Source organism: Ostrea edulis, chromosome 6, assembly GCF_947568905.1.
Source record: "Ostrea edulis chromosome 6, xbOstEdul1.1, whole genome shotgun sequence".
NCBI lineage: Eukaryota > Metazoa > Mollusca > Bivalvia > Ostreida > Ostreidae > Ostrea > Ostrea edulis.
Genome location: NC_079169.1, coordinates 64,849,458 through 64,921,546, shown reverse-complemented (window position 1 = coordinate 64,921,546; position 72,089 = coordinate 64,849,458). Strand labels below are relative to the sequence as shown.

Sequence of the window (72,089 nt, the reverse complement as noted above, 5' to 3'; positions counted from 1 at the left end):
GTAATAGTAAAAACATTTTTATTAATTGTATTCCACTCTTCTTGAGAGATATCAAATTGTATATCCCACTTCTTTTGACCTGTAGGTTTTTCTTCACTATGATTAAAAATTTGGTACAGTTTTTTCTTGTTTCTTTTAAAATATATGAAAGGGGCTATATGTATGGGAATAGTAGGTTCTTGAACTTTTATAAACTGGTTTATTCCATTAACTCTCATTGCTTTCTTCAATGCTTGTCTTAAACCAAAAAATTCCAAAAAATGAGATTTTACTTTATACATTTCCATGAATTGATTATAATTCATGATATCTCCATTCTCATCTAACATTGAGTTAACTGTTGACTGTGTGTCTTAGTTTTCGAGTACCATTGTGTGATGTTTTATTTAAAAAAAAAAAGAATTCTATGTTTTAATGTATTATACCCGAGACATTATATGCTGTGTGTGCGTGTGTGTATTTCATTATTATTATTATCTTAATACGCCCTGAAACTGATGTTTATTCTTATCTAGCATATTTATGGTATCTTGTGTTTTCATGTTTTATATGTACAATCAGGATAGGTACAACTACGGACTGTTTACATATCATAGGTACATTCTTCGACATTCTGGCAAACTTCACAGTGAACCTTGCAAAGAGTTACTTTTGTCATGCTACTGTAGAATATTTAGGTCATAAATTTGGTCAGGGTTATGTTACACCTATTATGGCTAAAGTGGAGTCCCAATTCCTACAAACAAGAAAGTATTAATGAGATTTTTAGGCATGACAGGCTCTAACAGAAAATTTTGTCCAAGGTTTTCTTCAGCAATTGGTCCACTTACCAACTTATTGCAAAAGAGGACTTTTGTATGGACAAATTATATGTTCTCATGAGTAGCCCAGTTCTTTCGGCTCCAGATTTTTCTGAGCAATTTAAGCTAACTGTAGATGCTAGTGATGTAGTTATGGATGTTGCTTTGTATCAAAAACATAGTGATAATGTAGATAGAGTTGTGAACATAGTTTTCAAAGAAATTTACAAAATGTCAACAGAATTATTCAACCATTGAAAAAGGGTGTCTTGCTTTGTTGTAAGCTTTGCAATATCTTGATGTTTATCTGAATGTTACTGTACATCAAATTTCTGTTTTTACGGGTCACAACCCTCTCACTTTTTGCATAAAATGTCAAACAAGAATCAAAGACTCACAAGATGGAGTTTATTATTGCAAGCGTATGATATCATTATTAAGCATATCAAAGGCAAAGAAAATTTATAGCAGATGCCTTATCCAGAGTGTCGTGAATATGTTTTGCTATTTTGTTGTTGCCCTGATTGATGTACAATGTACATCGTATATTTGAATTTTCATTCTCATTCAAACTTTTTTAAGGGGGAGGAGTTGTGTACTACTTACACTCACATTGACACCTGTGACCTAGATTGTTCTAGAGTCTCATGTTATTTTTAGTAGATAGGTGTCGTAATGGTTGCATCATAGTCTTTCAAGATTGTACTAAAACATTCATTCCTATTACATGTATATATACACTAAAAAAAAAAAACCACTGATTAAAAAAGCTCTGGTTAGACATTTTCAATGTATTTGGATTTTTATCATACTGGGAACTAGGATTTTGAAATTACTATTTTTGTGTGTGTAGATTTTGCTCAGATTTATTGTTCAGCTACCGTAAGTTAGTATTTTGCTATTGTTACAGTTATCTTTCAATTATTAATTGTAAATAAATCTTACTAATTGTTTAATTGTCTTTTGTTAGTCAATTCTGCTGCGCTATATTAAGGGTTTGTTCTGACCCATAACACCACACAATACCATTACAAGTCAGGCCCATAGCGCTTCGAGACAGTACTTTCAGAACTTTGATTGTCACTACATTTGTACTTTCATTTTAACAGCTTCTGGATAACCGCCTCGGCTGACTTGTTTATCAGACAATATTAGACTGGTTCTGCCTATCCTGCAATCCCTTTATTAAAGCTGACATGAATTAATAAATACATACACATTTCTCATCTTATCCGCCATATTTCTTTCAGGTAGCTTAAAGCTGACATGAATTAATAAATGTAGTATAATTCTATATGTCCGCCATATTTCTTTGCTAATCCGCCATATTAGTTGGATATTCTATTGTTATATGTATCAGGGTTAGCATGGTATATAAGGGGACGAGTTTTGCTACGCTCATTTCACATCAGTGTCTTCGATTTACCTGTGCGGGTAGCTTCGACAGGTAACATGTACATTTCCGATACTAATTTATAGGACATCAAGAAGAAATGAAATCACGTTTTGAAACACCATGCAGTGCTCAAAATTACAATAAACATATTGTACAGTAGTAAATCATTCTAAAAGCTTTGGATAAATAAATATAGAATGCCTTTTCTTTACGTGAATGTGCGTACATTTGCAATAAATATGTCAAAACTATACAAAAACGCGGAGAAATATTTCATCTATTATTTAGATCTATTGATGAAATGGAATAAGCAAAGGGTATAAAATATATAACATTCACACTTACTTCAAGCAAAATGCAAATACATAAATGCTACTGTACGTATAAAGAAGACATGGTCATGTATGCTCGCCATGAAAAAGCATCGAATGTGGATGACTATTTACCTGGGTCTACTCGTAATATCTGTAAAGGACCGAAGATGTACGTGTACACTTGTCGAAAATACTCAAAGTAGTAGTAAAACTCCCTTTATTAGCATAATCCATGAAACAAAACGATACACTCCATTTGTATTCCAACAGTAAACAACATTGTCCATTGTACAGACTGCGACACACTTAACCCGTGCCGATCAGCTATCTTCAATCAGAGGAAGTATCAGAGTAGAATATTTACCCTGTATTGTGCATGAATCCTTATACCGTATGATTTACTTGTCATAGTATTGCAGATTTATAGATCAGGAAATCATTTAGGTACATAGATAATTTGCATATACAACACTTCACGAATGTATGGGATGTGAGAGAGAGAGAGAGAGAGAGAGAGAGAGAGAGAGAGAGAGAGAGAGATTCAAACGATGATCTTGTAATAATCGCGCTCTTATTAAGACAAATGATATCGTTAATTTTCAATTACTTCATTTTATGCTAATTCGGTGCTCAATAGATCTTATATATCTATCCCATTTTGCTTTATTACATTTTGCGTTGAACTCGACGCAAATTGTAGTAATGCAAAATGTAAAAATTGAGTTTATCATATGCGTAGTTATCAAGCACATGGAATTTTTTTATTTAAACATATTTTATTGAGAAACTCAACAGGATTGGGCAACAGGCATAGCCTATGTAGGCCCTCTCCCAAATACAAAGGTCAAGTACAAAGGTACATATAATCAAGGGGAGGGGACAAGAGTGTCTGTCCCTGACCTTTGATAACAATATCCATTTTTTTGTTATTTTGTTTGTTTGGTGTTTTTTTTAATGTTTTCCGCCACACTCAACAATTTTTCAGTTATCTGGTGGTGCCCAGTTTTTGTTGGTGGAAGAGAGAAACCAGATACAATGTACCTGGGAAGAGACCACCGACCTTCCAAAAGTAAACTGGGAAACTTTCTCACTTACCGGCACGAGTGGGTTTCGAACCCGCGCCGACAGAAGTGAGAGGCCGTTATTTTGTAATGTAAGTAAAAAATATATTGGGTGACAACCCCCCCCCCCCCAAACTTGACCCCAGCTTGAAAGTTCTGATACAATAGTAAAAGACACACACCACCACCAATTAAGAAAATGAAGATATTATGAGGCACTCATAGTAGAGGACTCTAAGCACCCCATCCCACCCTCAACGATGTAAGCAAGTGAAGTGTAGGGGGGGGGGGATTATTGAGGCAGTCAAAGTAAAAGACTCTTTTAACCCTTCACCCTCACATTGAACATCGGATAAAACATATTGGTTTGTTTGGGTTTTTTGTTTTATTTTATTGCTGTTTTCATTCATCTTTTTCAATTATTATTTTGAAGGGCAAGAAATTTTGAATTAGAATTGGATAAGCAAAGAGCATAAAATATATATTTTGCAAAATACAAGTATATGTGCACAATAGGTAATGCACATAGCATATTCGCCCAAAAAACCCGCGGACATCTATTCAACAGGTACCAGAGATGTACAATTACCGAAAATGTTAGATTCCCTTTATTCTGATAAATCTACGAAACAAAATAATAAATTCCATTCGTATCTCGACAGAACTTAATTTACAACACTTTATCATTCCATTATACAGACGGCGACACACTTCGCCCGTGCCAATGAGAATTCACAATGTAGTCTTCGATCAGGGAGATGTCGGAGTCGAATATTTTCCCTGTATTGTATGCTTGACTCATGATCAGGAGTTTTGTAGTTTATAGAAATTAGGAATCTGATCATGCACGTACATATATACACTGAGTATCTGATTGGATACCTTGCGTGCACAATTCAAAATTTGATGATGATCACATACAAACGTAGATACATGTAAATAAATAAAGGAATTATGATCGGAAATGTACATCTAGGTGAAAATACGGGTATTACATGAGCAATCCAAAATAAACAGTTGATTACACAAATATATAATTATGTATATGTGAAAATATAAACGAAAATATAGTACAACGTTCAAGATTTATTGTCTCTTTGGGAATCACACAGGTATTTATGGTCACTTTGCACGAGGCACGAGAGAGAGAGAGAGAGAGAGAGAGAGAGAGAGAGAGGGGGGGGGGGAGAGAGAGAGAGGGGGGGGGGAGAGAGAGAGGGAGAGAGAGAGAGAGGGGGGGAGAGAGAGAGAGAGAGAGGGGAGAGAGAGAGAGAGAGAGAGGGGGGAGAGAGAGAGAGAGGGGGGGGGGAGAGAGAGAGGGGAGAGAGAGAGAGAGAGAGACTGTCCTAGTGATATCATATTTCACACTTCACAGGAAAGAAAATTGATCACTGATATAAGTGTAAGCTTACAAGCACTGACCAAGCCAACATCCTGGGTTGTCAACATGGGTAGGTCAGGATTGATACAATGAATTATATAGAACATGACTTGGGGGAGGGGGGTCCACTAAGGCTTTCCATAAGATGGGAATATAGGTTTAATGTTGGCAAGGACCAATATCGCATCTTGGGCAATGGGCATGTCATGATTGTAATCCTGGGATATACAAGATGCATCTTGACTTGACCAAGGTTGTAAGATAGGGATACTAGGTTTAATATGTTGCGCAGGCCATGATCGTAATCATGGGATGACAACGATGCATCTTGACTTGGTCATGATTTTAAGTTCGAAATACCAAGTTCATGTTGGGATATGACCAAGTTGACACCCTGGGTTGTCAACATGGGTAGGTCAGGATTGATACAATGGATTATATAGAACATGACTTGGGGGGGGGGGTGTCCCTGTGGCTTTGCATACTACAGATTCATGTTTGCTAAAATCATGGTCCCCGGAGGTAGGTTGGGGCCACAATAGGGGATCAAAGGTTTACACGTGAATATATATGGAAAATCTTTTTTAAAAATACTTCTCAATAACCACGGGTCCTGATAAGTTGAAATTTACGTGGCAGCTTCCTGACAATGAGTGCAGATTTAAATTTGATAAAATTATGGCCTCCGGGGGTAGGATCGGTCACAATAGGGGATAAAAAAAATTTACATGCGAATATATAGGAAAAATTCTTGAAAAATCTTCTTCTGAAGAACCATTGCTCCTGAAAAGTTGAAATTTACATGGCAGTGACCTAGTGAAAATTTGAGTTTATTTAAATCATGGCCCCCGGGGATAGGGTGGGGCCACAATAGGGGATCAAAGTTTTACATACAAATATATAGGGAAAATCTTTAAAAATCTTCTCAGTAACCACTGAACCAAGAAAATAATCAAATTTACATAACCGCTTCCCGACAGAGTGAAGATTTAAGTTTGTTAAAATCATGACCCCCAGGGGTATGTTGGGGCCACAATAGGGGATCAAAGGTTTACATGCGAATATAAATGGAAAATCTTAATATATGGCCCAAGATTACTTAGGTAAGCGATGTGGCCTATGGGCCTCTTGTTTTGCGTGTGTTTTGTTTGTTTTGTTTTTGAGTGTAAATTTGTATATTGAGTAGAATAATGGTCAAAACCATTACTTATCTAGGTATATTGGTAAGTGTATAATGCCGCCTGTAATGTGCATACGTGTTCGGTTAATACCCCCCCCCCCTATTTAGAAACAACTTCCTGGTTGTTAAACATGGCGAAGGTGGACTAGAGGTCCGGTAAATTTCGTAAACAATAACACACCAAAACAAATATTAGACTCTCTATATTGAGCTTCTGTTATTTTTCTGTTATAATCATGTATAACCTTAATTTTTTGTGAAACCTTTTAAACACAGAAGACAGTAGGTTTTGATCACTAAATGTCAAAAGCTAAATTGGGGGGGGGGGGGGGTGAATCAGTCCTTTTAAGGACGGAAATGTTTAGCTTAAATCAGTTTCAATGATGAACATTTTGCTGAGATAGCCATCTTTTACTGCAAGTTTAATGCACATGTACAATGTCGCACAAAAATCGTGAAGATTAGTTTTGCAGTTTACACGAATTAGAGCCCATATTCTTATTCATGCGAAAACTTCAGTGTCCTACTTTTACTAAAGTATAAATTCGATCCTTATCTGACGATTTTTCAAATAGTCGTGAAATAATTCGACTTTAAAATTATATTGCCATCTGATTACAGGTAAGGACATGTCACAGGACAGAATACGCGGAAAACTCGGACACACAGCAGTGGCGGATTTAGAGGGGGCGCAGCCCCCCCCCCCCCCCCCCCCCCTCTAGATTTCTCAAATTTAAGGTAAATTGCGGTATCTTGTTTCGGAAAATGTACTAAACGATAAAAGAAGCAATAATTCCTTCCACTTCCGGAGAAATAGATGACAAAATCTTTTGATTTCTTGAATTACTTTATTGAGAGAACTTAATTTTTTCCAAAAAACCCTCAAAATTTCGGTCATTCTATTAATTTCACCTTATCAAAATGATAGAAAATAGTCCAAAATGACTAAAAAGGAGAAATATTTCAAGCTCCATAAAATCTGTAAAATCCAGGAGTTTCCGGGGGCTTCGCTCCCTGGACCCCCACCAGGACTTCGCCCTGGACCCACTGCCCTATAAAGTGGCGCCCCCCGTAACCGCAATTCCTGGATCCGCCCCTGCACAGGTACATATATACGTATGAAGATGCACAGCTAACATGTTGGATAAAATGTTGTTTGTTTTCCCCCGTGTACATTTGCATTTTGAAGAGTAGAATAATGGTCAAAACCACAATTTGTTTTTTTAATTTAGAATGTAAATCGTGTCCTATTGACAAAATTAAGTCAATAACATCTGGATATTGTTGGTGTTGATTCAATTTCCTTTTCATGCGAAACCCCTTATCCGTATTGGTAAGTGTATGATAATGTGCCGTCTTCAAGTTAAGGATTTTCCCCATTATCTACAAACAACTTCCTGGTATAATTATTTTAAATTTATGTCAAAAATGGCGACAGGTGGACCAGAGGTCGGGTAAGAAATAATTTTACGCAAGTAAACCTTTTCTAAACTTTATTCGTAAGGACGGAGATGTTTAGCTTACATCAGTTTAACTTTCAATGAGAGATATCTTGTTGAGATAGCCATTTTTTACTGCACGTTCTATGCCAAAACTTCGGTGTCCTACTTTAATTAAGTATAACATCGGTCCTTATTTGAAGATCATTCAAATAGTCGTGAAATTATTCTACTTTAAAATCATAGCGAGCAAAGTGTACAACTACAAACGGTATACATGAATGATGATGAACAGATGACGTGTCGAATAAATATAGGAATGAGTAGTATGAAAGGCGAAGATAACAAACAGTGATCAACCTCATAAATCCCATAAGCAATACAAAATAGATAGTTGGGCCATCACGGACCCCTGGACACACCAGAGGTGGGATGAGGTGCCTAGGAGGAGTAAGTATCCCCTGTATGAATTATAGGTGGAGTTAAATAAACGTTGATCATCTGTATAGTATGCATAAGAAATGATGAAATATTTTCTTCCTTTACTTGCATTCTTTGTTCTGAAGTTGGTACCGATGTAAAAATCAATCCTCGCTTCTTTTTGTGCCGAGGTCTGAGGACGCTAACAAGTACGTTTCCTTTTGTTTAAATTCTAAGGCTTGGGTGGAATTGTTAGGGTTATAAGGAAATACTGTTGGAATATGCTGGTTTGAATTACTAAATTGTGCACTATAGGGAACAAAATAAAAACAGGGAAACGTGAACAATACCCGTAGCCTGCCAGAATGAACTAGAGTGAAGGACTAAATATTGCATAAAAATAGGTTTCGATATGAAAACATGAAAGTTTCCTAATGATTTGCTTTACATAGTTAGGCTTGGATTTCTTGAACTTAAGTTTGAGTTTCCTCTTTCATTTCAGCAGTCAAAATTTGAGCAAAGTCTATTACTTAAGTCCAAGTTTCGACTTATAAGTGTCTTTCGAGAAATCCGGGTCAGGCAATGCTTATCCTAGGCACCTGACCCCACCTCTGGTATGTCCATGGGTCTGTGTTCAGCCTACTCTTAATTTTGTCTTCTTTTATTGTGTTTATGAGATTGATTACTCTCCGTTATCTTAAATATATATGCGGCAGAATTTGACGCTTGCGTCTAAAAGTTTTCTTGACAAGTTTGTAATGGACAGCACATATAGAACATTTAGTACCCCCCTCCCTCCCAAGTTAGTACTACACCTTGTTGGTGTTGAACTTTTTCCACGGAGTCATTGCATTGTGATATCTGCATCTGCAGGGTCGTCTATAATCCGAGGATCAGGAGGAATTGGTGATGGGGACACAGGTGCTTTATAACTGGTTAAATGTGTTTGCAGTTAATCATTGATATTTCGTCAATTACTAGAAGATCAGTAATTTCAATGTTGTCTTCACTTTAAGAAAACGTTATTCTGTTAACACGAGATGAATTATATCCATCTTCTATTCCTGCCCATTGTGTACTGTTACTGCCCCCAGATCGCCGTAAGGAGTTGCAGCTATCCCTGTGGAACAGTCGATTGCCATTTTTTCTTAATTCATACACTATATTTCTTTAATCAGATAAGTTTTACCTGTGCCCGCCTGTTCACTTATTATTAAATTATGCCCATGGGAAAGACAGAAAGCTAACTGTTGGTCTTCGTATAACATTTTTCATGGAATTCTTGTTTATAACAATTCGTAAACCTCTTATAATTTTCAATCGCCAAACGCTCGGCATCAGGTGTGGATGTCATAGGTATTCGGAGATGACCTTAAAAACGGATGTCCCGTGTCACAGTAGGTGCGGCATGCTAAAGAACCCTCACTGCTCATTGGCCGTAAGCGCCGAGGAAAGGCCTAAATTTGAAGCCCTTCACCGGTCTTGGTGACGCCTCCGTATGAGTGATAAATTCTCGAGAGACGTCAAGCAAGATGCAATCAACCAATCAATCTTACATTATCATTGTTATTGGTTGTCGTCCGTCGTCGTCCGCTGTGCGCTCACAATTGAACATTTTTAACGTCTCCTTAATAACTACTTTTCAAATTCTTTTCAAATTTGGTATGAAGCATCCTTGGGACAAGGGGGACATCAATTGTAAATTTCATGACTCCTGCACCCCTGGGGATCTAGGGTCGGGGCAAAAACTGCCCAGAATTGACCAATTTTCAAAAATCTTTTTCTCGACAACCGCATATGTTTAAGAAAAACTGAATGCATAGTGATGTGGAGCAGGCCTCTACCAAAACTGTAAATTTCATCATCCCCAGGGTAGGGTTTCTGACCCCAGGACGGGGCCAAATTTAGTATAATTATAGTGTTTATGTCTAAAACACCTAAATAACATCTTTAGTGCCATTGATACTAAATGGCTATTTAGAAAGAGCAGGTATTCCTTTACCAACAGTGTAAATTTGATGATCCCAGGGGTAGGGGTTTTGGTATTAGGGTGGGGCCAAAATCGTCAATTATTAGATGTCTGAACATATTTTTCAACAACTTCTTGATAACTACCATTCCAATTCTTTTCAAAGTTGGTACGAAGCACTAAGGATTGTAAATTTCAGGATTCCTGCACCCCAGGGGCCTTAGGGGCGGGGCAAAACTGCCCAAAATTGACCATTTTGCAAAAATCCTTTCTCTAGAACCGCACGTGTGTAAGAAAAACTAAATGCATTGTGATGGAGAGCAGGAAGACATCTACTTAAATTGTAAATTTCATAATCCCCGGGGTAGTAGTTCTTAACCAAGGGCGGGACTAAACTTACTATATAGTGTTATATGTGTAAAACATTTGAATAATATCTTTAGTGCTATTGATACTAAATTGAAACTAAATGGAGATTTAGAAGGAGTAGGTAGTCTTTACTAAAATTGTAAATTCGATGATCCAAGAAGTTAGGGTTTAGTTTCAGGATGTTGTCAAAATTATAATAATGATTTGAAGGACTTATTTAAGTTTTCCGACATTGTATAAAATCTAAATGCATACTTAGGAATAGCAGAAAAGTATGTACAAAAATGGTGAATTTCACAACCCAGGCTTTTGACTCTAGGATGGGTCCAAATTAGTCATATCTTTTAATGTTAATACACCTATTATATTATGTAAAGCCTTTCATCAGTGTATTCACTTTTGAGTGCATTGAAGTTTTAAGGACACATCTTGTTTTATACTGTTGCTGAACGTGAGAATTTACCTGAGATATTCAGAACAGGAAATGTTTCCTAGATTTCATAGCCCTTGTGAGTAGTGATACTTTTCACTAGTCCTCAGGTGACCGATAAGGTCTGTGGGCCTCTTGTTCTTTACATTCGGAACTTTTCTGCATAACAGGAGAGTCATCCTTCTTGTAATAGGTGGTGCTATTTTTCTACTTTCGTTGATTCGAGTTGGACTAATCCAAAAAGTGATAATACATTAAAGGATTTATACTTAAGTGACATGCATATGTTCAGTGACGGAAATATTCAGGCTACGACTGGAGATCGTTCGTTTTACTGGTAGGTTTTTAAATACATTTCAACGAGATATTCTGGATATTGCCTCTCGCCTTGCAGACGAAATTGTCAATCTTTCTCTGTTTATGATAATCGGGTATGGTATTTTTTTAACGTTTGTTTTCGGAGTTATAGCACAGGATGGACCAAGAATGTCATAAATGAATGATTGGTTTAAAAAAGTCACAAGAGGCCCGGGGGTCAACATTCTCGGGGGGATATTCAAAAATACTAGTAAACATATTTCATAATTACAAGTGGCAGTACATTAATAGTTTAAGGGAAAACTCTTATTATTAGGAATAGTGAACATTTATCTGAAGGTAAATACGTATGTACTACTTTTTATATGCCCGTCGTCCGTCCGTCTGATTGTCCGGACCTTGTGGGCAAGATACAGACCGAACCGTAAGCTCCAGGACTTTACAACTTGGTACATTTGATCATCATGATAAGACAAAGATGTCTATTGTTTTTAAAGGTCAGAGGTCAAAGGTCAAGGTCGTAGTATCACTTAGTAGGGAATCCTTGTGGGCAAGATACAAACCCAACCGTAAGCGCAAGGATATTACATCTTGGTATATTTCATTACCATTATGAGAGGAAGATGCCTATTGTTTTTCAAGGTCAGAAGTCAAGGTCATAGTATTACTTAATAGGAAACCTTGTAGATAGGATACAAACTAAACCGTAAGCTCCAGGATATTGCAACTTGGTACATTTGGTCACCATGATGAGAGAAAGATGCCTAGTTTTTAAGGTTATAGGTCAAAGGTCAAGGTCTCAGTATCATTTGATTGGAATACCTTGTAGGCAGGATACAAACCGAACCGTAAGCTCCAGGATATTAAAACTTGGTACATTTGATCACTATGATGAGAGGAAGATGTCTGTTATTTTTCAAGGTCAAGGTCACATTTTCACTTCGTAGGAAAACCTTGTAGACAGTATACAAACCGAACTTTTGGGGCTAGGACCGTCAAACTTTGTACACATACACTTTATGCCAAGTGGATGATGCCTATTGTTTCTTCAGGTCAAAGTCGTAGTAGCAAGATGCAGACCAATTCGTTGGGGGCAAGGACCATTAAACTTGGTACGCATACATCTTATGCCAAGTGAAAATATTACACAGAGAGTACATGATTTGTCTTGTTTTTTCGATGCAAAGAAAGTATGTCACACCCTGATGGTTGCTGATGCTACTTGAAGGCAAGTTCAACAAATCATGATGTAAGAAAAACACCCTATATCAGCTTTTCACGGGCGTATTATGTACCGTTGGCGGTACTCTTTTTATACAAGATACGGGAGGTGATCCTAGTAAGCATGAAATATGGAAAAAACACGAACTATTCGAAGGGATTTATCCGCGAAATTTAAACCATCCTGAAATACCGAATGACAGCAATCGCGAATTGTTCGCCTCGCGAAATCAAAGCCCTTTACAGTGTTTGGATAAAGTAAACGGAGTAATCCGTAGTCAAAATCAGTATTTAAAGAATGACCTGACTGTGTTCGAGTTAGATACACCACTCTGATTCCAGGCACAAGTACTATGAAGTTGAAATATTAAAAATATGCTGGAGTTCCTCATTGACAATATTTTCGTAGTCTTTGGTGACCTGGTCTTCCAACAGTCTGTTGGAATCCGTACGGGGACGAATTGTGCTCCTTTGTTAGCTGACCTGTTTTTATATTCTTATGAAGCAGATGCGATCCTCTAAAGAATGCTATCTTAAAGAAATATGGCAGACGGAGTTAGTGTTATGGACATGAGCGAAAACAAATTGTTGTGTAATCCTAACCTCATGTCAGCTTTGAGTACGTGATTGATAAGCAAAAAGTAGATAAAAGCATAATTGTTTGTATAAGTATAGAAACCCATAAGCCTTTTCTTGATATACCACTGGGGGAAATGTCAGATTTTACAGACTGAGTTAAACCTTGCTATAGCAGTTTCCACAATAAAATCATTTTCAAACACAAATCTTTATAAGTTTTTAATGGCTAACACCCCATTTATTTGGTGCAGGTTATATTTAAAAGGACATCTTAGCTCACTAGAAATACGTTTATAATGCGATATCTTATGATGGAAATGGAAAATTTAGAATTTTTATAAATCGATTTCAAAACTTTTTTGAACAGCTATGGACAAGATGTGAAAGAGTACACAAACTGTTCATGTTGTTTTAAAACCTATGAAGACCCTTGGTATCTACAGTGCGGACACACACTGAACAGGAAATGTATTCGCAGACAGAAACCTATCGTAAAATGTCCGATGTGCGAGGATTCTTTTCTGATTGCTTCCAGTAGGCTGTTTAAAAATCGATTTGCAAATGATCTTGCAATGCAGGTAACACGTATGGATATCATACATCTTCTGCTGAACAACCGGAAATGTTCTTTGCATGAGGAAAAAAATGCAGAAAGTTACTGTGAGAAATGTCATATGAAAATGTGTTTCGGTTGTAGCCAATTTCATGATAGGAATCCTAAAACTAAAAGGCATGCAGTTTATGAAGTCAACCAAATGATAGAAGAAAAGCAAGATGACATAGATATTAATCCAGTGTCGATGTGTGAGCACCATGATAATGAAATAATAAACAACTGGTGTTTGGATTGTAAAGTCCCAGCTTGTGAAGAAAATTGTTCCCAACATCATTTAGAACCACTTTCGAGATATGCAACAGATTCGAACACTAAAATTCTTAAGTTAGAAACAAGTATCAAAAACCAGTTATCAACGGTAGAGCAGCAATTTCAGGATGTGAAAAAAATACAGAAAACCATACAGACAAAAGGAGAATACCAGGGATCAGTAGCTGCAAAACTGGATTGGGCAAAGCAAAAGTGCAAACAGGTTATCAGACGATCCACGTGTTTACTTCTCGAGGTAACTTTGTTATTGAAAAGGGGAAACGAGTTCCATAAGTGTTACTCTCTGCCGTTCTTATCACTCCAAATCCAAAGAATTCAAGAGTCGACTAAAAGTATCGAGAGCAGCAGTCAGACTGACAGCGCTAGGTCATCTGCATCGACCAACAGCGATTACAGTTTGTCCGGCTCATCATACGTCCAGTTCAATCCAAGATTGTCACGGTCGTTAAACGTCCTATCTGACAGAGCAACATATATCAATGTGAACAGGAATAGTAGTATGGAAGCATTGTATGTGAATGAGGTAAGGAGAGAAAGAGGGGGGGGGGGTGTCACATGGATTACTGGTATTGTCACAAAATTGAGCTACTAAATCCTTTTCAAAGCAATTGACAGAAAGTGTTTCCTTCGATGTATTTAACATGGTTTTTTCTCTCCATCAAATGATTGCTCGAAGTCCGTCTGTCTGTCTGTAATTTATTTGTCATATCCTCACGTTCCTGTTAATTTCCTACTTGAGTGGTATACGATTACCGCTAGTATGATTATAATGTGCATTCCACGTGTAGTAACGTTGATCTTAAAATGTTTCTTCTTTCCATTCACTTACACAGGATATGTTGATCAGGTGTAAATAGTAGAAAACTGTAATCTTTTATCACCCGTAGCAAAGATACGCAGATATCAGTCAAATAGAATCAATCATCAGAGTGTCTTCCCAGTCTCTGAGTAGAAGTACAAAGCTTAGTGATGAAATTCAAGAACGGATCAACTTCTTTGACACAGGAGCAAGAATTACAGGTAAATATACCTTACATTTACTGTACATAAATTACATATGTACATTACCATGCAAAAAATATAAAATATAGGTTTTCGTCATGTTCTAAAAGGAATTTATGCTTAATTTTCAGTATATATATATATATATATATATATATATATAAATATAAATATATATATATATATATATATATATATATAAATATAAATATATATATATATATATATATGTATGTATGTATGTATGTATATATATATATATATATATATATATATATATATATATGAAGTTGATTCGGCACAGTTGTAAATAAATATTGAAAATCAGAATGACACATTCCACAAAAAACAATCATTTACTGCTAGCGCTTTCTCCATGTCTACATGGTTCATCAGGCAGTTCAAATAGCAGTAAATGATTGTTTTTTATGGAATGTGTCATTCTGATTTTCAATATTTATATATATATATATATATATATACACTGCTAGCGCTTCATTTCATTTTATAACTGTCTATTAAAGTGGCATTAAAGCCGAAAGCGCTAGTAGTGAAATGTTATTCGAGTTTTGTGTTGCTTGACTTTTATTATTGGATATATTTACTGTATCAAATACTGGATTCTTTCACAACATTTAGACACGACATCCAAACGAAACTACAAAATCTTAAAAATCCACTAAATTTGCAGTAGGTGTTAAGCAATTTTGTAGGCCTAGATAGATTAATGTAACAGTACCTCTCTGTCAAATAGATAGAGACTGATGAAATATTTAAGAAATGAATTCCATCAGGGCTAACGTATGCGCTTCATGAAAAGTATATCGGCGTGAAGCGTTGCAGTTTATACCCTCATGCTTTTGAAGACAAAAGATAATCTATTTTTAACATTTACATTCTACTTTCATTTCTGTTAGAATTCTCAGTCGTTAACAAAGGCGTACAATGTTTATCAAGAGTGATCAATCGCGCAATCCGGTCTTTCCGTCAAGCGGAAAATCCCCCTCGACTGTAATCTCCATTTTTATATCAAATCAATACACGACGATAAAACATTATTTATTGGTTTTTCTTTAATGAATATTTGCTAGAAACGATATGATATCCCCATAGTAAGTCTGAAAACATGTTAATAATAACAAATTAGTGATCTACACAATGATTGGAAGCGTCCATTCTGAACACATTTTCGTACTTCCGGTAAACGTAATACACAGCAGAGTTTATTCAAAAACTTCTACATCAGAAGAAAAAATATCTTGCTGTGGCCTGCAACTTAATATGACGTTTTATCTAATAACTATAATAATTTTCATTCATATTTGAATTCGATATATCCCTGTAAACTCGAGATAAAAGACACCACAGAGTCCTCGATCCACATCTGCTTCGTACTTAGATATTTTATTGAAAATGAATATTAACGGCAGACTAACAACAAACAGGAGGATTTTAACTTCTCCATCAACTTCCCATATTTATATAGCAATATTCCTATATCACCTATCCCGTGACGATCCGGGTTAGAATAGGTCCTCAGTACCCATCGCTTGTCGAAAGAAGCGACTAAATGGGATGGTCCTTCGGATGAGACCGCAAAAACTGAGATCCCGATGGCGATAAAGATCCCTCCCTGCTCAAAGGCCGTAGGCGCCGAGCATAGGCCTAAATATTGCAGCCCTTCACCGGCAATGGTAACATCTCCATATGGGTGAAAGATTCTCGAGAGGGACGTTAAACAATATTCAATCAATCAATCCATTATCACCTGTATATGGTGTTTATATCTCTCAACTGATTCAATATACGCAAGAGCTTGTTCTACGTATGATCAGTTTTAAAACCGAGACAGGCTGCTTACAAACAAGTTGATGTTATAGGGATTTCAACAGTCTTGTTTAAAGTCAACATTTTGCAAATCCTATGGTCTTTATAATTATATAGTTTACCAATACAACCTATCAATGAGTCAAATGCTGTCTGACGCGTTTCATACCAATTGTTAAGCCGTTCTTGGCACACTGATTTTGACTATGGATAACTCCGTTTACCTGATTAGGATATAGGGCGCACGGTGGGTGTGACCGGTCGACAGGGGATACTTACACCTCCGAGGCACCTGATCCCACCTCACACATACATAGAATTGGGGATGAATTTATAATTATTTTTCACCCCATGATAGGTAGCCAGTGTACATAATTACCCTCCCCCTTTTAAGGTTATTTGATAATTGTAGTGATGATATACATTGTACATGTATAGAAGACTTCAATCTCCCAAGCAGTGAAAGTGTGTCCATCTTTTTTTACGAATTCAAACTTCAGCTGTTGAGTTCATTTAAGAAGGATATGATTACCTTTATCACTTAGAATTTGCTATCTACTTCAGCTAGGGTCTTACAGTCAACAGCGAAAATGTATGACATAACTCATACTCGAATTATGGATAGTTTGAACACTAAAATAATTCAACATGTAAAATGGTTTGTTTTACTATACACTTTCTACTAGTATTCCTGAAAATACGGAGCATTGGTTCGTAAACGTAATTTGTTAAAATCTTGTCTTTTAGGTATGGTATATGTTAATGACACTATCGTTGTTGCCAGTCACTCGGCCGGATTTTGAACGGGCTATGACATACATGGAAAAATCCAGTGGGATATCACGGAGCGATTAAACGGACCCTTCGATGTAGCAGCACATAAAACGGATGATGGCAAGCAATTCCTTTATATCACCGACCCGGGAAGACGAACTGGTAATAATAATACAAGTTAACAACCGATGAATGTATCCACGGATGGATGAATAAATGGAATACAATGAACCCCTCTGTTTAGAAAATATCAAGCAGTTTTAATAGAAGTTGATTTTTTTTCCTCACTCAAAACGCATTGGGATATCCATGTTATCTAATGTTTGCGACAGTTGTACTGAGAACAGTACACTAGTCAGATATGAAAACAAAGTTTTAAAAGCCTAAGATGTATAACTATAACTGAGACAGACGAAGTCATTTTATTGGCCGGGTTGCACAACGTGCATCCGGTTAATGGAGGGCGGACGTCCCAGTAATAGGGTACCTACTTTGTGTAATCAACTTCTCTCACATCTCTAACTTGACATTCCTCAAACTGAAAATGTGTCTTTTTAAAAGTGAGCAGACAATGTCACATTTTTCAAAAACAATTACGTGTAGTTGAACTTTTGTCATTTTTTAAGCATGTCTTGAATAGACGGTACCTATGTTTGTAATCAACTCCTCTTACAGCATTTATTTGACATCCTTCACACCTTGTACAGCTGATATTGAAGCATTGAATATGTGCATGTGTCTTTCTGGAAGTGATCGAACATTCTCCGAAAAATTTACGTGTAATTCAACTTCGTCATTTTTTAAGCATGGTACCTACTTTGCGTAACCTCTCACAGCTTGACGTTTTTCAGACCTTGTACATTATAGTTGTTATAAAACATTGAAGATATACATGTGACATTTCAAAAGTGCTTCTGGTTTTTTTTTTAATTCTACATTACATGGGTTATTTTTCCTATATGAGTTTTATAAAAGTTACCTACATAATCTGGCTTTACTATAAATGCATACGAAAATCCGAGACATCTCTAGGGTAGACTTCTAAAAGCATTACATAATGGATTCTCTACCACAAATACTTCAGTTTACATTTATTTCATCTGGATCCATGTACTGCTGTCTCCGTGACACGTTTTAAAGCAACTCGGCCATTTCTGTTCTTGAATTGATTTTTTTTTTTCAGTCAAGTTAGAATTATGGTCAGTTATAAAAGATCGAATTAGAATGGACGGAAACATTAACAAGAGTACCGCAAACGGTACAACATACGCCCGTTAGACTTTCAGTGCAATATATGTATCCATGATGAGAAAAAGTCCGGAAAAGGATTTGACTTATTTTAACCCTAAAGTACATGTAGGTTACGCTGCACCAATCAAGTTGAAGTGTGAACTGATTATGTATTTCTCTGAGAGGGGGGTTGTGACAAAATTTCAGACCAATATCTGCATTCACAACGAAAAAAAAATATCTGGAAAATTGTTTGACCTATTTTTACCCATAAAGTAGGTCGTGGTCCATATCCACCTGAATTGCAAACTTATATTCCTCCGAGAGGAAGCTTGTGAGTAAGTTTCAGGGCATCCGTGACGAAAATTAGGTTTTTATACTAAGTGATACTATGACCTTGACTTTTGACCTTGAGAAACAATAGGCACCTTCCTTTTATCATGGTGATCAAATATACCAAGTTGTAAGAACCTGGATTTCACGGTTTGGTCTGTATCTGGCCTATAAAGTTTTCCTATTAAGTGATACTACGACCTTGACCTTCAAAAGTAATTGGCATCTTTCTCTCATCATGGTGATTAAATGTACTAAGTTGTAAGAATCTGGAGCTTACGATTCGGTTTGTACTAAGTGATAATACAACTTTGACCATGAGAAACAATGGGCATCTTTCTCTCATCATGGTGATCAAATGTACGAAGTTGTAAGATCCTGGAGCTTATAGTTCATTATGTATTTTGCTTATAAGGTCCGGACAGACATACAGATAGAGAACGCCATACCATAATATGTCCCGTCTTTGATTGGCGTATAAAAAGTATATTGTTAAACCGTTGCGGATAAGGACTTGATTTGAAAATGTACAGATTGGTTAATATGGTTTGGTTTTACTTTAAAATTCTAATCCTTCTTCTTAATGCTATAGTATTCAAGTCATTTAATGCGTACTTTTGTTTTTCCCAAGAAACTTTATATAACGAAAACAATGTATCGCTTTTGATTTAAGAGATTATGATTTCAGTTGAGGGTATACTACAGATAAATGTTGATGACTTTTATATTGCATGTGTTGATTTGAATTAATGAAGAATGAATATAATATGTAAATTTTGCACATTATAAGGGATGTGTAACATTATTGATTTTATCACATTTAGCAACGTCAGAGGGAACAATTCACGTCTTCAAGCTGAGAAAAAATCATCGATACAGTTTTGAGAAAAAATTTACGAAAGACTGTTTTCAACCACGTGGTATTTGCGTCGCTTCCTCACGAGTGTACGTCTGTGAACCGGAAAAAAACGAAATAATTGAGTACAACATCAACAAAAGTGGCACAGGAAGGGTTCTTCATCGATACGGCAAAGGCGATTTTTTACTGAGACAACCAATATATGTATCAGTGGAGACAGATGATAGAATAAGACTTTTGATATCTGACGCTGAGTTAGGGTTAAAGAGAGTATTACTAAGGGAGCGTGAAAACAATACAAGTGGGTGGAAAAGTCCCAAGGATAAGAGTTTTACACCGTCGAAGTGTTGTGTGAATAAACGCAGCGTTGTTGTTGGAGATTCCACTGGTCAAAAACTACATTTCGTAAACTTTCAGACTCGAAATCTGAGTCACCAAGAATATGAAATCGAAGATATCTTTCATAGTCCTGTTGCTATTGCGGTTTGCAGAGATCAGAGGCGTCTCATCATGGCCTGCAAAGATGGTTTAGTTGTCGTTTACCGGACTGTAGATCTCGTTGAAATGGAGGAAATGAAATCGGTTGTAGACAATGAGGATCCAGTTTATGCCAATTCAAAAACCCTTTTCAAATAAAATCTTTAAGATTTAAAAACACTGTAATTTCTCTGTCAGATTTTCTGAATTAATATACGGAGTTTATTCATGGTTAATAAAACTAGAGACTAGTGCTTACTTATAACCTTGTGATAAAAAGGTGAAGATAACGAATGCGGTAGTAATCAATCTCATAAATTCTATAAGCAATACAAATAGAGAGTAGGACAAACGCGGACCCCAGGACACACCAGATGGATCAGGTACCTAGGAGGAGTAGATTCTATGTATGTTTTTATTATATATTTGAAAATGGTGAATTTTAAGGGCTCATTAACGGAAAAAAGTTAAAAACAACGATTACTGTTTTTGAATGATTTAAGATATTCAATGAATACATGTACCGGTATATGACATAAGATAGCAATTTAGATAAATTGTTTCAATTCTTCATAGTTTGTTATTACTATTTGCTAAAAATTATTGTTACATCTTGACCAACTCGATCAATTCCTCAAGTTCTCCAATTCTCCTCGCTAACAATTCCAGCCTTCTCTCTCCCATTTCTATCTTTCTCCATTTGTTTACAAAATTATATCGTCTGCTTCCAAGCGAAAAAGGTCCGAGGTACTCCGAATGAAAACTACAGAGGTGTTCCGGAAACGTACGATAAAGGGTCAAATAAAGGGTGTTGATACAGGGTATGTGATAAAGGACGCGTGTCTGTGTTCATATCAGGGATACAGAAATATGTATTATATAACAAATATATAATGAATTGATTTTACGTCATAGTATAGGTTTTTCTTTACATACATGTATTATATTTAAAGAGACACTACAGCTCATTTTCCACATTTTAATAAAGTGTTTTTTAAAACATGTATTGATAAAATGATAAAATTCATATCGATACTGAAAATTTTGAACAATTGGGATGCATCAATTTACTCTCAACTGCGCTTTGAAGATCGTTCGGAATTCAAAGGTTTCTTCGTTCTGACTCGGACTTTTGAATGCTTATTTACATCACGTGGTTTTGAATGACAGCAAAGGTGTTGTGTAGGAAATTATTTTAATTCCCCTTCAATGGGGTGCACACTCACCTTTTAAGTATAAGAGTATTCCCTGCTCCTTAAAATAAGCAATTATATAAATCATTATTTCAACAGAAACCCTTCCATGTTCCCATTGACCGATATTTTTACAACTAACACGTGTCGTGCTCAGATAAAAATAGCACTTACTTTTAAAAGTAGTGTCTTCGCAGCTAGTCTCAATGGCAGATTTAGGGGGGGGGGGGGGCAGGATCCCCCCTCCCTTTTTACGCCACAGATTGTGAATGAAAATCCAAATTTTGCACCAGAATGGCCGATTACTGTGGCTAATCTTTGACTTTCACACCCCCTTCGGAAATCCTAGATCCGCCACTGAGTTACATGGGTTTCTCCGAGCTCTTTGTTTTCCAACGGTCAAACTGATACCAAGGTAAATTATTTTTCACGTATGAGTTTTATCTCATTCTATTTTTACCTCTTTTCTCACAGAATCTGTCAAAATTCTAGATCTGTCAACTACACTTCCTCTCACTGGACGACATGCTGCACTGTTTACTGTCTATGCGCATGCGTCTGAAGACTGAAAGGAGGAGACTCGATATTTTTTGTATAGGCCATCAAAAAGTATTAATTTTTACGTTAAAACGATAATTTTTAACTTTAGATAAGTGTTATTTTCGCAAAGTTCATACTTTCAACAATGCAACAAAAATTGAGAAAGCACTAGGAAAATTGTCATTTCATGATTTTTGCGCAAAATGAGCTGTAGTGTCTCTTTAAGTAGACTTAGAGATATAAAGAAAAGATTTAATGATATAACAAACAGACCTAACGATATAAAGAATGGACTATCATATTTTATTGACAATATGATGCATATTTTGTTCCATACGCACGCACATGTGATATTTTTTCAGGTCAGCCTCAATCTTCACCGCACGCGGAAAAAAACCCCACCGAAGCTAAATATGACTTCACAATACATTGTTTACATCAACTGTCTTATATCTCCCGCGTTAAATGAATAGGCGGATCAAAAGTCTTAGAATGTCGCGTTGCAAAATGCTAAGGGTCTTCTTCGCTTGTCTCAACGGTCAAACCGTAAAACCTATTAAGCAGAGACATGTGTAACATATGTCTCTGATTAAAGGTATTATTTCTTCACTACAGAATCAATATCCGTTCTTAGTTTTCATTTCTATGTATAAAAAAGAGGAAAAAACCCAACAACAACAAAACCAACTGAGTGAAGACAGTCTACGAAACCTAAATCATAGTATGTATAATGGAACTTTAAAGTTCACAAAGGAGATATTCTATTTACTATAAAGCAACTAAACCTATGCTGTCCAGTATTCAAATGCTATTGAAAGCGAAATTCATATTTGTTTCAAACCTAATTGTACCAAGAGCAGAGAATATTTGTCTGGACCTATCTAGGCCACGCCATTTTTTAAGCAGGGACAGGTCACTCTGATTTACTTAAAGTAACTCTGGTCATACAACACACGTCTTCAGCAAAGAATTCTACTATTCTTACGCCCTGAGAAAATGCAGTCCGAAATAGAAGACACAGTATTTACTTGAAATGCCTTTTGGGAACAACTGAAATCTTGTTCATTATTATTGAAAGAAAACTATTCCGTTCAAACAAGTGTAAAAATCTGGTAACGCATTTTTATCCGTTTCCTTGAAGTATGAATATTCCAAAACCTTTGCAAGAAAAATAAGATGAAAACGCTGAAATGAAACTCTCTCTTTAGGATCCATGTAGATGCTTATCTGTCTTCTTTTTAATCTTCCATATTTATTTGTTTGGACAAATGACATCGAGGTGGCTTTCCCGCCAAATGTTCTATCTCTAACATCTATCGCTTAACACGATGAAATCAGTGTCTTCTTTTCCGATATCCAATTTGTTATTTCCATATTGCTAATTGCGCAATGAAGTCCTGTAATACCCGGCTCTGAATTGGCTTCGTTTCTTGATACCGAAACTTGGGCTGCCATAACAATAAGCTATACAAGCCTTTATCCAGTGGGTGTTTGCTGAAGATATGTTTCACTTGTATATGATTATATTGGAGTAGGCATACCTTTTCCCCGGTATTTGTACACTCTTTTACTTTATTAGCTCACCTAAACCGAAGGCTCAAAGAGCTTATCTGATAAAATTTTGTCCGTCTGTCTATCCGTCAGTCATTGTCGGATATCCACGAGTGATCTCGGTTGTTTGTTTGTTTTTTGTTTTTTTTTTGTTTTTTTTTTTTTTTACACATCACGAATAAAAGACGAGATCACCCGCGGGTATCCGACAATATCCGTCAGTACACTTTTTACATATAAATCTTGCTTTTGTTCCTACACGATATATTGAAGGTTTTAAATAGAAATCATTTAATATTCCAGTTTTTCATCTTTCAGATGCCTCTTGTAAATTTTTGGAAGAAATTCATTCGATATAATAGGAAGAATAAAAATCGCACTATCTATAGTACAAAGCACAACATTAGACTATTGAGTACCGATTTTCAACGAAGTTCACACCATAGCCGACATTGATCCCATCAAAATTTTACACAAGTATATTTTTCCGTAAGTTGATGAGTATTGTTAGGCTGTTTATCTCCAATAAGAAAAAAACCACCTAATTGAAGCAAGTAGATCCTGGTCTGATTTAACTTATGCTCTCAAAACTATTTTCATCATTCAATAGTTTAAGAGTAGGTGCATCTTTGTAAGGAGTGCCGGAAATGCTGAATAATAAATCTGATCCATATAACACAAAGTGATAAGTTGCTGTGTGTAGTACTTAGGTTTTACATCTGTAGTTTTAATGATAGTCAAAAGACAGATGTATTCATAACTTTAAGTACACCAACAACCATAACGATCAGGGCACTAGGCAGTCAATAAAAGATGAGAGACTGCTTTTCGTGATCAACTGTCAATTACGTCCAAAATGTTAATGAAATATGCTAAATTGCAAAAGCCGCCAGGAAATCTCACCCAAGTACATGCATGTATACCAAAATATTCATTATTATAAACAACGTCATGAATAGGCCGTTTAAAAATTTCCCTGTGCACATGCTACAAATATTGTTGAGATCTACAATTCTTAGTTATATATAGTAAATAGATAATAGAGGGCGAAGCCCTCTCAAGGCCCGAAGGGCCGTGAGAGCGGAGCTCTCCCTATAGGCAACACGTATATACATGTTTAAAAGGAAAATATAGAAAACTAATGAAAAATTAAACTATACCTATGGAACTTGAAAATTTTGGTCCCAATGGCGTCGATTCGAATACTAGCGCGTGGACATGTATTTCTCCATTTTGAATCTCGTGTACCCAAGTTAACGTCGTTGTGAGATGTTACATGAAATCCGTAAAAGCATGTAAATCTTATTTTTTTAAATCATATAATCACTCCTCGATTTAAAACGCGATTGTACAATGCAACGTCTCCCTATGTTGGTGTATTTGCTAAACACCGACGCTGAATATGACGTCACAATGCACTGTTTACATCAGTTGCATAGCGTTTCCCGCGTTCAATAAATAGGCGGATCAAAAATGTCTAAAGTTAAAATACTTTGATTTAGCTCTGTCCTCGCACGTTAGGTGCTAATTTTTGGAGATATTTTTGCTCTGTTATGGATCTAGATACTAATGCCAATATTTTTTGCTTCGCCCTCAAACACGGTCACGCCGTAAGACATATTATTCATTACCTATGTGCATACCTTTGCATACATGTACAGTCTCTATGAAATAGATTCATGTAGGATTTAAGGGCAGATGATACAAACATTTTTTTCTTTCGAAGAGGCTTTATATGAAGTCAGTCTTTTATAAAAGTGGATAAGGAAGAATTCTTTTTCCCTTTGACTTGGAGAGTGAAATATTTCCAAAAAAGTACAAAACAATAGTTAGCATGGTAAATTAGTTTATTCTTCATTTGTTTACCTTTTTTATCCCTCCAAAAAAATGACTTCCAAGGAGAGCAGAGTGTACTGATATTAGATTTACAACATAACATGTAAACTATTAATTCATTACAAATTTTACACTCGGAAAATATTAGTTGCTGCTTCAATAAAATTATATATATGGACATTGCACCCTCAGTAAAGGTTTACAAATTAAAATAAACTTCATAATATGTTGACTTAATGTTTAAAGTGTAAAAAGAACATATACCATACGGGGTGAATTTTCTGAGGAGAATCAAAATTGTAAGAATGACATTGGCTGGTTTTCTCAAGACAAAAAGAGTTATCTCCCATAATATAAGAGTAAAATTTTACAATTTCTGAAAATAATTTACAATGGCAGTTATGATTTTACTGTTTTTGTCACTCTTGGTTTTCCTTTGCCATTTATCTCTGAAAATAATAAAGATATGCCTCATACAGAATCTCTTTGATGTGCCATTTTACGTTAGTTTCTGCATTACGACGTTTCCTAGTAGAAACAGGAGAAAGATGACTGCATGCTTAATGCTTCCTGCTGACATCTTATATGATATAGCAATGATCCAAGTCCATACCATTTTTCGTCCTCGCAATGTCTTAAATCTAGTGGTCTACCACACGCAGCACAACCTTTCCCCAAATTGTCCACTAGAATTCCAAGTTCCACAACTCATCTCTCACTTCTCCAACAAATCACCTCCTAATGCTCTTCTTCCGATTCCTCACTCTCTGATGCATCAGATGGATACGTGTCTTCATTTCCTAGGCATTCTTGTGAATTATCACCAGACGAACAATTTTTCTTGATTCATCCAACTTCCCCTCGATCACCACGTTGTTATTGGCATCAACATTCACTATCTTACGTCCAAGGGATAATGCATAACCTTTCGTAGCATTCTGTAACCTTTGATGACGTTTTTTTACTAATAAATCTTCCTGACTTTTTCCTCCTGAATGATTTTGGTGTCATAATTGTTTACATTGTTTACTGACCCCTTTCCTGCTCTTAAAACACAGAAGAGTTCCAAACAACTATAAATGAGAAAACCAAAACCAACCAAAATATTTTTTTTTACCATGGGAACTCTTCAGTGCTAAAGGTAGAAAATTTTGTTTATATCATCTGGCCTTAATTTTAGAGTATGGCCGATAGGTGGCGTTAGTCTCGCTAGGTGTTGCTAAAACGCGGAACGGAAAACGGTACGGAAGACGGAACGGAACGGAAAACGAAGCAGAATTTAAAAATTAGAATGATTAATATAGCTAAGATAATATTAAAAAATCGGAAGAAAATACCTTATTATGATTAAAATCTAAATTGTGGGAATTTGTTTACAAGCGGTAAAACAATTTTATCTTAAAATTCTGCATCATAAATAAAAATTTTTTTTTAGCGAAGTTATACGTCTGTATAAGAATTCACAAGAGGTTTTACAAGAATTTTGAAATGTCGGCATTGACAGATGTGTTAGCGAGCAGCGACACCAATGGGTAGAGAATGGAAAAAAACACACGTACTTTATACCCCCCCCCCCCCTCCGTGGCCAGACTTCATTAACGCACATGTAAATTTACACATAATACAGTGTACATATGTATGTGTGTACCTACAACAGAGAGTGTGGTATGTATATAACAACGACAATTCATGATCTTATTAAGTCAGCAAGTTAAACATCTTGTGTTTGATATATTATTTTCAAAGTAACAGAGACTTTGTGACCGCAGCACGCCAATCCTAAATAGGGAGGACTTCTAACAGTTTATTTTTAAACTAAATACACTGTACTCGTATCTTAACATTTAGATTAATAATGAGATGACCTTTTAATTCCATTCAAGCATACATTGTCTGTTAGTCTTTTAGCTATTTCATATCTGTTAATTTCTCATACTCTGGTTTGTAAACTTCACCCTAGTTTTTCATTAGTTCTGTTTCAATCTTTCTTTCCCGCTGTATCTCTTCAGGTCCGCAGGATGTCAATAAATGTACAAACTTTCACATAAACTCATCCCAAATCCTTTATACACACCAGACTTGTTCGCTTTAATGTGATACATAAATAAATACATGTACATTGTATTATAACAGGTGTACAACTAAATTAGAAATAAAAGCAAGTTCGATTTAAGAAGGCTCTGTTTGGGGGAAATTGTTGAAAAAATTGCTTTTCTTCATTGGATATAAAATTTGAAAATTCAAGTCTTTTTCAGTATGATTTTTTTCTTCTTTTTTAATATTTTTCATGGCAAGTTATGATTTTAAAATACATATATGCATTAGTATGAAGTATATGCAACGGTGGATTCTGTGGATGACTTCCAACTCTCTCTGTAATTTCTGCTTTCCTTGCTCATGATAAACCTTTTATTTTGCAAAATGCTGACCTCCTCATAACATAACTGCATACAATATTTTCTGTTTTCCCTTCCGTTCCGTCTTCCGTTCCGCGTTTTAGCAACACCCGTCTCGCTAAAGGGTATATAAAGAAGTGAGACGGAGGATTCAACAATCGCCCATTACCTATAACACCGTCCACAAGACAACCACTGCAGAACAAACCTCATACAAACACTTCTCGCAACAGAAGTCACTCCCTTTAGCCTTCAAACTCTGCTAACCATATCCACACACAATATTAACGCTATCTTACCAGCAATATTAAACTTTATTACCTCAACCGGATATATGATTGAATTGCTTATGGTCCGAACTCCGTATCTTATTGTAGAGATGCCCCAGTTGGGGTAGGATTCGGCCATTTGCGTTTAATTGCATTTATATCATTCTCTCCATTATTACCGTCTTCCTAATTGGAAGACGGTATATATAGTTGAGGTATTTTACACTCTTCGGACAATTCACTTCCTCCCCTTTGTGATTGGGAGAAAATGCATGATACTAAAATTCCAAATTATTTCATTGGTTGAAATTCTGTTCAACGTAAGAGAGATAATTTGCTGGTGATATAATTTACGTCATCGTCGGAACTTACGGGTTTTCTCTCCGTTAAACTGTATTCAACAGTTTAATGCAGTTTCACGAAGAGAAAACCCGTGGGTTCCGACGATGAATTTACGTACGACTTTAAGTTCACAATTTTTTTTAAAAGATTTTCAATCTTAAAATAAGAGATAAGACGAAGAAGAAAAAATTGCAATGTGCTTTGATCTTATTCATAGCAACTGTCAAAAACGTTTCTATAATTCAATGGATAACATAAATTGTCTTCTTGCACGCAAACTTTAAAATTCTTCTAAGCTATTTAGTATAATTTGTTTCTTGCTGTGTGGATATATTAAACACACTGAACATCTGCTTTTCACTTTTTTTGCGGTCAGAAGAAACTATGCTTTCTGTTTTTATTATAAATACCATGTCTACTTCAAGGTCATACCTCAAAAAGTAGTATGCAGTAGTTTCTAGCAGATGTTTTTTTTTTTTAAAACAAACTTTATCTTATATGAGATTTACCATTATATAGTTCAAAGTTTAATTATTTAAAAAAAAAAAGAATATATATTCTTAAAGCATATGATACATTCATATCAGAGAGGAGCGGATCTCGAAACGAAAAAACAACCACCAAAACTCTACAAGTATAGCTCTTTAGGAACAACCTTATACAGTAAATTGATGTAAATGTATGATATACTTTAAGTATTTATATTTATATTAAATGACCACATTATCAAACTTTTCTAAAATGGTAAATCCTATGTACAATCAAGTTTTAAAAAACACCTACTAGAAACTACTGTACAATATTTTTTGTAGTATGACCTTAAAGTAGACATGATAATTGTACTAAAAATAGAAAGCATTGTTTCATCAACAGTGAAAAACAGATGTTCAGCGTGTTAAATGATTCACAAAGCAAGAAAGAAAAACTACTAAATTGCTGAAAATTGCCCAAATTTTATCAAGGAGAATTTTAAGGGTTGCGTGCAAAAACAGACCATTTCTGTTATTTGTTAAATTATAGAACTTTTTTTTTTATACCGTAGTTGTTATGAATAAGATTAAAATGTAAATTTCATTATATTACAATTTTTCTTCTTTCTTCTCTTCGTTTTCTCTCTTTTTTTAAAATTGAAAATCCTGTAAAATTGTTAAGTCGTACGTAAATTAGATCATCACGAAATTATCTCCCTTGTGTTGAACAAAATTTCAAGCAATGAAATAGATTAGATTTTTCACATCATACATTTTCTACTAATCACAAAGGAGAGGAAGTGCAATGTCCGAAGACTGTGAAATACTTCAACCATATGTAACAAACCTTGAAAGTATATAATTTATTCAGAGTAAGAATTACAAATGAAAACATTGATCATGATCTCATCTTATCTTGATGGCCGTGGGGATCCGGGTTAGAATAGGTCCTCAGTATTCCTTGCTTGTCGTAAGAGACGACTAAATGGGGATGGTCCTTCGGATGAGACCGCAAAAACCGAGGTCCCGTGTCACAGCAGGTGTGGCACGATAAATATCCCTCCCTGCTCAATGGTCATAAGCGCCGAGCATAGGCCTACATTTTGCAGCCCTTCACCGGCAGTTGTGACGTCTCCATATGAGTGAAAGATTCTCGAGCGGGACATTAAACAATATACAATCATCTTATCTTGAACACTGTTATTGACGGTTTTTATTTTTCAAAATGTCTGAAGATCGCTCTTTAAAAAAAAACACATTTGGGAGTAATGATCTCTGGAGTATTTATCAGGTCTATTTTATTTCACATGGGTGGGGACCCTTACCAATAGTAGTGGTAGTGTAACGTATTTGCCGAATTACTAACTATACATTAGATTCGTACCTGGTCAATTCCAGGGTTTGGGGTGAACTAAAATGTATTTACAAACTATATCTATATATAACGACTTCCTATTGATTAGACTAATAATTTTAGTGGCCTGCCAAAGTTTACAGATACTGTTGCCTAACCTTACCTAGGTTGTAATCAAATTTTTTTTAGCTGGACAATATTTATTTCAAAATTCAACACAGTGCAGTAAATGAATACACTAAATACCCGAAATGTCTAAAACTTTAAAGAAGGGGAAAATGGGTAATAATAATCTAAAGGAAATAGAATAAACAAAAACAAAAAATTAAAAAAGCCAAGAAATGATGTTCAATTTCCTTCTCTAAGTGCAATATCACAAGAATAATGTTTTGATCAGTTTTAAGGTATTTGAGATTTTAAGTCTATCGGGTATTTAGTGCGTTCATTAAAACGGCAGCTCTTGTCAACAGTTGATGCGGCTGAGGAAAAATAAGTCGTGTAACGTCTACACAAAGAACATTATTAAAATATGAGGAAGTAAGTAGCGTATAATTGATGTGAAATTTTAATTGACAGGTCCGAAATCTTCCATACTAGTCTGAATTTCGCTGCTGTCATAGGCGAGAAACGACTCCGTGACCTGGACCGGTAAATGTCCTAGTAAAAATAAACAAGTGAAATCGAGAGAACGATGACGTATATCTTTGTTATTTTAAGAACCAGTGACTTGAAATTTGGCATGCAAGTAGTTAAAACATTAATCTATGCAAGGAAAACGACAAACTACGCATAGCTTGCCTAGTTTAAGATTTTTTAGGCATTTGAAGCGAGTGGTTAGTTTTTTTTTTTTATCTGTGTCAGAGTTAGACTCCTTTCTATATTTATGGTATCACAGAGTTCGGGCCCAAAACGGGCTTAGCCACTGTGGTTTATCCCACAATTTATCTGATATCTTTAGAGAACTTCATCCTGAAAAAATAAGATATACATGGCACGACTTAATTTCTTTCTCATATCAAACTCAATGCTACAGATGGTACAAGAAAGTGATATTATATCAAGTTATAAGTCAGATCATTCTCCCGTTTTCTTATATCTTAAAATTGATAACTTTACACATGGAAAAGGATTGTGAAAATTCAATAATTCTTTGTTGCATGATTTGGGATTTTTAAAAACTATCAATGAGACAATCGAACAGGTTAAAGAAAATTATGCACCACCTGTGTATAGCAGAAATCATATCGCCAACATACCAAATTCGGAAATACAATTTACTATCAATGGCCAACTTTTTTTTTAAAAACTCTTTCGATGTAATCAAGTATTTAATAATCACTACAATATTCAATTTATTGGGAGGTCTTAATTTCTAAATGAAATGCCGAACCCGGTCGACCTCGGATTACCACATACTTTGTGCTGCCTTGTTCCGGCCGGACAGTATGATAGCCCTTAAATCACTGCACTCATTGTAGATTGCCTTATTCAGGACGGACGGTGAGCACAGCAGCCTGGATAACGGGTCTGTTCAGCCAATGCAGACGTTAACTATGGCTAGCCTCTCTACTGAGTTCAGTCTCTCCGTGGCAGGCCTTATAAATACCGAAATGGTCTTCCAAATTCTCTCTCTAAACCAATGAACGGGCGAGGAATTATAGAGGGCGAAGCCTTCTCACGGCCCGAAGGGCCGTGAGAGCGGAGCTCTCCCTATAGGTAACACGTATATACATGTTTAAAAGGAAAATATAGGAAAATAATGAAAAATCAAATCATACCTATGGAACTTGAAAAGTTTGGTACCAATGGCGTCGATTCGAATATTAGCGCGTGGACATGTATTCCTCCATTTTGAATCTCGTCTACCATAGTTCACGTCGTTCTGAGATGTTACATAAAATCCGTAAAAGCATGTAAATCTTATTTTCCTAATCATATATAATCACTCCACGATTAACGCCATGTTTTTTGTTGTGGTTCAAACGCTATGTTTGTAAATTTGCTAAATAACGACGCTGAATATGACGTCACAATGTACTGTTTACATCGATTGCGTTATATTTCCCGCGTTCAATATATAGGCGGATCAAATGTCCAAAATTAGGATGTTTTGATACAGCTCCGTCCGCGTGCTAACTTCGGGTTGTTTTTGTCCTGTTTTGGATATAGATAATAATGCCAAAACTTTTTTGCTTCGCCCTCAAACACGGTAACGCCGTAAAACATATTATACATATAGTACTTTATTTGATTCATAAAACTTACACTGTTTTCTCCGTCTTCTTCCCTCGGCTGAACGCTAACAACAATGACACTGACGATTGCTGATGCTCGGTCTTTATACCCATTATCACGTGACATTAGACATTGACTAATAAAAGAATCCATTTGAGTAGACCTCAAAATTCCGGAATCATTATAGTAGAATGTCCAACTACTACCAGTGGCGGATTTAGAGGGGGCGCAGCCACCCCCCTCCCCCTAAATCACGGTATCTTGTTTCGGAAAATGTACTAAACGATAAAAGAAACAATAATTTATTCCACTCCAGGAGAAATAAATGACAAAATCTTTTGATTTCTTGATTAATTTATTGGGGGAACTTAATTCCCCCCCCCCCCCAAAAAAACCCTTAAAATTAGTGTCATTTTATTGATTTCACCTTATTAAAATGATAGAAAATAGTACAAATGAAATATTTCAAGCCCCATAAAATCTGTAAAATCAAGGAGCTTCCGGGGGCTTCTCCTCCTGGATCCCCCACCAGGGCTTCGCCCTTGACCCACTGCCTCATAAAGTGGCGCCCCCCGTAACCGCAATTCCTGGATCCGCCCCTGACTACTGTACATGTAATCAATCAAAAGGCTCGGTTCAGCTGCTGTATCTACCGTGGATTTAAAATTCTAAATCATTTGACAGTAAAGTTAGATGCTAATCTAAACAAGGACAATATGTAGATTTTCAAACTTAGATTTAGATCTGCTTCGTGTTGTTTTTCTTTTTTCACCTTGAAGGCATCAATTCTTCCCTACCAGTATCGAAGTTGATTGGTTTTTAACGCCATAATGGCAATATTTTAGGCATTTATGGCGTTTAACTAAATAAAATATGGTCGGTTTTGAAGAGTGTTGGAGCAAGATAGAAATTAAATAGAATACATTTTGCATCGTTCGTCACCTTGTTTCAGTACTTTCAGTACTTTGATTTTGGGGTAGCGCGGTACCTAGCATATGGCGCTGGTTCCACCACTATATAGTGGTGGCTGGTCTACGGATCAAATAGAAAAATAGAATGTATCGGCCGAAATTCAAACTCGGACCACTGATCCGATGTTATACCAACCGAGTTGATCTAATCCGCTGAATACCATTTCGGAAAACTATTTACTAATTACTGTATCGGTTTTAAAATTTACTTTAGTAATGTTTACTTCCGTTTAAAGATTGGAGGGAAAATTGAAGATAGATGATCATGATCAAGACGATTAAATCAATATAAATGTATGAAGAATTTGGAGAACACCTATCAAATTATGTCAAGACGGTATGATTAAAAAAAAATGAGTATAAGTTTTATTCTATTAGGTAGACCGTGTATTCCATAGAAACGATGTAAAGATCATGTCTGCAAGTGTAACCATAATCCGAGATTCCTCTGACTCTAACCCCCGCTTTTATATTGTGACATGTGCGGGGGAGAGTCAGAGCGGACTCCATATTGAAAAGTGGGAATTCAGCGACACCAGCTGGTGTCGCTGCTTTACCTACCTCTTACAACTTTATTTCGCGGACCCATCTTCCAAGACGCGAGGATTCAGTTATCGGAAGATTATTCTACAAATACATCATGATTAATACGATGCTATCGCCGTTTAAACGATGGAATTTTGTGTTTACATGTGCTGACGTCATGCGCAAAGAAATCAAATGGCGAGACGGCGACCTAATTCAAGTGATGCTCCATTTGTCGGTGTTAGGGCCATTTAAACGGCGATAGCATCGTATCAATCATGATCTATTTATAGATTTATCTTCCATTATCTGAATTCTCACGTCTTGGAAGATAGATCCGCGAAATAAAGTTGTAAGAGGTAGGTAAAGCAGCGACACCAGCTGGTGTCGCTGAATTCCCACTTTTCAATATGGAGTCCGCTCTGACTCTCCCCCGCACATGTCAAATATAAAAGCGGGGGTAAGAGTCAGAGGAATCTCGGATTAGTGTAACCACGGCACAGGGGCTCGTCACGAAATTTGTTTCTTATTAAATTTGACATCGTCTATTCTATATTTACACGTGTAAATATAGAATAGAGAGGATCAATTCATGACGAGCCCCTGTGGCGTAACTGAAACTGTAAGGAAACAGTGTTTCAAATATTTTGACTGAAAACTTATAGCCTAGTATTAATGCTACTTCTAAACTTTCCTCATCGGTCGTTGCAACCTTGGTGGATCAACAATTTTTTGTGTGACAGGGTTTAACATTTACTTTTTTGAGCACTTGACCAGTCGGGCTACTTCAAATGATTTTTACTAGACTTGACCTTAAATCCACTAGCCCTGACCAACTTTCCAAAAACTGATAGTTTCTCCATATTTAAATGTACTTAATTCAAATGACAAACATTAAGTTTGCATGAACTAAAATGTACTTAATTGTCTAAAAAAAAAAATAGTACTTTAGACTCGTCATTCAATTTAATGCTTTCATTTTCAAACACATTTTCTGTTTCTTTAAATTCTACCCAGCACAGAAATTCTCTAGTCCATATAAAATAAAATGACATCAACTGGTTTTTTAAATCTCTATTTCATAAACCCTGCTTTGTTTCTTCCTAACCTTTTACTTTTTTTCTCTTGGGACATCTTTTCTTGAGGACGAGAAGTTGTATTTGAATATAGAGACATTCCCGCACATATGTCAACACCGAAAAATGGCTGTTTATGACATAATTTATTAATTTGATAAACACTTTCTTATATTTGATTCAAATAAACTGGTTTTTTTTTTAAAAATGAAAATAAATTCATCTAAAACATAACTTTACACACATTAACATCAAGTAGATGTCGTAAAACTTCACTTCCGATCGCGACTTATTTATTAGAACTGAAAATAGAGATTGTGTCATCATTCGGTTCAAAATTGCTCGCAAACTCTACAGTTATTCTTTTTTAATTTAGTTAAGAATAAAATATCTTATGGTTTAAAGTAAAGTTTCTTGTTTATTTTTTCAACACGACCAGTCGTACTAGTAAATCGACATTTTACCTGACCGGACCTATAATTTAGTAGACTCAGTCGGTCAGACGTGCCTTAGTGTCAAACCCTGTGTGAATTCACCACAAACTAGTAAAGTCCTACCTACCCTATCGAACCGACGAAAACGAACAGCAATGACGTTTGTAACTTTTAGTTCGTGTGAAAGTTGAAATTGAGCCATAAATAGCATAATAAATAGTATCTATGATTACCTTTATATTCAATGCGATTTATACCGGTTGGGAACACTCCCCCTATAGTGAGATATTCTCGCTAAAACGCGATTGTCCCTCTTTAGCGATAAAGTAAACATTACCATAAACAGGTGTTTTGGTGTCTTTATTGAAAATGGCAAATTCTGTGCAATGCTGAATAAGTGTGACACACACTCAGCATAACACAAATTGTCTCTATAAAATTGACAACACAGTGAAGAAATTGCTGCATAAGAGGGAAGGAGTCTGAAATCCAATGCACTGAGTGTTTTTGTTTTGATTGATGTATTTGCAGAAGTATCAGACATTTTAGCACTTTTTCTTCTTTTCACATGATATATGAAGAGATGTACTCCATGAGTGTTTTTCTCAGTTGTACAGGATATATTTACTCTTGCGTTTTCGCAAGAATATCTCGCTGTAGAGGAAGTGTTCCCAACCTGTTATATTGTACAGTACTAATTAGGGGTGAATCGATATATCGAAATGTACCGGTATACGCCTGTCCAGCGATATACGATACGATGTTTCGACGATACGATACAATATAATGTCGGGTTTAAAAATAACCCTTTTAATAGTCGGGATCAAAGTTCATAATTTAAAAATGGCTTCTAGCAGGAAAACGATTCCTCAGACTTTACCGTATATACTCGCCTATAAGTCGGTTTTTTGGGAGTCAATTTTTGGTCCAAAACCCTATGTCCGACTTATAGGCGCATCATAAGAAGATTGGTATTTATCTGGCCGGCGTAATGTAGTGTTTTTTAAACAACTCCAACGATTATCATGGACTACCACACAAATGATTATTGTTCACAAATATCTAGACATATTGTATTGTTTGTGTATTTTAAAATCATGTATAAAGTACAAGTATTTACATATTTTTATCTAGTTTAAAATTATTTACATATCGGTAACAAATACTTTCAATTCAACTAATCTATCGTTTATCGGTAAAATTGAATTACGAACCCGATTTAACATTGAAATATTCATATGTATACCGGCTGAAATATATTTCTTAAAAGATTGAATATTGTTAACAGATAATTTAGATCATCATTCTTGACTCTTAAAAACTCGATTGTTGATACAATGAATTATACCGGAATCCCACAATAACAGTTTTCGCGAGGCGCGTGCCACTAAGTAAACACGGTGTCAGGTACTGGTCATTAGGAGACCATAATTGCGTAGGTAAACAAGGGATCATGGTCCATAATAGATCAAGGGATGCATTTAAACTCCAAACGGATATGGCTTGGATATTGAGCACCTCATAATTATTAATTTCTCAAAATATTTTTGAAACATAGGTAAAACACTAGAGCAATGACTTGAAATTGTCAACCTATTCTGACAAAAATTTGTACCGACTTATAAGCGGGTCAATGACAAATTCCTACAAAGGCGGACCGACTTATAGGCGAGTATATACGGTAATACCCGCTTTTACATTGTGACATCAGTGATTCCTCAGACTTTAATACCCGTTTTTACATTGTGACACATCGGAGATTTCTCAGACTTTAATCCCCGCTTTTACATTGTGACATTGGAGTTTCCTCAGACTTTAATTGTCATTGTTTGTTTTGTTATGAAATAAAAGATATTAAAAACCACTTCATTTTTTAAAATTTTGATATTTTACTTCAGAAAATGCCTAACTACATTGTATATCCAATATATCGGATATCGCATCAGAAAATATTGTATCGTATCGTATCGGAAAATGTTGAGCAATACACACCCCTAGTACTAATTGGTGTATAAAGCAAGGATATGTTAATATACCACAAACTTCAGTATTGTTTTGATATTTATTCAATAATTGTGAAATAAAAAAGTTTTCACCAAATTATTTTGGCTGTAATACCGTTGAGTAATTTAAAGAGTTCGAGTGTTTGGGTTTTGGGGATGTATTGTTTTCACATGAACAAAAAGTAGTGGTATGGATGTTGTGCCAGATAAATTCATACGACAAAAGTCACTTTGACAAAAGCAAGTGCAGGTGGCAAAATTTTCAGTTTTTGGTGATAGGGAGTTGGTTCTGACAAATTTCTATTACATGAAATATATCTAATGATTTGCACTGACCTGACATTTTTATTTTATTTCATATATTATCTATTTTCTTTTTTGTCTTATCAGTGGCAAAAAGAGAGTTGATTACTCCCAGTTTGGAGTGCTTAATGAAGATGATGGTAAGGAACATTATGAATTATTGAAAGTTTAAGATATTGAACTTGTCTAACCTGTCTAAAGTCTAAAGGACGAAAGTTATACTATATAAAGAATATTTAATTTTTATATGGCTTTCATAGATGGGTCCAGGTTTTTTCTCCCCTACCATATGGGAATGATACTGATACCCATCCAATTTGGGAAAATATGGTAAAAATAACTCAAACTGGGAATTTTGTTTCATGTTAACAATTGGCATGAATTTGTATGAAAATGAATGCTGAATAAATCATATTTTACAGAATTATCAAGGATTCATTGTTTACAGTTTTACTAACAGCACCATTTCATTAACCTCTACTTTCTATTTTTAAGAGGAAGTGAAAAAATTAGAATGATAATCATTAGTTTCATACAAAGTGAATTTCAATCATTGAATTACAAAGACTTCACAATTTGTTTCAATGCATTTTTTAGCTTCAAAATTGGAGAAAAATTCTATGGTTATTTTGTATTGATAAGATACAAGAAAAAAAACCCTTTGAGGTCCTATTATCAGATTATGGTATGGTGCAATCTGATTAAAATCAGTTCCTCGATCCGCTCCTTTTTCTTCATCTTTTCTTTTCTTGTCGCTACCTCGTGTAGCGACAAGATGAAGAAAGAGGATCGGATCGAGGATCTGAATTTAATCAGATTGTGGTATGGTGCAGTGTGTTAGTCAAATTGTGTGTCTATCAGCACCAGGAGTTGTGGGGTCAATTACATACCAATGTAATCGATTAAATTACAATTACATTTATTGCATTTTACAAATGTAGTTAATTAAATTACACATTTGTCACTATTGATAACATTGGTGAATGCTGAATTTGATGTTTGATAAAGTAGTATAGTTTGCATAGCACCCAATGTGATTTAAGGTCATAGGATACCCAAGATTCTGGATACATCACACGAAGTAAGATTTTAGTTTGTTTACATGCGGTTTTCTGTTATTTGATCAAATAATAATGTGAATCGGTCATTAATATATGAAATGCACCAATAAGAAGACATTTTTGAAGGATTTCAATATTTGGATAACGTTTTTCTATTTAATTTTCAAGTAAAGATTTGTGAAAATGCAAAAATAAAGGTGGTTTCTTGGAAAATTTTGTGGTGAATATGGTTTTTTAGCAATATTAAAAGTTAAAAACATTTACAAGTAGTTTTACAAAATTCTATAATATTTTTATATTTTTTTGGTATCCTATGGATCACAAATTGAGTTTTAATCAAAGATCAGATTGGTATAACACTTCACCTGCTTTTACCAACAACATGAGAAAGAGAAGAAAAAAGAACAAGAAAAATATAAATTTCTGACCTATAGACATCCTCCCCCCCCCCCCCCCCCCTTTTTTTTTTAAAATGATGTAAACATACACAATTCAATTTTTTTCTTGGCCGTACATGTATAACTTGATGGATGACCCCAATAATTATTTAGGCCATAAGATGAGAGGTTAAGGTCAGCAACCCACATAAGGTAGTAAATGGTTTTTCAACAATATCTTTGGATTATTCAGTAAATTTTTATTTCTTATACAGCAATGAAACATTGCAGGCAAAATTTTTATACTGATTATTTATTCCTCTTTTAAAAAGCAGAAATCAAATATACACAACCGTTCGTAGGGGACATAATTCACTGAATTTGCTGGTTTACTACTTCTGTGTACATGTAATTGTTGCAATTGTTACATACTCGTATATCATTGTGTATATGTGATAGATGTTCGTTGTATAATCTGATAATTAAACTTGTTGGTTGCCATGTTTGTGTTGCCCTCCAAGAATGTCATCGAGTTTCGATACTTCTTATTTAGATGACTTTGCCGAATTTACGCCTCCTGTGTCAAAAAAGATCAAGACGTCTTCATCAAAACCTGAAGCAAAATCCAAAGATAAAAGTTCAAACAAAAGTGAGAAAAGCAAGGATGGAAGAGAAAGAAAATCGATTAATCGGTTTGTGTAATGTAAACTTTAAATTTGGAACACTGTGATACTGAAATGCATGTTTTTATTGTATATGCTTAGAGTATTCTTTTATCAGCATTAATGAGTAGCTGTATTTAAAAGTAAAAAATGTTATACAGTTGAACTTCAGTATCTTGAACACCGATATCTCGAATACCATGGAGATGTCGAAGTGATTCAGAAATCCAACCACTTATTCTTTAAGCATTTTACTCTAAATATCTCAAATCCTCAGATACCTCCAATTAAATTACACATCAAACATCATTAATGATGGCTGATGCTAACTTCAGTGAAGTTCTACAACTAGTGGCCTACATATTAAGCTTGTGATTATGTATTGTTTCCAGTACTCCAATCTGATTAAAATCAGCTCCACGATCCCCTCCTTTATTTCTTTTGTTTTGTCGTTACTCAAGGCTCGAGTAGCGACAAAACAAAAGAAATAAAGGAGCGGATCAAGGAGCTGATTTTAATCAGATTGCCAGTACTCTTGTTACATTTTAGAATATCAGTGAAATCTGACAAACCTCATCAATCAGATACTCTATTTTTAGGTCACCTGAGTAAACTCAGGTGACCTATTGCTTTGGTTGACGTTGTCCTGCATTGTCAGTCGTGCGTTAACAATTGAACATTTTTAACTTCTTCTTGATAACTACCAGTCCAATTCTTTTCAAATTTGGTATGAAGCATCTTTTGGACAACTGGGACATAAATTGTAAATTTCAGGACTCCAGCACCTCTGGGGCCTTAGGGGCGGGGCAAAAACTGCCCAAATTTGACAAATTTAAAAAAAATCTTCTCAAGAACCGCACGTGAAAGAAAAACTAAATGCATGGTGATGGAGAGCAGGAAGGCCTCTACCAAAATTGTAAATTTCATGATCCCCAGGTTAGGGTTTCTGACCCCAGGGCAGGGCCAAACTTGTTATATAATGTTTATGTATAAAACACTTACATAACGTCTTCTTTAGTGCTGTTGATACTATATTGAAACTAAATAGATATTTAGAAAGAACTGGTAGTCCTTTACCAAATTTGATGATCCCAAGGGTAGGGGTTTTGGTATCAGGATGGGGCCAAAATGGTCAGTTATGTGTGAACAATAGACCTTTTTAACTTCTTCTTGATAACTATCATATATTCCAATTCTTTGAAAGAGCAGGTAGTCTTTTACCAAAATTGTAAATTTGATGATCCTCAGATTAAGGGTTCTGACCCTGGGGTGGGGCCAAACTTAGTATATACATGTAGTATTTATGTTTAAGTTTGCTGATACTATAAAAATCTAAATGCATACTTTAAGATTAGCAGAAAAGGATTTACAAAAAATAGTGAATTTCGCAACCCAGGGTTTAGACTTTAGGATGGGTCCAAATTAGTCATATCTCTTGATGTTTTAATGTTAATACACCTATTATATTATGTAAAGCCTTTCATTAGTGTATGCACTTTTGAGGGCAATGATGTTTTAAGAACACATCTTGTTTTATACTGTTGCTGAACATTAGAATTTAACTTAGATATTCAGAAAAGGAAATTTTTTCCAGATTCCATAGCCCTTTGGAGTAGTGATACTTTTTCACTAGTACTCGGATGACCGATAAGGCCTGTGGGTCTCTTGTTTCTAGATTTCATAGCCCTTGGGAGTAGTGATACTTTTTTACTAATACTCGGGTGACTGATAAGGCCTATAGGCCTCTTGCTTGTTTCTGCTGTGGGTTTTTTAAGAAATGAATATCTATGAATGATTTTTTTGTTTCTTGATTTTCCAGACCAACACCTTCTGATGAAGTATTTGAAAGTGAACTTCAAATAGCTCTGGAAATATCAATGAGTGAGTCCCAGGAAGTGAAAGAAGAGAGTCCTCTGGTGGACAGTCATGGTAACAAGGAAAATAAACTCCAGGCTGAAGTGGAAACTGTAAATCATGATGGAGAAGAAAAAAAATCCTCTAATTGTAATGATGCAAAAGAAATTCTCAACCCTTGTAAACCAGGTAAGAAATAATGAAAAAAAATTGCTGAGCTAGTCTTTTTTGTTTTGACTTTTAACAATAGATCAATAATTGGGAAATCTGTATAAGACTTAATATATGTACATGTATGTCAATGTGTTGGTATATTGTTTGATGCACTATAAATTTCTTCATGAACAGTATTAGACTATAAATTTAAACTCCAGTGTTCATATTTTAATGCTAGAATACATTTAGTTCATACAGTGAGTAGAAGCGATGATGAGATAGAGATCATAGCCACCGACATTACAGAGAATGTTAAACCAAGGAGAACATCAGTCCCCCACAAGGCCAAGAAACAGGAAGGTTAGAGGAAGCTATCCGTCTTGTGATCACTCGTCCAAAAATAATTTGTTTTTAAGACAAGAATATTTTGAAAATCTGTAAATGGTATATCTATGTAGAGTAAAAAGTTGCATGTGTATTTCATGGGTCTGTTGAGAGTAGAAAAATAAGACTACTGTAAAAACATAATGTACATGCTTATCTCTCCCTTGCTGTACATGTAATGAGCTGACATCTAGAGATTTCTGCATTCCCTTCACATATAGATACTAGTCCTGTTGGGTAAAAGACATTTAACTCCCAAGTTATACACATAGGATGATTTGCTCCACATGTTTTTAAATATTCATCTCGTGCAGAGGAATACTACACTCAGACAAATGACAAACAGAAAATTTTGTATTTTCTGGGTATTTTGTTACAGATAGCGATTTTGAAGATGATTTGGATGACCTTTCCAGTGAGGATGACAATGATGATGATTACAATGGAGAGGATAGTGACTTTGATGATTGTAAGAAGAAATCCAAAACGAAGTCTAAACTTAAGCAAGCAACAAAGACACCAGCAGCTTCAAAAGTGAAAACGGCTCCAGGAAAAGCAACAAAAGCAGCAGTTCCCAAGCCAAGTGGTAGGATACTTGAATGGATATTACAGAGGCTGTTTTTGTGATACAGATGTTGTTTCATTTGCCCCAAGGACTCTACTTCTTTTTGAACACCAATGCCAGATGTGATGAAAAAATCATTCAAAAGTCTTTCAAATATGTAGTACAATTTAGATTTGCATGAAACCTAATCCCATAGTGGGATTGATCCACAAACAAACCTTTAAACCAAAGGAGCTATCTCTCCCTCCAGTGACCTTATTCATATCGGGAAAAAAAAATTCAAAGTCATTATGCATTGTCTTTGAACTCTTATGTTTCTGTTGCAAAGGAATGGTCCAGAAACAGGAATAGACAGACATGGCAATTCCTACACCCCACCCCCTTAAAAAAATTGCATAGGGTATGATGACAAAATTTAATAAGAAAAGCTTGCACAAGCTTGGGGGAACTATTTGAATACTGTTTTGATGTGATTTTTACACTATTCAAATTTTCAGTTTTGCAACAGTGACATCCTTTTCAGTCCCTGGCATTGTTATTATTATTTTATTCTTTCAGCCAACAAATCCAATGCAAGAACTTCTGGTCACAAAACCTCGAAGGCATCTAAACTCACTGTTACCAGACCCTGTCCTGTGACAAGGCCGTCATTGCCAAGCCCCTCCCCGAGGTGGAACCCCCCAGGTACTATTAAGTAATGTTACATACACTACGCACATCAATACAGATTTACAATTAAGGGAAAAATGTATTCTGGAGATATATAATTAATAGGGTAATTTGTAATCATTAGAGAAGCCGTTTGCCTCCATTCTTCTTATGATCCCCATGATATAATGAACTTAGACATATATTCTATATAATATAATGAATTAAAATTTTCACACACACACACATATATATATGCACGTCACAGTGTCTTCAGTTAGAAATGAAATCAACGAAACAGCAAAACATCAGCGAATATTAATATTAGCAACCAGTAATTTTTGAATATCAGCCCTTTCCCCTCCAATAAATTACCAATTTTTTCCCAATTTAACTTGCACTTTTCCCAATAATAAAAACTGGTGAAAAACATATTTGTTAAAGAATAAGTTCAGTGAGAATAACACAAAAACACATCAATTCTAGATGATATAGAAAGAATAGGCAAAATTTTTAAGAGCTTCAAGAAAAGAAAGTTAAATATGTAAAATAAAAGATGAATGACATCAATTTGATTTCTTGTTTGATATGATATATTTAGCATATTTACAATAATGACTAGGTTCTCCCAATTTGATCAAAATGTTGACAATTTTTCCCCAATTTGAAAGCCACAATACCCTTTTGAAAAATCACTGGCAACAATTCTGAAAATTTTATAAACAAAAATTTTTAATAATCCTCTAATACATGTTACATGTAGTTGTGTAGGATAAGATAGAAATACAACCAGCCATGGATTTAGTTTTAATTTATTCTACACACTTTAGGAGAAGGGTTTTATCTTTGAATTTACTTAGCACATATCAAGACAAATCTGTATGCATTTTCCTTCAGGTCCAGCTGGAAACAAGAACACTGATGAGTCCTCAATTCGTTCTCCATCTTCTGGCTTACGAATTGGTCTGTCTCGGAATATGAAATTAAAACCACTGCATCCTAATCTCAAAGTCCAGCACTGACAGAATAGAGTTGCATGTAGTTCTGGTGCAGTTTCCTCAAGATGGTTTACATTTCATTTCCTTTTGATGTGTGACTATTGATCATGACTACAGCTTACTTGGAGTTTCCATATTGTTTAAGCATTTTCCTTTAAAGGTTGCTTACATGTAACCTGTACTGTAATGTACACCACAATCCTTGGGTGGGCCACGAAAACACTATATTTCTTAGGTTGGAACTTTTAAATGATTTAATTCTTGGATACCTGACTTGCACATTTACAGGTGCCAAGTTTTAATTTTCAGTTGCCTGAAGATAACGAAAGGTTGCATGTACAGTATGTATAAAAAAAAAATGGAAGAATGAATGAACAATAGAAATTGGAGTTTTATGTTGCATGTATTTATGTTGTACAGTGTATGTATCTTATCTATAAAAAAAAATGTGACTGTCTTCGTTTTATCAGAGTTTCAGAATTTAACATTTACCACAGTACATTTATTTTAACACTCATGGTGGTGAGGTGGAAGTGGTAATTTATGATTGAGCTAAAATGTAAAAAGTGCTAAATCATGCCAAACAATGGCCCTATATTTTCATATTATGCTAACCTAAGTACACATACAGTACTTTGTCATCATTTCCATGGGCGGCCGAAAGGGTAAAAAAGACATTAATACAAAACAAACAACTAATTTTCAAAAACATACTGAAATATATATCAGACTAGCCTAAAACAAAATCAACTGCCAGACCTATTCTACTGCCCATAGTCTTCCTCTACTGAAAATTGTGAACTAAATGTTTGAAAAGTTTTATGATACAAAATAATTAGGTATATTTACAACATTTAATTTTGTGAAATTAATTTTAATATGGCACAAGTATTCAAAACACATAAAAAGCTCCCTCAGCTTTGTTGAACAGTTCTTACATTGTATATTTATTGTTTATAGTAAAATAAGATACATTTGGTATTTCGCTTGGAAGAATAGAAGGAAAAAAGATTTCCTTGTTAAACAAGCCATTATAAGAGGAACAAATGTTATCAATATGTTTATTTGATGGAGCAATAAAATCTGATCTAATATCAATCTTGTACATGTGTATGACTTATTTTTCCATCTTTTTGGAATGTCAGCAGTATTTCATTTAGAATTTCGTATTTGGATCTATCCTGAATCATCTTCATCATGTTCTGTAATGGTTCACCACCATTCATAAAGTCTCGAACATTGTTTGTACTATAATGAATTCTGTGATCTGTCACTCGGTCTTGGAGGAAGTTGTAAGTCCGAATTTTTTCTGATCTGGAAGATGTTCCTACTTGAATTTTGCGAGACCTTTGGCTATCCATCAATTGTTTATCAAACTCTTCTTGGTAAAGTCTGCAAAAGTAGGAAACTAGTATTAATTCAGGGCAGATCATGCGAAAGGTGCATTACTGTTACAAGAAGAGAGAAAATGTGACAGAGCGGACCAAAATTAAAATGTAGTTCCCCAAAATTTCCAACTGACTTGTCTACTCCCTGATGATCTGACTGGTACATAGTCACCAGCAAAAATGTTTGGTCAGGCATTCTATCAATGGCATTATTTAGGATTCATCAAACCAGTCTGACCACTTTACCAGAATTAAGAATGAAAGGCTCTATAAGCAACAATTAAAATATTTTTACCGTTCTTTTAAAACCTTTATGCAGTTGGCTTTGTTCTTGTGTTGAGATCTCTCTGACTGACTCTCAGCTTTAATTCCTGAAATAAAGGTGTGTAAATAACATTAGTACGTTGTATTATTGTACATTGGCTATTCAAGGAATTTTTCATTTCTTAGTTATAAGGTCCATGTATGTAAAGAGTATGGTGCAGTAAATTTTTCATGCCCCAGTAATCAGAGATAGTTTTTGGTCTCTCTGTTTGTTCACAAAAACTGAAACCTTGTCCACAAATTTTTGAATGGATGGCAATACGACTTTCATATTTGACATATGCATAGTTTGACCTTGGGACCCTCACCTTGGGGTTTGACCTAGCTTTGAAAATTTTTAACCTTGGCTATAACTTTTAAATGGTTGATGACAGAGCTTTCATATTTCACATGTGCATTCCTTTTGATATGACCTTTCTTTAGGTGGCATAATTTTTTGGCCTTGAGGTTTGACCTACTTTTGAAAAACTTGAACCTTGGCCATAACCTTTGAACAGTAAGTGCTAGTGCTTACATATTTCACATGTGTATTCCTTGTGTCAATATTTACTTGTTGGAGTGTGTCTGTGTGATTTACCTGTTAGAGTGTGTCTGTGATTTACCTGTTGGTGTGTGTGTCTGTGATTTACCTGTTGATATGTGTGTCTGATTGACCTGTTAGTATATGTGTCTATGTAATTTACCTGTTGGTCTAAGTGATTTACCTGTTGATATATGTGTTGCTATGTGATTTACCTGTTGGTATATGTGTCTGTGTGATTTACTTGTTGATATATGTGTCTATGTGATTTACCTGTTGGTGTATGTCTGTGTGATTTACCTGTTGATATATGTGTCTCTGTGATTTACCTGTTGATATATGTGTTTGTATGTGATTTACCTGTTGGTGTATGTGTCTTTGTGATTTACCTGTTGGTATGTGATTTACCTGTTGATATATGTGTCTATGTGATTTACCTGTTGGTATGTGATTTACTTGTTGATATATGTGTCTTTGTGATTTACCTGTTGATATATGTGTCTGTGTGATTTACCTGTTGGTATGTGATTTACTTGTTGATATATGTGTCTATGTTATTTACCTGTTGGTGTGTGTCTGTGTGATTTACCTGTTTGTATATGTGTCTGTGTAATTTACCTGTTGATATATGTGTTGGTATGTGATTTACCTGTTGATATATGTGTCTGTGTGATTTACCTGTTGGTATATGTGTCTATGTAATTTACCTGTTGGTATGTGTCTATGTGATTTACCTGTTGGTATGTGTCTATGTGATTTACCTGTTGGTGTGTGTCTGTGTGATTTACCTGTTGATATATGTGTTGGTATGTGATTTACCTGTTCAAGTGTTGGTATATGTGTCTTTGTGATTTACCTGTTGGTCTATGTGTCTTTGTGATTTACCTGTTGGTCTATGTGTCTTTGTGATTTACCTGTTGGTATGTGTCTATGTGATTTACCTGTTGGTATATGTGTCTATGTGATTTACCTGTTGGTGTGTGTCTATGTGATTTACCTGTTGGTATTTGTGTCTATGTGATTTACCTGTTGGTGTGTGTCTATGTGATTTACCTGTTGGTATATGTGTCTATGTGATTTACCTGTTGGTATATGTGTCTGTGTGATTTACCTGTTGGTCTATGTGTCTTTGTGATTTACCTGTTGGTATTTGTGTCTATGTGATTTACCTGTTGGTGTGTGTCTATGTGATTTACCTGTTGGTATATGTGTCTTTGTGATTTACCTGTTGGTGTGTGTCTTTGTGATTTACCTGTTGGTATATGTGTCTGTGTGATTTACCTGTTGGTATATGTGTCTATTTGATTTACTTGTTGATATTTGTGTCTATGTGATTTACCTGCTGGTCTATGTGTTTTTGTGATTTACCTGTTGGTATATGTGTCTATGTGATTTACCTGTTGGTGTGTGTCTATGTGATTTACCTGTTGGTGTGTGTCTATGTGATTTACCTGTTGGTGTGTGTCTATGTGATTTACCTGTTGGTGTGTGTCTATGTGATTTACCTGTTGGTGTGTGTCTGTGTGATTTACCTGTTGGTGTGTGTCTGTGTGATTTACCTGTTGGTGTGTGTCTATGTGATTTACCTGTTGGTGTGTGTCTATGTGATTTACCTGTTGGTATATGTGTCAGTCGTACAGCACTGTCTGTTTTGTTGACATGCTGCCCACCTGCACCACCAGCTCTGAAGGTCTCCATTTTAATGTCCTTCGGGTCTATAGCGATATTCACCTGTTACAATACAAACATCTTTAAGTTTAGGTTATATCATTACACATGAGCAGACAATCTATATCATGTTTTCTGGTAATCTTTAAAAGACTACAATGTATTTGATATGCATACACATGAAATAATGCTGTCAATTGATGTCTGTGTCGATAGGTCAAAGTCAAATTAAGTAACTGAAAACAGAAAGAACACCTTTTGTTCTGTCAGCCTTTCTCCTACATACGTAATAGGTTGGAATGGAGAAGATATCTATATGTTGATGTCTAAATCAAAGGTCAAGAATATACTAATCATAAGCTAAGGTATGAGATGAGAACCCAATGAATGATGCCCTCTTGTGAGTGACAGGATGCCCTGTTTACTGATACCCTTGTAAAACCTTACAGTACCTCGTCTGGTAGAGGCATTATGGAGACTGTACTCTTGTAAAACCTTACAGTACCTCATCTGGTGGAGGCATTATGGAGACTGTACCCTTGTAAAACCTTACAGTACCTCGTCTGGTAGAGGCATTATGGAGACTGTACTCTTGTAAAACCTTACAGTACCTCGTCTAGTAGAGGCATTATGGAGACTGTACTCTTGTAAAACCTTACAGTACCTCATCTGGTAGAGGCATTATGGAGACTGTACTCTTGTAAAACCTTACAGTACCTCATCTGGTAGAGGCATTATGGAGACTGTACTCTTGTAAAACCTTACAGTACCTCCTCTGGTTGAGGCATTATGGAGACTGTACTCTTGTAAAACCTTACAATACCTCCTCTGGTTGAGGCATTATGGAGACTGTACTCTTGTAAAACCTTACAGTACCTCCTCTGGTTGAGGCATTATGGAGACTGTGATGGTACTAGTGTGCACTCTTCCACTGGATTCTGTCTTGGGAACTCTCTGTACTCTGTGAACACCACCTTCGAACTTCATTGTTTCGTAAATGTTGTCCCCCGACAGTAAAACAGTGGCTCTTCGTAAGCAGTCTGATGGTTAAACAAAGGATGGAGTTAAGTTACTTTCCTTTGAATGAAATTTCTTTGATTGTTCATAAGATCTAAGGATGGATTCTTGTCATCATTAGGACAATTTAGAAGATGTGCACCATATATGCATGTGTTTTCTTCCGTTATGAAACATGTAGATCATGAAGCCATTTTTTTTTTTACATTGCTACAATGGGATCTGCGGATCTTGAATTATAGAGTGCTACATTTTCGGGGAAATCAACAGTGCAGTGACATGTCACTATCCCCTCATCTGAAAATACAGACTTTCGTCTCCAGTGACAAAAATAACAGGGTAAATGTATCCAATGAGAAGAATCCATCCTCAACCCAAAAGTGTGATAAACCTCACTGAACACATATTGAACTATTGGTACATTGGCGGATCCAGGGGGGGGGGGGGGTCCAAATTGCTGGATCCGCCTCTGTGGTATATAAATTTTAAATGTTCCATGATTGACTTTTAAAGTAATAAAGTTGTTCCTACCTTTTTCATCAGAACTAAAATCTGTATCATTGAAATCCCAACCATTATTGTACGCTAAATTTCTGTACATGACAAAAACTTCATAAGCAAACAGCATGGATTCCTTCCCTCCCACAGCACTGTGTATTTCCATGGTGATGTCACTGTAACTGAGACTTTGGGGGAGCAGGAGTTCAATCAACTACAAAATATACTGCAATGATCAATCTTAATTATCTTTTGACATGTAATTACATGTAAACAGCCTCTTTTCAATGTTACTTACAAGCATACACATATATCTTGCCAACATTCAAATGCTCTATGTATTACAAGATCTTTAATGATTTGTTAAATGTTAACTACAGACAAATTAATGTAAGGTTTGAAGATCTGATATGCTCGTATCAGAACATTTTCTAGTCAGCAGGTGCCAGTTTTTATACATATATCACGAGCCTAACTAAGCCTGGACCTGGTTACAATACCATAACCCAGAATTGCAGCAACTTTAAGGAATACACCATTTTAAACATGTTGCACAATGTTCCACAGAGCAAGGCAATCCTGTATGTACTGTTAAAATCAGAACTCCTGAATGTACTGTTAAAATCAGTACTCCTGTATATACTGTTAAAATCAGAACTTCTGTATGTACTGTTAAAATCAGAACCCCTGTGTGTACTGTTAAAATCGGAACGCCTGTATATACTGTTAAAATCAGTACTCCTGAATGTATTGTTAAAATCAGAACTCCTGTATGTACTGTTAAAATCAGAACTTCTGTATGTAAATTTAAAATCAGAACTCCTGTATGTATACTGTTAAAATCAGAACTCTTGTATGCACTGTTAAAATTAGAACTCCTGAATGTACTGTTAAAACCAGAACTTAATTCTGTATGTAAATTTAAAATCAGGACTTAATTCTGTATGTAAATTTAAAATCAGAACCTCCGTATGTACTGTTAAAATCTGAACACGGGGATTTTTCCTTTCAGTGACCTTGACATTTTACATCAACTTTGATAACCGATAGAAAATAAGATATATGTATTGCCAGTACCATTCTTGAAAGTTTCAACAAAAAATTATGAAATATAGTTTAATTCTACGAAAAATTTCTCCATTGACCTTTAACTGTTAAAACCAACAGCAACCAAGAACTATATAAAGTATCAATCGATCTGCAAGTCTGACAAATTTGAATGAAGAAATAAAGTTTAAATCTTGTGCACAAAAAACCCAGAATTTCCCTTTGCCTACATGTATTAGTGACCTTGTTGTTTTACATTTAATAGTGATTAAGCCTTAAAACAATTCAATCTAAAGGAACTCAGACCAGCTCTATGAAAGTGTCATCCCTGAAAATGAAAAAAAGGTTTTTAAAGATGTATAGTTTCTATCTTATACATATCTTTTCAGTAAATATGACATATTGCATCTATGCAGTGTTCGAGATTAACCAATAGACCGAGTCTATGTCAAATGACACCGGTCTATGCCAATTGTAATTGGGATAGACTAAATTGTCTAAGCCGATTTTCAAGGTTTAAAGCAATAGAGTTATCCCAAAAGTCGACGTCTGATAAACATTATGAGGAAAGGAGTACATTGTTATGGAAATGGAAAGCATATGAAGAAAATATGCTTTCTAAGTACATTAGAAGTAAATAATGTTTTAAATTTGTGTTATTTTTTTTTTTCAATGTTGTGGTCTATGCCAATTCGATGAGGTCTATGTCATTTTGTTTTGGCATAGACCTGTGGTCTATACCAAGTTTTAAACCAATTTCAAACACTGTCCATAACCTTGAAAACTGCTAGGAACTAAAAAATTGAATGAAAAATTCCTCATCTTTGGCTAAAAATTTACAAATCTGAAGCATATGTTGCTTTAGAAAATATACATTGTAGAGCAACCAATTTCTTACAATTATTTGGTATACCTGTGTCAGCTGCAACTTTTGTATTCATTTTTAAAAATGGGTGTGTAAACAAATATGTACTGGATGTTTTCCAAAGCAATGTACTGTATTTAAAAATTTCAATTTTTTTTTTTAAAAATACCGGTAAATAAATTATGTCCTTTTCTTCTGAAACCCTACATTAGCTCAAATCTGTGACAATTCTGTGGCTTTAGTCTCTCATGTTCATGACCATAATTACATATTTCTATTATCTTGAAACAAGTTTGTAACAAGGTTTCATGGTTTTCTAAAAGAAAATTAAGATGGGGGGGGGGGGGGGGGGGGCACATGTGACCCTTATTCTATCTTGTTCTTTCATCATTAAGATTCTACATGTTCTATGCATTTTAATTCTCACAAATAAATTAATTCTTACACATGGAAGATTTGAGCAATATGAAATAATGATTTATAGTGAGAGTTATGTCTCACGAATAAATACATCATTGTATCCTCGTGAAAATAAATGTGATCTACATCATGCATGTAATTGTACACATTCAGCTATTATACATGTATATGTACCTGTTCCAGCAAATCAGATGCCCTTTTTTCAATTTCAGCCTCCTCCTGCTCTGCCAAAACTAACATTTCTGATTCATCTGTACTTAAACCTACAATAATGTGATACTGGTAAATAAATAAATACTTTAACTTCAAAACAATAGCACCAAAAGGCAAAAACTTCCCCTCTTGAAAATGTATAGCCAAACTCATTCATCACACATAGATGACTTCATGAAAAACAAAATTATTTTAAATGTCCACCCAGCAACTTTGACCTTTAACCTTCACCTGATTCCTGCCCACAAAGATTTAAAGGAATTTCCTTTCAGTGATTTTCACTTTTGACACCATGACCTTGAAAATCAGTAAGGTTTCACATCTCACCTTGGGTAACAGGTATGCAAAGTCTAATGACTCCCTAGTGCACATCATTCTACGATAGGGTCAGTGTCTTTACATAATTATATTAAAATTCAAGTTCTTTTTTGTTTTTTGTTTTATTTCCTGACAGCTAGTTGTTCAATCGATAAGAATGAAGGGCTGGGATATTTGCCTACACACATTAAAGTTATAGTTAAAATAATATTAAATTAACAATTAATATTAGAAACATACTAGCTATTTAGTGAATATTTACCGACTTGCATGGATGTTGGCACTAGGAGGTCATTTTGTGGAAGGAAACCTATGTATCCCATTGGCTGAGAATTATACCCTCTCACATACTGATCATGGGGATCGAACTCGGGTCGCAGCAGTGAGGAGTGGATTAACCAGTACACTACCCGGACAACCTATATCACAACCAAACTGAATTACATACAGACACTGCAAAAAGGGCAACTCTTTCTCAGATATTTGACTGCTTACCTGAACGTAAACACTTCAGCTCCCGAACTTCTTCCACGGCTTTCTTGTATTCAGAGTGGACTGACAACAAGGAGTTTCTCTTATCATAAAAAGTTTGTCTACCATGATTATCAACTTCAGCATCTTTAACCGAGTGTTCAACTGCTTCTAAATACCTTTCTAACAAGTCTTTGTCATATAAAGATTCATTAGCACTGTAAAACCTCCGGCTACAGGTAACATGTCCACACGTAGTCAGGCTTGTAGTCAGCTTCAGAACTCGGACACTGTTTCTAGCAGGTGTGATACCACACTTTTGCCTCAGAAACCTTGCATATCTAAAGTTGTTAGTTAAAATAAATCTCTTAAAGATTTCATTTATCATTTCCACATTAATGTATCAAAGTGAATATCCAAGGAATTCAATAAATCATTCACTACGTTCTGTAGAACGGCAATGACACTTGGACACTCACATCAAGCTTATGGGCGCAGACATATTGGTTTGTTGAAAACTACTAGTTTTATACAAAACGAAAATAATTAATTTTATAAATTGATACGTTCACAAGATATTTTTGTCTTATTTGAAAATATGATAGACATCGATGCATTTTAAATATTTTTATAATCAATTGGTGAAAATATAATAACTTTTTGTTACCCACGACAAACAAATAAGGCCCTTCTTCGTTTCTTGAGAATTTGATATTAGTTGGGGGAAAAAATCTGGAGGGAGCGAAACGCGAATGTTTGTTAGTGAATAAATATGTCAAAGACAGGCGAAACAGTGGTCCCTGCAGACGAAAGTGACACTCTATTAATCAGGCCATTGTAAGTGTATTATAGACATAACACAGAATATTGATAAACGTTTATTTTGTTATAAGTTTGTATTTTATTGTCATTTCGAATTTCCTCTGTATTTAATCTACAAGGAACAATCTTAATTTAATACATATTAATAGAAATGTGATGTATTTCTCGTAGTTGATATGATTATGATTGCAATAACACAGTTCATTAAAATTTAAGGTGACTGCTTTTTTTATTTCATTCCTATTACTTTTTAATGTAGGACTTATAAGTCAGTGATTTTTCTACATTTTTAACAAGGGTCCCGTGGCTTTCGAATTGGGAAAAATTGTCGACATTTCAGTCAAATTGGGAAAAATCAATTTTATCGTAAATAAGTTTTAAAATCATATCAAACATTATATTATTTTTATTTTACACATCTAATTTTCTTTAACCTTCTAAAATTTTCATCTATTCTATCCAGATCATCATTCCCATAACTCTTTGTTAAGTCTTATGTATATAATTCACATCAAATGTTTATTTTTTTCACATACGTTTTCCTTTCTTAATTCTATTATTGGGGAAAATGCAAGCTAAACTGGGAAAAAATTGGCAATTTTTAGGAGGGGAAAGGGCCAAAATTCGGACCCAAAATGGGCCTTAAAAAATCACTGTAAGTGTATTTTACATGAACAATAGTTTTTATTTCAGTATTATGCTATATATTCAAGAGTTGTGTAACTTATAAAGCTAAATTCGTAATTATAACTTGATAAGCAATTCTTCGTTAAAATTTATGTAGCAAAAAACATACAGCCATCCAGCAAGGCATGCAAATTTGTTATATATCTGAAACTTAAGCAAGCACTCGAAATTCAGCCTGTGGCATTTTTAATCCAAAAATGAAATCATGTTGATTTGAAGATTAAACATTCTGTTTTAATTGAGAGAATTTAAAAAAAAATATTCATTCTGATTTGATTAACAAAGGAAAAACATTTCCATCCATAGCAAAGTGTGCAATGCAATTACATATCAAAGTGTCAAAATGTGTCAAGAAATTCTTATCATATATGTTACTTTATCAGGGGCCTGGGACATGAAATTTTTATCATATTTGTTACTTTATCAGGGGCTCGGGACAAGAAGTTGGAAGGTCATGTCATTTGCTAGAATTCAAAGGCAAAAAGATTATGGTAATGTAGATTAATTTTACTTGTGTGAGTCGTTATTAAAATGCTTACTACCTGTATGTTAACTACATGTATACAGTTCACAAACCATTAAGAGAATTGAAAACTAATCAAGAGTTATTGGATACATGACAAATTGCAGACATTTCATTAAATGCAGATTGCTTAGCTGTAATATAAACATTGGCCTCTTTGTTTGATAGCTAGACTGCGGGATTCACCCTGGACTTAATGGTTTTGCTTCTCTTCCCTTCTTGGATCTGGTAGAGGTGGAGGATGTTGATCTACTTCTTATCAGTCAGTAAGTAGTCAGCTTTCTCTCATTAGTCAGTAGTAGTCAGCTTTCTCTCATTAGTCAGTAGTAGTCAACTTTCTCCCATCAGTCAGTAAGTAGTCAGCTTTCTCCCACCAGTCAGTAAGTAGTCAGCTTTCTCTCATGTCAGTAAGTAGTCAGCTTTCTCTCATTAGTCAGTAGTGGTCAGCTTTCTCCCGTCAGTCAGTAAGTAGTCAGCTTTATAGCCCTATAGTAATCACGTCTGTCCGTCAACACTTTCTTTATGACATGATATCTCAGTTTTCATTGTATAGTTTTCAAATTTTGTACAGAAATAATTTACAATAAGAGGAAGACACACATAGAGTTTCGGGTCATGTCACTCTGTCTGTATGTATGTATGTCATCATCTTTCTTATTATGACTAGCCATTTACCTCTGTCTAAGGGAGATAATTCAATTTGAATTATGATGTATTGATATAGAAAATTTACAAAAAATACCTTTACAACATTGTGTGTGTATATTAATTTGGTTTTTTAATGTGATAAAAAGATGCTTGGTGTTACATATATATTAAGTTAAATTTACGTCATTCCCAGTCAACAACTCGAGATCAGGATCGGAATACGAAATTAAATTTACTGACAATCTAATTAAAATCAGATCCTAAGATACGCTCAGATACAATAGATACAATAGGAGCTGACATAACCCCATAGGGGGTCATGTCCGCATGACCTTTCGCTTGGAATATTCATGAGAACTATCAGTCTGTCAGATTGCGCTATACAATGATGGCTATTTAGGTGGTTCGCGGCAATTCGTAAATAAACTGCATTAATCTCTCTCCCACGAAGTTTATTCCACACTATAAAATTGCATATATTCTCAAATGAGGAACTTTTAACTTTCACAATAATGCTTATTCTATTTCGTTCATACAAACAACAAAACTTACGATATAAAATACACCCAAATTAAATTAATTGTGAATTGCAATTTATGTATGAATAGGGATGGGTACGATTTGAATAGTTTTCAAAAAGTTTTACTTAATTAACGCGAGAAATATAACGCCAGTTGACGTAAACGGTGCATTGTGACGTCACATCTAGCTGCCAAGTGTTTTCTTTCAAATCAAACAATTGCAGCCATTTTCCTTGAATTGTGAACACTGACAAATTCATAGGCGATGCGCTGATTGGCTAACTTAAAGTTCAGATGAACATGACCCCTAGTCGGGTTATGTCAGATCTTCTTACGCAGAGTATAATGGCGCAGATCTAAGAAGTCTGGTTTTAATAAGATTGAATTTCTGACATCTGGTAGCAAAGTGGAACTGCTTAATTGAAGTACTAATTGCACATTACTCATTAGAGAACTGTTCCTTTTAATAAAGAAATTCACAAAGTATATACAAAATGAGTGTACCTTATTTATTACTGTTACTAAACTTTCATCGGTGAAAATCTCAAAATGGCGTGTTTCACTGCTTGTTGACGGTAAAGTCCACATTTTTTATGTGAGTATTTTGATACTTGCTTATGAATATTTTTTAGCGCATATATGGTATGTTTCTGCTAGGAATAAGGGAAACTGCCTCACCTATGTATGTAAAGACATATATTCTATAGATTTGTATTTTTAAAACTGTAGAACACTTCCATCAAATGAGTTTGAAAATGCTTAGACCCTCAATGTCAGAATTTTTTCTAAAGGATGTCAAATTCATAATCCTTTTCGAATGGTATGTACCACATTTTGTACCAGTTATCCATTTTGAATCCCCTTTCAATGGGATTTAGTTGCACTCTGTTGTGTTTGAATGGATGAGTATGTGCCAAACAGAAGTAATTTACATTTGTATCAGTCTCTCATAAATATGCTTCTTGATTCCTTTTTCACAAATTTTCATTCGAATGTATCTTTGAATATTATTAATTCTAACATATATACCAGCCCCAAACATTGCTATATCAAATACAGAATGTCACTTTCCTCTAATAACCCTCAGTGGGGCCCTTGCTGACTGTGTCAGTTTTCTAGTTAAGGTTTTATAAAATGTGTGATTTCATTCAGATTTACATGAACTTGATTGATAAAATCCATTCAGGGAGGCCTCTTTATTTATTTGACACTTGCACTACTTCTCTTCTTCAAAGTTTGATATTTATAAATACTAAGGCCCAAAATAAAAATTGCTTTCTTTGATGTACTCCGACTGACCCGTCAAATTTGCTCCTACCCGATCATTTTTTTTCAGCAATTTGAAATTTTTTTTTTTTTTTTTTTTTTTTTTTGCTCCCTTAAAAAATAGAAAATTCTCCTTAATTTAAAAGAAAATGTAAGAAATTTTCATGATGTTCAAAAAAAAAGAAAGCCCTTGAAAAATATGGGTCGGAGTACATCAAACAAAAATATTTTTAATGATGGCCTGATAAATACAAGCTCTGCTGTCTTGTGACAACCCTATTGGTACATGGATATGATTAAGCTTCACAATACGGAAGTACATTGCCTTTCATTTGATCTTCTGTCCTCAGCTTTCATCTTGATCACTGTGGTGCCTTGCCATACTTTCTGGAGAAAACACAGTTTAAAGGTCGATGTTTCATGACACATGCCTCCAAAGCCATCTACAGGTGGTTGTTATCTGATTACGTAAAAGTTAGGTAGGTTACATCTAATTTCATTTCTAATTCGGATTTGTTGTGAAGATTTCAAGGGAGATCATCTTTTACATTGTTATTCTTATTTTTCCAGTAATATATCCACAGAAGACATGCTTTATACCGAGAGTGATATAGAAAACAGCATGGACAAAATAGAAACTTTAAATTTTCACCAGGTATTCATCGATTGTTTCGTTATACATGATAGTATTGGTTATTAAATTCAAATACTTATCAATGAAAATGGGCAAGAAGAGGATGAAAATCACATTCTGTGAATGATAAATTGTATTTCCTTTTTCTTTGGGGGGGGGGGGGGGGTCAGGTTTTTTGTTTTTTTTTCTTTTGTTTTTTACACACTTTATTATTGAAACTTTTTTAATTTCTACAGGAAGTAGAAGTGAATGGCATCCGATTCTGGTGCTACACAGCCGGTCATGTGTTGGGAGCAGCCATGTTTATGATAGAGATTGCTGGTGTCAGGGTAAGGTGTTAAAACTATCTGTAAACTCTGATAGTCCAGGTGTGGAATGCCTGATAGGCATAGTGATATCTGTAAACTCTGATAGTCCAGGTGTGGAATGCCTGATAGAGTGATATCTGTAAACTCTGATAGTCCAGGTGTGGAATGTCTGATAGGCATAGTGATATCTGTAAACTCTGATAGTCCAGGTGTGGAATGCCTGATAGGCATAGTGATATCTGTAAACTCTGATAGTCCAGGTGTGGAATGCCTGATAGGCATAGTGATATCAGTAAACTCTGATAGTCCAGGTGTGGAATGCCTGATAGAGTGATATCTGTAAACTCTGATAGTCCAGGTGTGGAATGCCTGATAGAGTGATATCTGTAAACTCTGATAGTCCAGGTGTGGAATGTCAGATAGGCATAGTGATATCTGTAAACTCTGATAGTCCAGGTGTGGAATGCCTGATAGGCATAGTGATATCTGCGTAATTCATAACTATCAGTAAACTCTGATAGTCCAGGTGTGGAATGCCTGATAGGCATAGTGATATCTGTAAACTCTGATAGTCCAGGTGTGGAATGTCTGATAGGCATAGTGATATCTGTAAACTCTGATAGTCCAGGTGTGGAATGCCTGATAGGCATAGTGATATCTGTAAACTCTGATAGTCCAGGTGTGGAATGTCTGATAGGCATAGTGATATCTGTAAACTCTGATAGTCCAGGTGTGGAATGCCTGATAGGCATAGTGATATCTGTAAACTCTGATAGTCCAGGTGTGGAATGCCTGATAGGCATAGTGATATCTGTAAACTCTGATAGTCCAGGTGTGGAATGCCTGATAGGCATAGTGATATCTGCATAATTCATTATTATCTTAAACATGAAATTTTCTGTGCATTTTAAAATCATATGATAAAATTACATGAGTGTTGTATCCTTCATATTTAGTATAATCTATTAAATTCAATACAAGGCTAATGATACAGTTTGCAATTTATGCAAAAATTACTTTCATGCTTATTTAGTGTAAATTATCCTAAATTGGAAATTTTCACTTGAGGTATTCAAGGTTTATTATTTTATGGAAGACTGATGCATAGAGAAACAGTATTTGACTTTGGTGAATGACTCTGAGTATTTCTTATATGCATTGTGCTACTATGTATATTGTGCTATTTCATGTAAAAAATAAAATCATTGCTTTTTCAGGTTTTATATACAGGTGATTTCTCAAGACAGGAAGACAGGCATTTAATGGCTGCTGAGATCCCCAAAATTCACCCGGATGTTGTTATCATTGTATGTTATGTTTCTAACTAACAAATTTTGTAAAATATTTTGCCACATATTCCAAACTGAAATTGGTGCAGTGCTTGATACATTAAATTCTGCATTTTCGCTGCTATAGATTCCTTGTAGTGTGCAAGTAATTAATATTTTACATGAATTTTTAAAAAATCAGATCTTTCAAAAAGAAATTGCGGTATCTTTTTTATATTTTTATACACCCGTCTTTATACAGGACATATTATAGTACAGCACTGTCTGTATGTCTGTCCATTTGGGGTTTTCTGGGTCTCTATATATACATGTAGATCATGTTGCTGTATGGGTATTGAAGTTGTGCATGTGGCAAGAATTTTGATTTTCTTCAGTTTCTGAGAAAATTCAGCTGTTGAACTTAGTCCCTTTTGAGAAATATAGCAAAATTTGGTTTGTTCGTTTCACTCCTCTCAGTTTTCAAGCTAAGTTTAAAGGATTTTAATTCTTAACAATTTTCTTTGATGTTTGAAAAAAAAAAATCACAGGTTGTTGAACTTTGTCAATTTTGGGAAAATATTTGACACCTGTAGCTCTTTCTCCTGTCACAGATTTTAAGATAGGGGCTTTTATTCATATGATGCATATGTATGTCACAGCTTGATGATGGCTGATACTACCTTTAGTAAAGTTCTACAACTCATGGTTTCAGAAAAACACCTTATGTAAACTTGTGACAGCGGTATTACAACTGTAGGTACCGTTTGCATTACTCTCGTTATAGATGCATTAAAGTACTTCAGAGTATACATAATCTTAGATTATTGACATTGAACAGGGATTTCACAGAATGCAGTTCTCACATTATGTAAGGACTGGACAGTATCTCTACTGAAATTCCAAATTAAGATTCTTTTATGACATCAGCAATGTAACTTAGTGTAGTGACAATGCATTTTATCACTTATAGTAACTTTGATTTTACATTCATGTATAATCAACATTGATCCCTTGGCTTTCAGGAGTCAACATATGGCACTCACATTCATGAGAAGAGAGAAGACCGAGAGGCTAGGTTCACTGGACTAGTCCATGACATTGTCAGTAGGGGTGGCAGGTGTCTTATACCTGTGTTTGCCCTTGGGAGAGCCCAGGAGTTACTTCTTATACTAGGTCAGTGGTAAAATTTTCCGATGGTGTTAATACAAAACAGAAAATGTCATTCTGATTGTTATATGTTTATGATATACAATTTATGCTTATGAATTAAATGACTTTTCGCTGTTAGAATAGTTCAAACCATTTCATCAACCATACATGCCAACTTTCCTGATTTGTGCGGGATTCTCCCGATTTGAAGCAGTTGAAAAGGCAAATCCTGATATCCTGATCGGGATTGCCAAAATACCTCGAAAACCCAATTTTCTTAAAAAAAAAAAAAATATCCCATTTTATGACAAACCCCGATTTCCAACCTGAATTTGAAATCCGGCATCATTTCTTTGTGACTAGCCAATCAGAAATCGGGACAATAGTCAGTCATGGCTGTTTTCCTGTGTCGCGTGGTATCGGGGTGGTGTAATTTAACGGGTACCTTTAAAGTGCGAAATGAAATCATAAGATAATTATGTGTATCTTTCAAAGTGTGGTTTTTTTTTTTAGTTTTGTTATAGTTAATGGTCAAACACACTTGATGTTGTGTTAATATATGATACATGTACAACGATTAGATTGATAATTTATTTGAAAAGACAAATATTTATTTTCACGGCAAAATGTCGCGAATTTAGAGCTTTGAAAAAAAGTCGTCGCACGCAAAATCCCCCATGGGGATTTTTAAAATTGGCATGTATGATCAACTTCTGTATTGTATTCTGATTTTAGAAACAATGTAGCAAAGTTCTGAATGACAAACATTTTGATTTTTAAAGATGAGTATTGGAGCAATCACCCTGAATTGCACGACATTCCTATCTACTATGCATCATCACTGGCCAAGAAATGCATGAGTGTGTACCAGACTTATATCAACGCAATGAACGACAGGATACGGCGGCAGATTAACATCAGCAACCCCTTTGTGTTTAAACACATATCAAACTTAAAGGTAACACTTCGAAATAAATTCCTGTAACATTGAGATTTTTTTTCAAGGAAGATACTATATTTAAAAGAATTTTATTTGAATTTTTGCGATTTGATCCCTAAATAGTTGCAAATTATATTCTGTGTTTCCAATTTCTGTGGTTGCATTATATCTATATATACCTATATGCATGCATATTTATTTTGCAATTGTAATTTTTGCAGATTTTTTTTTTATATGCAAAAGTCTGCAAAAAAATGGACAATCGCAGAAAATATCCATTATACAGTATGCCCCCATTAGATTGACTATTTAATCATTGTAGAGTATGGAGCACTTTGAGGACATTGGTCCATCGGTTGTTTTGGCCAGTCCAGGAATGATGCAGAGTGGTCTGTCCAGGGAGCTGTTTGAGAGCTGGTGTACAGACAAAAGAAATGGCTGTATTATAGCAGGTTACTGCGTGGAAGGCACACTGGCCAAGGTACACACATTCAGAAGTTTGTATTTCAAGGCGATCATTTTTATCATTTCACCAGTCCAAACGGTGAAATATACTTTCAGCTTGTACCCATCTGAAGGAATTTTTTCAGAGGTCAGAACTTTCAAACCTTTAGATTTCAGAACCTGTTTATTGAAATGAATGATATGCAGTAATTGTACCCATATTAGTGATTACTGTTTTTGTCACATTTCCTATACTGGAAACATTTTAAATTTGAAAAATATGTTACTTTCTTTGAGAATATGAAATACAATATGATAGAAATGTGAAGTACATTATGATGGGTTTAAGTTTACTTCCAAGATAATGTCAACTATACTCTCCATGCAATATACTCCAATTACTGATTTTCTAATGAGTTATGCAAAACACATTAATTTTTTTATATATATATTCATGATGTTTTAATTTGGTTTAAAAGTAAATGCACACACAAAGAGCATGCCATTTGATAATAAACTGGCAATCAAACTAATGTACAATTATTGACATATTTTTGTTTTCCTTATTAGCACATTCTGTCAGAGCCTGATGAGATTATGACAATGGCTGGTCAGAAGCTGCCCCTGAAGTGCTCTGTGGACTACATATCATTTTCTGCTCACACAGACTACAAACAGACTAGTGAATTCCTCCGAGCTCTCAAACCAGCTCATGTTGTAAGTCAGTCTTCTGATCTGAGCTCTCAAACCAGCTCACGTTGTATGTCAGCCTTCTGATCTGAGCTCTCAAACCAGCTCATGTTGTACTTCAGCCATATTTCTGATCTGAGCTCTCAAACCAACTCATGTTGTAAGTTAGTCTTCTGATCTGAGCTCTCAAACCAGCTCATGTTGTATGTCAGCCTTCTGATCTGAGCTCTCAAACCAACTCATGTTGTATGTCAGCCTTCTGATCTGAGCTCTCAAACCAGCTGATGTTGTAAGTCGGTCTTCTGATCTGAGCTCTCAAACCAGCTCATGTTGTACGTCAGCCATATTTCTGATCTGAGCTCTCAAACCAACTCATGTTATAAGTCAGTCTTCTGATCTGAGCTCTCAAACCAGCTCATTTAGTAAATGACCATTAGTCTGAGCTCTCAAATCGGCTCATTAATTATATCAGATCATGTAACTAGTCAGCCAAATCTTCTGTTCTCAAACCAGTTTTTCTAACAAATTGAAAAGCAAATTTTGGAATTTGCATACTGTATGTTTACATTTTTTTCTTGCCTTACCAGGTGCTTGTTCATGGAGAACAGAATGAGATGTCGCGATTGAAGGCAGCTTTGATTCGAGAATATGAAGATGACACAGAGTACCAAATGAATGTCCACAATCCTCGAAACACAATAGCTGTAGAACTCCACTTCAGAGGAGAAAAAATGGCCAAGGTACACAAGACATGCATATCATCAGTCACAAGACACACATGCACTACCCACCATAAATAAGTATACACATAAGCTTTTTACACATTTTGTCATGAACTATGTTCAATATAATGAAAAAGAGCTGAATTCTCTGTGTATAACTTTCAATTTATCTCAGTAAAATAATCAGTTAAGGGTACAACTTCAATATATGTGAAACAATAATGGACATTCAATATATTTGGCTTAGTCTGTTGAATTGTGATATTGATTTATTTAAGGTGAAAAATCAAAGGATCTTATGAAAGTACACATCAAATACACAATAACATGTATTAGTAATGAGTTTGAAATGGTTCTCTGTTAAGGTTTGCATAATATCTCATAGAGAATTCAAGAATTCAGAAAATCAAGTATTTTAATAAAAAATAAGGATTTAAAAAGTTTTAAACTAACATCATCAATTTATATGTAAGAGTTATGTATTTTGCATCAAAATATCCATGATATGTATGTGTTTCCCTCGTTTAATGGGGATACATGTTGCTGTTAGGGATACATGTGTTGTAGTCTGACTGATTAACTGCAGGTTGTCGGCAGTCTTGCAGCAGAAAAGCCTAAACAAGATCAGCGAATCTCGGGAATATTGGTCAAAAGAAATTTCAACTACCACATCATGGCACCAACAGATCTGTCAAGTAAGGCTTCCGTAAACTTTAAAATATCGATGAAATGTGAATTAGAACTTAACATTCAGCAGTAGTCCACAGTACTGATGGAGAATTTTGGAGGAAATAAATATATATTTTTTAGGTGCTATACATGTACAGGTGTTATGTGTGCAGTTGTCCATGTTGTGTGTGTGTGTGTGTTGTGTAAATTACTGTGGAATCATTAGAATTCGTGGTGGCTCAATTTTCGTGGAATTTGTGGGTACCCCTCACCCACGAATTTACATCTTCAACGCATAAAGACAAAGCAAACATTCCAGAGTTATCTTTCTTACAAATATATGAATCCACGATATTACGTCCCCACGAACTCGTAAAAATTCAGCAATCCACAAAAATTGGCCCCCACGAATTTAAATGATTCTGCAGTACATGACCTGGCTATGTTTTGTATGTGTGTGTTGTGTCTGGCTATGTTTTGTATGTGTGTGTTGTGTCTGGCTATGTTTTGTATGTGTGTGTTGTGTCTGGCTATGTTTTGTATGTATGTGTTGTGTCTGGCTATGTTTTGTATGTGTGTGTTGTGTCTGGCTATGTTTTGTATGTGTGTGTTGTGTCTGGCTATGTTTTGTATGTGTGTGTTGTGTCTGGCTATGTTTTGTATGTGTGTGTTGTGTTTGGCTATGTTTTGTATGTGTGTGTTGTGTCTGGCTATGTTTTGTATGTGTTTTGTGTCTGGCTGTGTTTTGTATGTGTGTGTGTTGTGTTTGGTTATGTTTTGTATGTGTGTGTTGTGTCTGGCTATGTTTTGTATGTGTGTGTTGTGTCTGGCTATGTTTTGTATGTGTGTGTTGTGTCTGGCTATGTTTTGTATGTGTGTGTTGTGTTTGGCTGTGTTTTGTATGTGTGTGTGTTGTATGTTGTAGATTACACGGACCTGGCAATGAGTACTGTGACCCAGAGATTAAGTATCGCCTACACTGGGACAGTGGCTCTGTTGAGGTACTACCTTACACAGCTCTCCTCAGACATCGAACAATTGGAGAAGGCAGACAAACCCACGTTGAGGATATTCAAGTCTGTCAACCTCGTCATAGAACCAAAGATGGTCATTATAGAGGTATATCAGTAATAAACCTCACAGATTTAGTTTTTAGCTCACCTTAGCTGAAAGCTCAAGTGAGCTTTTCTGATCGCCTGTTGTCCGTTGTCTGTCTGTAAACTTTTCACATTTTCGACTTCTATTCCAGAACCATTGGGCCAATTTCAACCAAACTTGCCCAAAAGCATCCTTGGGTGAAGGGCTTTCAAGTTTGTTCAAATGAAGGGTCATGCCTCTTTCAAAGGGGAGATAATCACAAAAATGAAAAAATAGGGTGGGGTCATTTAAAAATCTTCTCAAGAACCACTGGGCCAGAAGAGCTGAAATTTACATGAAAGGTTCCTGATATAGTGCAGATTCAAGTTTATTAAAATCATGACCCCCGGGAGTAGGATGGGGCCACAATAGGGTATTAAAGTTTTACATACAAATATATAGGGAAAATCTTCCTATCAAGAACCACTGGGCCAGGAAAGTACAAATTTACATGAAAGTTTCCTGACATAGTACAGATTCAAGTTTCTTAAAATCATGACCCCCGGGAGTAAGATGGGGCAACAATAGGGGATCAAAGTTTTAAATACAAATACATTTACAGGTGTATATAGGGAAAATCTTCTCAAAAACCACTGGGCTAGGAAAGTACAAATTTTCATGAAACCTTCCTGACATTGCAGGTTCAAGTTTGTTAAAATCATGGCGCCCAGGGGTAGGATGGGGCCACAATAGGGGATCAAAGTTTTATATATACAAGTATATAAAGAGAATTTTTGAAAATCTTCTTCTCAAGAACCATTGGGCCATAGAAGTTTACATTTACATGAAAACTTCCTGACATAGTGCAGATTTAAGTTTGTAAAAATCATGGCCCCTGGGGGTAGGTTGGGGCCACAAAAGGGATCAAAGTTTTACATGTGAATATATCGGGAAAGTCTTTAGATATGGGCCAAGGTGACTCATGTGAGCGATGTGGCCCATGGGCCTCTTGTTTGATGTTGAAATGATCAATTCAGGGTAGCAAAAAAAGATCTATAGGAGAGAAAAAAAATTATGGAAAGTCACATTGTTTTATTATCTTACATAGGGTGTTGCTGTGTATGTTTAAATTTTTAGAATTTATAATTTGAACATAAAATTATTATTTTTGATGCAGAATTTAACCTTCTAAGTTGACCTAAATAGTGGGTTGTTGTTTTTTTAAATTTTAGCACTGGTTTTGTCATGAATTTTGGCCTTGAAGTATATAAATAGACATGTAAATGTATAAACAGACATGTAAATGTATGAATAGATATGTAAATGTTTCAATAGACATGTAAATGTATAGACATATAATTGGACATTTAAATGTATAAATAGACATGTGAATGTGTAAATAGACATGTGAATGTGTAAATAGACATGTGAATGTGTAAATAGACATGTGAATGTGTAAATAGACATGTGAATGTTTAAATAGACATGTAAATGTATAAATAGCCATGTAAATGTATAAATAGACATGTAAATGTATAAATAGACATGAATATATGTGTGTACATTGCAGTGGGTGGCTAATCCTGTGACAGATATGTATGCAGATGCAGTAGTGACCGTGGTCTTAAGAGCAGAGAGTGACCCAATGCCGCAAAAAAGTATGTAGTATACGTTAGATATTCATCTTAATAATATCCCCAGGCTGCGTGTTTAAACACTATGTAGTATACGTTAGATATTCATCTTAATAATATCCTCAGGCTGTGTGTTTAAACACTATGTAGTATACGTTAGATATTCATCTTAATAATATCCCCAGGCTGTGTGTTTGAACACTATGTAGTATACGTTAGATATTCATCTTAATAATATCCCCAGGCTGTGTGTTTGAACACTATGTAGTATACGTTAGATATTCATCTTAATAATATCCCCAAGCTGATCGTTGAGTCTGTTAAAGTGTGTAGCACATGACTTTGTGCATGTACCTATCTGTTGAAATAAGGAGCAGCACCAAATGATGCCGAATAAGGATTGTTTTTTACGGTCTTTGATTTGATCAGGACATATCATTAATTGACGTGGTAAATATTCAATTTCAGTTTATTTATTGATATCACCATGTTGGCATACAGTAAAAATAACAAAACAAATGACATATAACAAAAAGAAAAGAAGAAAAAAATTGTTCAAAATTTGCATAAAATGACATAAAAGTGCACTGTGTGAAGATCTTGTAGGGGATTATATTGTATACATGTATGTCACAGATTATTGTAAGTACTAAGAATTAACGTATATGTATAGTTTAATTACTGAATTTACCTGTGAGTACTGAGAAGTAACATACATGTATAGTTTAATTACTGAATTTACCTGTGAGTACTGAGAATTAACATACATGTATAGTTTAATTACTGAATTTACCTGTGAGAAGGCATGGTACCTATCAAGTATGTTAATCTGAATTTGCCAATTTATAAAGGTAACAAATTCATTTGTTTAGGCGTGCCGCCCCCACTGGTTGTGGACAAGTCTCATGTTCAGGAATGTCTGTTAGAGATGTTGACAGACATGTTTGGCAGCGAGGGAATCAGCAAGATGATCAGAAACAACATGGTCACCGTCACAGTGGACGAGAAGATTGCAACCATCAATGTCGATTCGCTGGTGGGCTTCTTGTTTACATTTGTTCTTTGATAGTTTAGTTGTCATGCCGTTGTCATATACAGTAAAACTCGAATATAGCGAACACGGATATAGCGAAATTACGGCTATAGCGAAGTGAAACGATTTCCCCGGCAAATTCTTTATATATTCTTTATCAAATTCTGCGTCTATAACGAACACGGATATAGCGAATTTACGGTTATAACGAAGTAAATTCCTATTCCCCTTTAATTAAAAATGAACGTAAAAATCACCTTTTATAACGAATTTATTTTTTTCATTTTAAACTCTTTGTGATTTTTAACAATCGTTTTCCATTGACATAAAGGACCCACACTTATTACAAAATTTCTGTTTGTATTTTTTCAAAAAAGGTTGTTAACGCAAAACAATACTTACACATACGTTTAGGAAATATATTGTCGGTATTGCTTACTATTCTCGTTAATTGAATTTGAAGTTTGATTGCATTTATTTTATCGTACACTCCTTTATTTGTGTAAAGCAACAAGTAAATGACAGTACATGTATGTATTGCGCAAAATTTTGTTGACATTTCTCTCTCGACATGTTCTTGCATGACTTAATAATCTATCAAGATAAATTATCATATATAAATCAATGTGTAAATTTCTTGCATAAAAATATTTCTTCTCGAAAATATATAGGCTTCATTTCTCTTTTAAAAGACAATACAAACGCAAGTATATCGATTGCTGCTTTCTTATAGAACTGATATACATGTAGAACAAATCAGTTTTATAACGAATTCGTTATATTTGAATTATGAATTCGCTATAAACGTATAGCGAATTACGCTTATAGCGAATTTTTATAGAGGGTCCCCAGAAATTCGCTATATTAGAGTTTTACTGTATTTGCCTGCCTCATATTGGGAACCGAATAAAAGTGTTTTTGTGCTAAAGTTACTAAATCCAAAATGTCTTATTTAGTACATGTATTAGACAATGAGGAATGATTTGTGATATGTACTGTGAAATAAGTAGATATATTAGTCCATACTTACATCCAGTAATCTAAATTTGTATACCTATGCAGGAATTATTTCTGATATTCAGTAGTTTTTCCATAGAGCAAACTCCCATCTTGTTTCCAAACATTCTCATTAAAAGTAGCTTTACAAATCCGTCTAAGACAGGAGAGTACTGAACACATTTGTTACTGAATTAGAGGTTTCCTGTTGTCTATGCTCTCCATGATGTTTGAAATTTCTTGAAATCATTTTTCCATCAGAGGTTTGCTCCCTTTCATCCATTAAGTTACCCATAGATCCTTGGATTTCCAGCTAAACCCAATTATTTTAAAAGGGTAGTTTACCTAAAACGCTAGAGATTAATCCCTGTTAAAAACAAATATACCCACTTTACTAAGTTTAGGGGTAAGGGGTGTATATGATTTACCTTTTGTTCCTATCCATCTCTCCGTGGAAATGTTTCCAGGCCATGAGTTTGAAATGAAAAGGCAGTAGATACTCATATATTATACAGAGATGGCTTATAACCTGAGAATATACCCTAACTTCAGAACAAGGTCATTTAGAGGAGGTCAAGGTCACAGAGGAAAACAATTTAAATTAGCTTTTTCTTGATCAACAAAGATGAAATGCTCAAACCTAACAACAAGATCATGTGGACAAGATCAAAGTCCCTTGGAGAAAAAATGCCAAATTGTTTTTCAACTATATCTCAAGAACAGAGGCTGTAGACAATTGTACATGACACAGTGGTTAATTTAGACAGATGCATGCCTCATGGTACTACAGCAAGGTTATTCAGGCAATGTCAAGTTCACTGAGGAAAAAGTCGGGGGGGGGGGGGGGGGGGGGATTTGTACAGGGCATAGGGCATTTATTTGTATTATAGAATCTGTATATACTCATACTTCACCCAGAAGTTATGGTCCATAACTATGCAATGCTGGGATTTTGTGTCAATGTGACATTTAAATGCACTGTATTTCAATTATGGCCCAGTGTGGATGAGCCTCTCCGGGGGTATTAATCCTGTTAGCCCAAGCCGTGTCATGCTCTATTATATCTTAAAGAACTCAACAAAGTTCAATGTCATCTCGTGATGATGGCCTTCAACTTGATTGTAGAAGTTTAAAGTTTCTGATATGCATACAGTTCTGTGTATGAATATGTAATTAGCTCACCTGTCATTGAGATTGTTTATATTATCTGTTCTCGTTACTTTTCAGGAGGTGCGTTGCGATGATGAAGAGCTACAGCAGGTATTATTGACAGCTGTCAAAAATCTGTACCAGGCCATTGCACCAATCAAACAGACAGGCTGACAAAGTGACCACCCCTTTAATAGTTGTGGACTCGAACTGACTAGAGGGCGGGGCTCTCTGTTAACCATGCTCCTAACACAAGAGAATTTCTTGTCATTTGAATTAGTGTTACAAAGAGACACAAGAATTCTGTGAAAGTTCATTTACCATCTTGTTTGTTTATGCAGTGATGCTCATTATGTGTTTGCAATGAAGTCTGCAGGATGTTTCATTTCAGATTTATGTTTTATGGAACTTTGATGAATAAATGATTAATACTAGAAAAATTGATATGTAAAATATGTTCCGTGGATTTCATCATGAAATTGACTACAAGAAGAATAACTTGAAAAATAATGACCCCATTTTAGGACATTCAATCATTTTACACTTTCTGCAGATAAAATTCCAGCTGCTTTAAGATTAGATAATTACTGTTATAAAACAATTTTACTGAAGCCATCGATTAAACTGTCACAAGTAAAGTTATAGCTGATTTTAATCTGAAATCCTTCTCCTAATGATTTACAAGAATTAGATTATACAACGTGTTCAGTCCCCAATATATCATAGCAGTCTACCTCCTGCATGCCCTCGCAGTCAGGTTAAATTACTCTGTTTGCAGATTTTACAAATTATTTCCAACGTTTTGAACTCTGATTGCTAAGCACTTTTTGATTTGAAATTGACATAACTACACACTTGTGAAGACTTGGATCATAAATTGATCTACTAAGGATTTTATTGCTCCCTATTGTCGACAGAAAATGAAATTTATTGCATAACTCAATCTATTTGTGGTTCAATTTTCATTAAATTGTGGGTTTATATTTCAATCATCATAAGATGGTAGAATTAATTGGTACTTGATTCACATTTTTAGTGTAATAAGAGATTGGAATATTTTCCTTATCAAACATCAATTAACACAGACAAAGTTCTTTGTAAATTATGGAAACCATACATGTATGTTGAGAAACTTGAATTTTTCATTGTGGGATAAAATCTTTTGATTGGGCTATTGCCTGTTCTGACAGCAGGGAAAACATCCATGTTAACACACTAGTAGTGGTCCAAAATATGAAACGGGCCTGTTGTGATTTTCATACAAAGTAGAAGCAACGGGTAAAGTTTGACTGAAAACGAGGATGACTTTTTTCTTTTAGCACTTTTCCTTTGTTGAGTCCGGGAAGGGGGAAGACATACAATAGATGTCATAAATCAGACGTGTGAATTATTTACCGATTGTGCTGTTGACCCATCAACTCAGCATTTTTCTGCAAGTTATGTAATGGGTTTACGACGCCCATTAATCTAGGGAAGAACAACTTTAACAAGGACTTGGCAACGAATTTCCAAGTCTCCTTTTCATTGTTATTGCCAAGTTAGTTGTTAGTAAAAGGTATCGAGAAATGTTCATCGAAAGTGAAACTGCATGTAGTATTATTTGAATGATAGTGAATTTTAATTCAAATTGTTTTGATAGAACTAGTGGATAATGCACAATTTAAAAAATATTACTTGGACCTTTTCAACAAA

General features: G+C 35.1%; 4 protein-coding genes across 5 annotated transcripts; 3 read left to right on the top strand and 1 right to left on the bottom strand.

The window, feature by feature from the left end:
• Window positions 1-7,494: 7,494 nt before the first annotated feature.
• On the top strand, window positions 7,495-20,516 carry LOC125683214 (E3 ubiquitin-protein ligase TRIM71-like). The gene is made up of 5 exons (XM_048924100.2): window positions 7,495-7,586; window positions 13,245-14,286; window positions 14,651-14,783; window positions 17,340-17,528; window positions 19,754-20,516. The coding sequence occupies exons 1-4, from the start codon at window positions 7,552-7,554 to the stop codon at window positions 17,393-17,395; spliced, it is 1,266 nt and encodes a 421-aa protein (XP_048780057.2). The 5' UTR covers window positions 7,495-7,551; the 3' UTR covers window positions 17,396-17,528; window positions 19,754-20,516.
• Window positions 20,517-33,464: 12,948 nt separating this feature from the next.
• LOC125683217 (RAD51-associated protein 1-like) lies at window positions 33,465-45,571 on the top strand. The gene is made up of 8 exons (XM_048924104.2): window positions 33,465-33,759; window positions 37,851-37,903; window positions 39,755-39,893; window positions 41,683-41,906; window positions 42,123-42,233; window positions 42,637-42,843; window positions 43,381-43,506; window positions 44,368-45,571. Exons 1-8 carry the CDS (start codon window positions 33,719-33,721, stop codon window positions 44,490-44,492), a joined length of 1,026 nt encoding a protein of 341 aa, XP_048780061.1. The 5' UTR covers window positions 33,465-33,718; the 3' UTR covers window positions 44,493-45,571.
• Window positions 45,513-53,737, bottom strand: LOC125683216 (peptide chain release factor 1-like, mitochondrial). 2 transcript variants are annotated; one of them, XM_056140418.1, is made up of 8 exons: window positions 53,242-53,366; window positions 53,009-53,165; window positions 52,390-52,478; window positions 49,917-50,097; window positions 49,245-49,408; window positions 48,314-48,431; window positions 46,152-46,227; window positions 45,513-45,860 (listed from the first exon to the last, which is right to left on the bottom strand). In XM_056140418.1, exons 2-8 carry the CDS (start codon window positions 53,067-53,069, stop codon window positions 45,563-45,565), a joined length of 987 nt encoding a protein of 328 aa, XP_055996393.1. In that variant the 5' UTR covers window positions 53,070-53,165; window positions 53,242-53,366; the 3' UTR covers window positions 45,513-45,562. The 2 variants fall into 2 exon arrangements, with proteins under 2 accessions (XP_055996393.1, XP_055996391.1); XM_056140416.1 differs by lacking the exon at window positions 53,009-53,165 and having other exon boundaries at window positions 53,242-53,737.
• A 171-nt stretch (window positions 53,738-53,908) lies between these two features.
• LOC125683215 (cleavage and polyadenylation specificity factor subunit 3-like) lies at window positions 53,909-70,837 on the top strand. The gene is made up of 17 exons (XM_048924101.2): window positions 53,909-54,054; window positions 55,154-55,217; window positions 55,418-55,515; window positions 58,035-58,163; window positions 58,255-58,339; window positions 58,555-58,647; window positions 59,844-59,933; window positions 60,917-61,067; window positions 61,826-62,001; window positions 62,306-62,464; window positions 62,998-63,144; window positions 63,705-63,857; window positions 64,426-64,534; window positions 65,434-65,627; window positions 67,156-67,243; window positions 68,092-68,255; window positions 70,476-70,837. The coding sequence occupies exons 1-17, from the start codon at window positions 53,990-53,992 to the stop codon at window positions 70,569-70,571; spliced, it is 2,061 nt and encodes a 686-aa protein (XP_048780058.2). The 5' UTR covers window positions 53,909-53,989; the 3' UTR covers window positions 70,572-70,837.
• The last annotated feature ends 1,252 nt before the right edge of the window (window positions 70,838-72,089 follow it).

Excerpts from the sequence above, each read along its gene's own strand:
- LOC125683217 (XM_048924104.2), top strand. The coding sequence starts at position 33,719 with ATGAAGAATTTGGAGAACACCTATCAAATTATGTCAAGACG. Across the intron at positions 37,904-39,754 it reads AGTGCTTAATGAAGATGATG|ATGACTTTGCCGAATTTACG; the intron begins GTAAGGAACATT and ends CTTCTTATTTAG. Across the intron at positions 41,907-42,122 it reads TCTCAACCCTTGTAAACCAG|TTCATACAGTGAGTAGAAGC; the intron begins GTAAGAAATAAT and ends GAATACATTTAG.
- LOC125683215 (XM_048924101.2), top strand. The coding sequence starts at position 53,990 with ATGTCAAAGACAGGCGAAACAGTGGTCCCTGCAGACGAAAGTGACACT. Across the intron at positions 62,002-62,305 it reads AACACATATCAAACTTAAAG|AGTATGGAGCACTTTGAGGA; the intron begins GTAACACTTCGA and ends TAATCATTGTAG. Across the intron at positions 64,535-65,433 it reads GGCACCAACAGATCTGTCAA|ATTACACGGACCTGGCAATG; the intron begins GTAAGGCTTCCG and ends TGTATGTTGTAG.
- LOC125683216 (XM_056140416.1), bottom strand. The coding sequence starts at position 53,605 with ATGATAAATGAAATCTTTAAGAGATTTATTTTAACTAACAACTTTAGA. Across the intron at positions 49,409-49,916 it reads TTTTAGTTCTGATGAAAAAG|ACTGCTTACGAAGAGCCACT; the intron begins GTAGGAACAACT and ends TTTAACCATCAG. Across the intron at positions 46,228-48,313 it reads ACTGACACATATACCAACAG|GAATTAAAGCTGAGAGTCAG; the intron begins GTAAATCACATA and ends CCTTTATTTCAG.
- LOC125683214 (XM_048924100.2), top strand. The coding sequence starts at position 7,552 with ATGTCAAAAATGGCGACAGGTGGACCAGAGGTCGG. Across the intron at positions 7,587-13,244 it reads ACAGGTGGACCAGAGGTCGG|CTATGGACAAGATGTGAAAG; the intron begins GTAAGAAATAAT and ends TTTTTTGAACAG. Across the intron at positions 14,287-14,650 it reads AAGCATTGTATGTGAATGAG|CAAAGATACGCAGATATCAG; the intron begins GTAAGGAGAGAA and ends TATCACCCGTAG.